The sequence below is a fragment of the Chlorocebus sabaeus genome, chromosome 20 (genome assembly GCF_047675955.1).
Source record: "Chlorocebus sabaeus isolate Y175 chromosome 20, mChlSab1.0.hap1, whole genome shotgun sequence".
NCBI classification, from domain to species: domain Eukaryota; kingdom Metazoa; phylum Chordata; class Mammalia; order Primates; family Cercopithecidae; genus Chlorocebus; species Chlorocebus sabaeus.
In genome coordinates, this window is record NC_132923.1 from 110,140,978 (window position 1) to 110,210,071 (window position 69,094).

General features: G+C 49.7%; 5 protein-coding genes across 7 annotated transcripts in view; 4 read left to right on the forward strand and 1 right to left on the reverse strand.

Moving 5' to 3' along the window:
- The window catches only part of KDF1 (keratinocyte differentiation factor 1), a 12,126-nt gene extending 6,904 nt beyond the window's left edge, over positions 1-5,222 (forward strand). Inside the window, exons 1-4 of one of the 2 annotated variants that reach the window (XM_073007641.1) lie at positions 591-724; positions 2,100-3,170; positions 3,753-3,827; positions 4,338-4,539. In XM_073007641.1, coding sequence (XP_072863742.1) covers positions 2,132-3,170; positions 3,753-3,827; positions 4,338-4,420 — 1,197 coding nt within the window. In that variant the 5' untranslated portion in view covers positions 591-724; positions 2,100-2,131 and the 3' untranslated portion in view covers positions 4,421-4,539. Of the gene's footprint in view, positions 1-590; positions 725-2,099; positions 3,171-3,752; positions 3,828-4,337 lie in introns of those variants that run through there. The other variant, XM_007979859.3, reaches the window with a different exon arrangement.
- Positions 5,223-8,203: 2,981 nt separating this feature from the next.
- On the reverse strand, positions 8,204-33,058 carry NUDC (nuclear distribution C, dynein complex regulator). Of its 2 annotated transcripts, none has more exons than XM_007979858.3 (9): positions 32,824-33,058; positions 30,466-30,543; positions 13,609-13,812; positions 13,452-13,517; positions 12,501-12,620; positions 12,212-12,406; positions 9,125-9,208; positions 8,912-9,030; positions 8,204-8,471 (listed from the first exon to the last, which is right to left on the reverse strand). In XM_007979858.3, exons 1-9 carry the CDS (start codon positions 32,902-32,904, stop codon positions 8,420-8,422), a joined length of 999 nt encoding a protein of 332 aa, XP_007978049.1. In that variant the 5' UTR covers positions 32,905-33,058; the 3' UTR covers positions 8,204-8,419. The 2 variants fall into 2 exon arrangements, with proteins under 2 accessions (XP_007978049.1, XP_007978048.1); XM_007979857.3 differs by having other exon boundaries at positions 12,501-12,623; positions 32,824-33,051.
- An 8,354-nt stretch (positions 33,059-41,412) lies between these two features.
- NR0B2 (nuclear receptor subfamily 0 group B member 2) lies at positions 41,413-43,918 on the forward strand. The gene is made up of 2 exons (XM_007979862.3): positions 41,413-42,001; positions 43,321-43,918. The coding sequence occupies exons 1-2, from the start codon at positions 41,470-41,472 to the stop codon at positions 43,560-43,562; spliced, it is 774 nt and encodes a 257-aa protein (XP_007978053.1). The 5' UTR covers positions 41,413-41,469; the 3' UTR covers positions 43,563-43,918.
- Positions 43,919-54,583: 10,665 nt separating this feature from the next.
- Positions 54,584-66,666, forward strand: GPATCH3 (G-patch domain containing 3). Its single transcript, XM_037983822.2, has 7 exons — positions 54,584-55,581; positions 57,871-58,295; positions 62,117-62,291; positions 63,407-63,466; positions 64,056-64,177; positions 64,292-64,419; positions 65,933-66,666. The coding sequence occupies exons 1-7, from the start codon at positions 55,131-55,133 to the stop codon at positions 66,147-66,149; spliced, it is 1,578 nt and encodes a 525-aa protein (XP_037839750.1). The 5' UTR covers positions 54,584-55,130; the 3' UTR covers positions 66,150-66,666.
- Positions 66,667-66,855: 189 nt separating this feature from the next.
- The window catches only part of GPN2 (GPN-loop GTPase 2), a 10,834-nt gene continuing 8,595 nt past the window's right edge, over positions 66,856-69,094 (forward strand). The window contains exons 1-2 of the mRNA XM_007979863.3: positions 66,856-67,461; positions 68,033-68,189. Coding sequence (XP_007978054.3) covers positions 67,051-67,461; positions 68,033-68,189 — 568 coding nt within the window. The 5' untranslated portion in view covers positions 66,856-67,050. The remainder of the gene's footprint in view (positions 67,462-68,032; positions 68,190-69,094) is intronic.

Sequence of the window (69,094 nt, forward strand, 5' to 3'; positions counted from 1 at the left end):
AGAGTGAGACTCCATGTAAAAAAAAAAAAAAAAAAAAAAGCCAGGTGCGGTGGCTCAAGCCTGTAATCCCAGCACTTTGGGAGGCCAAGACGGGCAGATCACGAGGTCAGGAGATCGAGACCATCCTGGCTAACCCGGTGAAACCACGTCTCTACTAAAAAAAAATATAAAAAACTAGCTGGGCGAGGTGGCAGGCGCCTGTAGTCCCAGCTACTCGGGAGGCTGAGGCAGGAGAATGGCGTAAACCCGGGAGGCGGAGCTTGCAGTGAGCTGAGATCCGGCCACTGCACTCCAGCCTGGGTGACAGAGCAAGACTCCATCTCAAAAAAAAAAAAAAAGAAAAAACAAACAAAACATATTTAAACATCATTCCCATATTTAAGCATCATTCCTGTGGTATTAAATACATTCACATTGTTGTACAACTATTGCCCATCCATCTCCAGACCTTTTTCATCTTCCCCAGCTGAAACTCCCTACCCATTCAACACTAACTCCCCAGTTCCCTCTGTCCCCAGCACCAGGCAACTACCATTCTACTTTGTGTCTCTATGAATTTGACTATTCTAGAGATGTCATACAAGTAGAATATTACAATATTTGTCTTTTTTTTTTGAGACAGGGTCTGGCTTTGTTGCCCAGGCTGGAGTGCAATGGCACGATCTCATCTCACTGCAGTCTCCACCTCCGAGGCTCAAGTGGTCCTCCCACCTCAGTCCCCCAGGTAACTAGGACTACAGGTGTGCACCACCACGCCCGGCTAATTTTTGTATTTTTAGTAGGGATGGCTTTCACCATGTTGGCCAGGCTGGTCTCGAACTCCTGTGCCCAAGTGATCCATCCATCTCAGCCTCCCAAATTGCTGGGATTACAGGCATGAGCCACCACACCCCGGCTGTTTGTCCTTTTGTTTCTGGCTTATTTCACTTAGCATAAGTTCTTCAAGGTTCATCCATGTTGCAGCATGTATAAGAATTTCCTTTCCTGGGCCGGGTGCAGTGGCTCACACCTGTAATCCCAGCACTTTGGGAGGCCAAGGCGGGCGGATCACGAGGTCAGGAGATCGAGACCATTCTGGCGAACACGGTGAAACCCCGTCTCTACTAAAAAAAATACAAAAAAAATTAGCCAAGCATGGTGGCGGGCGCCTGTAATCCCAGCTTCTTGGGAGGCTGAGGCGGGAGAATGGCGTGAACCTGGGAGGTGACGGAGCTTGCAGTAAGCGGAGATTGCGCCACTGCACTCCAGCCTGGGCGACAGAGCGAGACTCCGTCTCAAAAAAAAAAAAAAAAGAATTTCCTTTCCTTTTTAAGGGTAAATAATATTCCATTGTATGTATATACCACATTTTGTTTAGTCATTCATCCATTGGTAGATACTGGGATTGTTTCCACCTTTTGGCTATTGTGAATAATGCTGCTGTGAACATTGGTCTAAACATCGGAGTCTCTGCTCTCAATTAGGTTGGGTATGTATCCAGAGTGGAATTGCTGGGTCATGTGGTAATTTGATGTTTAATTTTTGGAGGAACCACCATACTGTTTTCCATAGCAGCTGCACTGTTTTACATTCCCACCAGAAATGCATAAGGGTTCCAGTTTTTCCACATTATTGCCAACACTCGTTATTTTCTGGGGGAAGGGAGATTATTTTTAAATACAGATTGAGAGATTGAGTATCCCTAATCCAAAAATCCAAAACACTCCAAAATCTGAAAGTTGAGCACCAGGATGATACTTAAAGGAAATGCTCATTGGAACATTTCAGATTTTTGGATGAGGAATGCTTAACAGGTGAGTATAATGTATACAATCCACAATCCAGAATCCAAAACATTTCTGGACCCAGGCATTTCAGATAAGATGTTCAACCTTTCATAGCCATCCCAATAAGCCTAAGTCACAGGGAATTTTGAAATCTGGGTTAGACCACAGAGACTTTGTGGAAGGAGGGCCACAAGATATGAGAGTTTATGGGCATACTTGGGTCCCTCCACATCCCAGGCCTCTGAGAAACTAGAAGTGTGAAGCTGCTCAAGTCAGCCCAGGAGTTAGTCCCTGATCTCTGATCCTGACCCCTTCCTGGCCTCTCCTCTGCAGGTGCCTGGCTGCTGCAAACCATGCAATGAGCCATGCCCCGCCCTGGACACCCCTGCCCAGCATCTGGGCCTCCACGCTTGGGACCCTGGGAGCAGCCAACAGAGCTATGTCTGGAGACATATGATAAACCACCTCAGCCCCCACCAAGCCGCCGCACCCGTAGACCAGACCCCAAGGACCCTGGTCACCATGGGCCAGAGAGCATTACCTTCATCTCTGGCTCTGCTGAGCCGGCCACTGAGTCCCCTGCCTGCTGCCTGCTCTGGCGACCCTGGGTGTGGGAGTGGTGCCGGGCTGCCTTCTGCTTCCGCCGCTGCCAGGATTGCCTCCAGCGCTGTGGAGCCTGTGTGCGGGGCTGCAGCCCCTGCCTTTCTACTGAGGACTCCACTGAGGGGGCTGCCGAAGCCAACTGGACCAAGGAGCACAATGGAGTGCCCCCTAGCCCTGACCGTGCACCCCCCAGCCGGCGGGATGGCCAGCGACTCAAGTCAACCATGGGCAGCAGCTTCAGCTATCCCGACGTTAAGCTCAAAGGCATCCCTGTGTATCCCTATCCCAGGGCCACCTCCCTAGCCCCTGATGCGGACTCCTGCTACAAGGAGCCACTGGCCGATCCCCCACCCATGCGACACAGCCTGCCCAGCACCCTTGTCAGTAGTCCTCGTGGCTCCGAGGAGTACTACTCTTTCCATGAGTCGGACCTGGACCTGCCCGAGATGGGCAGTGGCTCCATGTCGAGCCGAGAGATTGATGTGCTCATCTTCAAGAAGCTGACAGAGCTGTTCAGCGTACACCAGATCGATGAGCTGGCCAAGTGCACATCAGACACTGTGTTCCTGGAGAAGACCAGTAAGATCTCGGACCTTATCAGCAGCATCACACAGGACTACCACCTGGATGAGCAGGATGCTGAGGGCCGCCTGGTACGCGGGATCATTCGCATTAGTACCCGAAAGAGCCGTGCTCGCCCACAGACCTCGGAGGGTCGTTCAACTCGGGCTGCTGCCCCCACCACTGCTGCCCCTGACAGTGGCCATGAGACCATGGTGGGCTCAGGTCTCAGCCAGGATGGTAGGTGGGGGCCCCATGGGGCTGAGGGGCAGCGTAGGGGAGGCTCTAGCCAGGGGAGGGTTGGAATGGGGTCTTTGGCCACTGTGGGTGTACCCCTCAGCCAGTCCCTGCCCTTCCTCCTCCTTTCTGTCAACTCTTGCATTCCCCCTCCCCAGCTCCCACTCTGGCCCTTCCCTGTGAGGTCTGAGCAAGGCTGAGAGAAGCATGCAGACCCTGGGAGAGCTCTCTGGCCATCGCTGCTGTCCCCAGAAAGACGAGGTTCCCTCTGCATTCAACAAGTTTTCCCAAAAGGCTCCTCTCCCCTGCTGTCTCATGCCAGAGTAGCTTCTAGGCCTGGTCTGGTTAACAGGACCTAGGGACCCACATGAACTTGGATCTCTGACCTGTTCTAGGCTAACCAAAACTCCTACTCATCCATCACTCTGCGCACGCACACGTTGTCTGTGTCTTTTTTTAAGCATTATTTTTCTAGCCCTGCCCAGGAGTGAGTGGCTCCTCCCTCATTGAGCTGGGAACAGAAGTAGGAAATGGGGTTGAAAGAACGTGCTAATGACCACTGCCTGCCTCATGTTCCCTCCCTAGAGCTGACAGTGCAGATCTCCCAGGAGACGACTGCAGATGCCATCGCCCGGAAGCTGAGGCCTTATGGAGCTCCAGGTGTGGTCCTGACCTAACGAGGGGTTTGGAGGGTGGGGGACTACCCTAGGGGCCCCTTACATGCTCCTCTCCTAGCTTTCTCTTGGAGTGGTGAGGATGACATCAAAAAGGGATGGGGGCCTAAGCAGCCACAGACCCATCTCCATCCAGCAAGCTGACTTAAAGTGGGTGCAGGTGCCCAGAACAGGCAAGCTGAAAGTGATCAGACCCCACGCCCAGATGACTAGGAAAGTAGTGGGTGGAGAACCATCCAGCATGGTGCTGGAAAGGCACCCCGTGTGGTTCTGTTGTTGACAACAACCCCCTCGGAGTGGGATCATTATCCTTTTACACAAAGGGAGGCTAGGGCTCAGACAGGTCAATAAACTGAGTGGGTCATCCAGCCAGGATCAGACTGACCCAGGCTCAAGTCCCACTCTGCTCCTTCTCAGCAGGCTTCTCCCTGGTTGTGGGATCTGGATGAGCTCCTTCCCCTGAGCCTGTTTCCTCCTCTCCTCTCCTTCCCACCAGGGTACCCAGCCAGCCATGACTCATCCTTCCAGGGCACCGACACAGACTCATCGGGGGCACCCTTGCTCCAGGTGTACTGCTAACCCCTGCCAGGCCCAGCTGCCACACCGTTTCTGGGAGAAGCACAGCCTACAGAATGAAGAGGGGGACCAGGAACCCCTGAGGGAGGGGCTGGGCCTTAGACCTGAAGCAGTGCCCACTCTGGCTCCTCCTGCCTTGGCTGACTGGGTTCCTGGACCATGTGCATTTCACTGGGCCATGGGGTCTACATCTCTGCATCCCCAGCTGGTCTGATCCCTGCCTGGGCCTCTTCCTTCCTGCTCATGGTCTTCAGGTGGCCTGATCATGGAAAGTAAGGACTTAGGCATTACCTTCTGGGAGTGAACCCTGACTCCATCCCCGTATTGCCACCCTCACCAATCATACAAACTTCTCCCTCCCTGGGGGAATTCAACGGCTAAAAGAAGCTTATCTTAAATATATTGTATTGGGGGGTGGGCAGGGCCCACTCTATGTTATGTTAAGCAGTTGGTTCTGGTTCTTGGCTGATGTTCTGTATGTTAACATGACCATAGTTTTAAGGACAAAGGTAATTGGTATCTGCCTGCTTATCTTGGCTGTCCTTTCTCTCCCGTCTGCCTTCACTTAACTGCTGCGCAGAGCAGGAGACAGGATATAGGTGTCCAGCCTGGCTTAGTGCTCTGCAGTTGAAGTAGGAAGAATAAAATGGGAGTAATGCCCCCATTTCAGGTTCACTGTGAGTTCCAGGAGATAAAGAACCAAGCACAGAGTCTGTGCCTGAGAAAGGTTGGATAAATGGTTTCTGACACTCTTTGAGAGGTTCTTCGAGGGAGACCTGTCTGAACTGCCTCTGCTCTCCCAGTCCACCACCTGCAGGCTGGCCTGCTTCTGCCCAGCCCCGTTTCCCCAAAGCCCTGATCATTTGTTGGCCCTACCCAGCCTTGGACCTGCTGCTCCTCTCCCACTCTCTCTGTGGTGGTAACAGAGCACTGTGGTTTTCTTTTTTTTTTTTTTTTGAGATGGAGTTTTTGCTCTTGTTGCCCAGGCTGCTGGAGTGCAATGGCGCAATCTCGGCTCACCGCAACCTCTGCCTCTTGGGTTCAAGTGATTCTCCTACCTTAGTCTCCCGAGCAGCTGGGATTACAGGCATGAGCCACCATGCCTGGCTAATTTTGTATTTTTTAGTAGAGACAGGGTTTCTCCATGTTGGTCAGGCTGGTCTCAAACTGCTGACCTCAGGCGATCTGCCCACCTCAGCCACCCAAAGTTCTGGGATTACAGGTGTGAGCCACCGTGCCCGGCCAGCACTGTGGTTTTCACCAGTATCTTGGCTTTTCCAATAACCTTGGAGAAGGGATATTATATTTCACAGAGAGGAAACCTGGGGCTCACAGTGAGGTCAAGGAACTTGGTGGGACACGCAGTTAGTAACTGTGGCTCTGGCCTTGCTGGGGCAGACGCAGAATCCCTTCTTTAGGTATCAGAGCCCATGAGTTGAGAAGGATCCTACTTGGCTGCTCCTCACAGGCAGGCTTATCTACTGGTCCTCTTTCAGCAGAGAGGCCAGGGCAGGCCCACCAGCCCTTAATTAACAAACCAGCTAGGTGGTGTTGATCCAGCTCCCACATGACCGGCTGCCCCCACCGCCCTTTTTATTGTTCCAAAAGGCACCCTTTGGAAAGTAACTACTAGACAAACTGTACTTGTTTGTCCAGTTTCCTAAGGGAAACAGGATGATCTCTCGGGACTATGAACGTAGGGTCCAGTTCTAACTCCAGGCTCTGCTGTCGCATCCGGGTGGCCTCCACAAGACTAAAATGACCACAGGGCAGAATAGGAGTAGAGTGGGAGTGACACCACAAACCCTCCACTCTAGCCTCAGCCGTAGAGCACCATTTTCCAAACCTAGCCTTGTAAACCACTATTTGCATTCCCAGAAAAAAAAGGTTTAGCAAGTTTGGAAAACAGACAAAGCTATGTACTGCATAGCCTCTCTGAAATCTTTAACAAGCTATTCTGAATTTCTTTTTTTTCCCGAGACAGTCTCGCTCTATGGCCCAGGCTGGAGTGCAGTGGCGCATCGCAACCTCCGCCTCCCAGGTTCAAGTGATTTGTCTGCCTCAGTCTCCCAAATAGCTGTGATTACAGGCAGGTGCCACCACACTCAGCTTTTTTTTTTTTTTTTTTGAGAGAGAGTCTCGCTCTGTTGCTCAGGCTGGAGTGCAGTGGCGCAATCTCGCCTCACTGCAAGCTCTGCCTCCCTGGTTCGTGCTATTCTCCTGCCTCAGCCTCCCGAGTAGCTGGGACTACAGGCGCCCACCACCACACCCAGCTAATTTTTTGTATTTTTAGTAGAGACGGGGTTTCACCGTGTTAGCCAGGATGGTCTCAATCTCCTGACCTTGTGATGCACCCGCCTTGGCCTTCCAAAGTGCTGGGATTACAGGCATGAGCTACTGTGACCAGCTACTCTGAAATTCTAAAAAAGACATCTGCATTCCAGAAATTTAGGAGCCAGAGAACTAAGCACTCACAGCAAGTCAACCTAGACATTCTTGCTACAACCTCTGTGGCTGAAGCATTCTGACCTCCACCCTCTAGCCAAAGTGGGGCAGGGGTCAGCTCTGTGGGCTGGATCTGAGCAAAGGGGAGCACCTCATCAGCCCTGGGAGCTAGCTTTGAGAAGGCCTAGAATCTGCAGAGGTCCAGGTCAGAGATAAAAACAATGAGGCCTCACTGGACTTTACTCTGTCCTCCTGGTAAGGTCCCTGTACCATACACACACCAGATCTGAGGCCTGAGCTGTCTTCCTGGTACCCCTCCCACGCCAGGCAGTGTCACCCTGGCCCATGCTGCTCTTCTGTCCTGGTACACAATAGTCTCTAGTTTGAAGAATACTTGATTCACGGCTAGAGGGCAGACCCGCTGCAGTGGGCAGTGAAAATCAGATCGACAAGTCCAGCGGTCTTAAAACTGTTGGGTCGGCCGGGCGCGGTGGCTCAAGACTGTAATCCCAGCACTTTGGGAGGCCAAGACAGGTGAATCACGAGGTCAGGAGATTGAGACCATCCTGGCTAACACGGTGAAACCTCGTCTCTACTAAAAAATACAAAAAACTAGCCGGGCGTGGTGGCGGGCGCCTGTAGTCCCAGCTACTCAGGAGACTGAGGCAGGAGAATGGCGGGAACCCGGGAGGTGGAGCTTGCAGTGAGCTGAGATCCGGCCACTGCACTCCAGCCTGGGCAACAGAGCGAGACTCTCTCTCAAAAAAAAAAAAAAAACCTCTGCTGGGTCACGCGCCCCTTTGAGAATCTGACACGTGTTCTGGTCTCTGTAGGCTGAAAAACTCAACCTTTGCTCAGAAACATAGACTAAATGCCTTGTTTTATTTATTTATTTTTTTGAGATGGAGTCTCACTGTGTCACCCAGGTGCAATCTGGGCTCACTGCAACCTCTGCCTCCCAAGTTCAGGCGATTCTCCTGCCTCAGACTCCCAAGTAGCTGGGATTACAGGTGTGCACCACCACACCCAGCTAATTTTTATATTTTTAGTAGAGACTGGGTTTCTCCATGTTGGTCAAGCTGGTCTCAAACTCCTGATGAGTTGATCCGCCCCCCTCAGCCTCCCAAAGTGCTGGGATTACAGGTGTGAACCACCACACCCGGCCAAGCCCTGTTTTAATCTTCACTTTAAGTAATGAGAAACTGAGGCCCAGAGAGGGCAAGGATTTGCCCTAGGTCACATGGCAGAATCTGGGCTAGATGCCAAACTCCCTGTTCCTAGCAGCAGCCGTAAGAGGCCTGTGCCCCAGAGAAAGGCCAGAGGCAAGAGAGGACACAGAAGGAGCTGGGCAAATTGTTTTAATGTGTAACAGTAGGCCAACTGGGGAGGACAAGGCCCCAAGCCCCAGCCTTTCTCCTGATGCCCTGGGACCTGTGTGCCTGGAACATTCCCATGCCTGCCCCAAGCCCCGAGGCCCACAAGTCCCAGAGAAGAGTGGGAAAGTAAGTTGGGTAGTTGCAGCTCAGCCCCAAGAGTTCAGGGAGGAAAAAACAGGGGCTAGTTGAATTTAGCCTTGGAAAAATCCATCTCCGGATGCTGATCCATGAACCTGGAGAAAGGGAAGCAAGAAGATGAAACAACTCATCCTTCTCTTCTAAAGCTGTCCCTTCTCCCAGCACCCCCGTATCAAGTCTAATCTCTTTAGACCTCAGCAACACCAAGCCAGGCTGGGCAAGAGCAGTGCCCAGGGTATCTGAGACCCATTTGAGCCCCGAGGTTGGAAGCTGAGGCGCCAACACTGGCACTGTTTTCCTGTAGGTGGCAATGACCCGCCTGTTACCCCTTCCCTCCTATCATGAGCCATGAGCCGGCCTTGCCCTCAAGATGACCTCAGCAAGTGACAAGAGTAGGCAAGCCAAAGCCATAAAGCCATAAGCATGGCTGGAAAGGGGGCAGGGCAGCTCCTGAGGCAGCTCAGTGATCCACTCACTGCTGTCACTGAAATCTAAGCCCCCAGGCACCCACCCTCCCCCAACCCCTCTTGCTCACTTCTTCAGAATCTCCTGTTTCTTCTGTTCGTCTGAGGTTGGCAGCCCCATGGACTTCTGTCTCTGGTCATACATCATCTTTTCCACCATGCTGCGAGTCTCACTGTCCAGGTCTGACAGCTGAGGGCAGGCAGTGACGGGAATTGGTGAAGCTCTGGAAACACCTAGGCCCCTCACCCTCCTGCCGAAGCTCTCCCAACCAGCCAGGGCTCACCTTGGAATTCTCAGGGTTAATCTTCTTGGTGTTGATCTCAGGGTCACTGGACACCAAGCGGCTCCACCACTCCATCTTATTGATCTGTGAAGAGAACCACCAGGGGGTGGGAGGTGGCCTGCTCTGTGCACCAGGAATCACCCCTTAACCCTTTCACAACCAAACTCTCTCCCATCCACATCCTGCACCTGAGACCCCTGCAGGCCTATACTGGGTCCAGAGGTACAAGACTCTGCCCTTCCTGCAGCTAGGGGAGACAAAGAGGCAAACAGTTACAAATCAGTGTGATAACGGAAAGAAGAAAGCCGTAAGGGAGATATTCATCCAGGGTGGAGGGAGAGAAGTTTGAAAGTGACACTTGGGCTGAGCCCTAAGACACAAAGCAGTATTCCAAATTTAAAATGGAAGAAAATTTTCTTTTTTTTTTTGAGATGGAGTCTTGCTCTTCTTGTCCAGGTTGGAGTGCTGTGGCACCATCTCGGCTCACTGCAACCTCTGCCTCCCAGGTTCAAGCAATTCTCTGGCTTCAGCCTCCCGAGTAGCTGGGATTATAGACATGCACCACCCACCACACCAGGCGGATTTTTGTATTTTTAGTAGAGACAGGGCTTTACCATATTGGGCCAGGCTGGTCTCAAACTCCTGACCTCAGGTGATCCGCCTGCTTCAGTCTCCAAAAGTGTTGGGATTACAGGTGTGAGCCACCGCGTGCAGTGGTGCAGTCTCAGCTCACTGCAACCTCCGCCTCCTAGGTTCAAGCGATTCTCCTGCCTTAGCCTCCCAAGTAGCTGGGATTACAGGCGCCTACCCCCATGCCCAGCTAATTTTTTTGTATTTTTAGTAGAAATGGGGTTTGCCATGTTGGCCAGGTTGGTCTCGAACTCCTGACCCCATGATCTGCCCACCTCAGCCTCCCAAAGCACTGGGATTATAGGCATGAGCCCCACGCCCAGCCTGAAAAAGTTTTTAAGCAGGGAAGTGCCAGGCGTGGTAGCTCCTACCTCTAATCCCAATACTTTGGGAAGCCAAGGCAAGAAGATCCCTTGAGCCCAGGAGTTTCAGACCAGCCTGAGCAACATGAGACCCTGTCTCTACAAAAAACATTTAAAAATTAGCCAGGAAGGGTGGCGCTCATAGTTACTCAGGAAGCTGAGGTGGGAGGGTCGTTTGAGCCCGGGAGGTCAAGGCTGCAGTAAGCCGTGATTGCACCACTGCATTCCAGCCTGGGTGAGTACAAGATCCTGTCTCAAAAAATAATAAATTTAAAAGGCAGGGAATGGGCAGGGAGTGGTGGCTCATGCCTGTAATCCCAGCATTCTGGGAGGCCAAGGCAGGCGAATCACGAGGTCAGGAGATCGAGATCATCTTGGCTAACACGGTGAAACCCCGTCTCTATGGGTGGATCATGAAGTCAGGAGATCGAGACCATCCTGGCTAACCTGGTGAAACTCCGTCTCTACTAAAAAAATACAAAAAACTGGCCGGGCGCGGTGGCTCAAGCCTGTAATCCCAGCACTTTGGGAAGCCGAGACGGGCGGATCACGAGGTCAGGAGATCGAGACCATCCTGGCTAACACAGTGAAACTCCGTCTCTACTAAAAAATACAAAAAACTAGCCGGGCGAGGTGGCGGGCACCTGTAGTCCCAGCTACTCGGGAGGCTGAGGCAGGAGAACGGCGTGAACCCGGGAGGTGGAGCTTGCAGTGAGTTGAGATCCGGCCACTGCACTCCAGCCTGGGCGACAGAGCGAGACTCCGTCTCAAAAAAAAAAAAAAAAAAAAAAAAATACAAAAAACTAGCCGGGCGAGGTGGCGGGCACCTGTAGTCCCAGCTACTCTGGAGGCTGAGGGAGGAGAATGGCGTGAACCCGGGAGGCGGAGTTTGCAGTGAGCCGAGATTGCGCCACTGCACTCCAGCTGGGCCACAAAGCAAGTACAGAGGCATGGAGGGGTGAGTCAGGGCAGCCAGTGCCAGTCGGGCAGGCTGGGACAGGGTCTTATGTGCCCTGAGAAGTTCTCCTCAGACCTTTGGCCCTTTTCAGAGACCACCTTTATTTACTGGTGTCTGTGTCCCACCTCTCTGTAAAGGCAGTGAGGTTGAGCATGTAGGCTTCCTGAGGGCACAGATTTTCCTATGTTTTGTTCACTGTTCTCTCTCCAGCACTTAGAACAAGAACAGTACCACGCACAGAGTAGGTGTTCAAGTATTTGATGAATTGAATCCATGTACAGACCTAGTGAAAAAGAAGTGGCTTTAGAACCTAAGACTTTCTTTTTTTTTTTTTGAGACGGAGTCTTGCTCTGTTGCCCAGGCTGGAGTGCAGTGGCGCAATCTCAGCTCACTGCAAGCTCCGCCTCCTGGGTTTACGCCATTCTCCTGCCTCAGCCTCCTGAGTAGCTGGGACTACAGGTGCCCGCCACCTCGCCCGGCTAGTTTTTGTATTTTTTTTTTTTTTTAGTAGAGACGGTGTTTCACCGTGTTAGCCAGGCTGGTCTCGATCTCCTGACCTCGTGATCCGCCCGTCTCGGCCTCCCAAAGTGCTGGGATTACAGGTTTGAGCCACCACACCCGGCCAGAACCTAAGACTTTCAATTCTGACTCCACCCCTTCCCAGAGGCAGGAGCTTGGGTAAATCAGTGACCTCTTTTCCTGACTCAAGCCTGTAATCTCAGCACTTTGGGAGGCCAAGGTGTGAAGATCGCTTGAGACCAGGAGTTCAAGACCAGCCTGGGAAATATAGTGAGACCTCCATGTCTTTACAAAAATTAATAACAAAAATTAGTCAAGCGTGGTGGTGTGCACCTGTAGTCTTGGCTACTCAGGAGAATGAAGTGAAAGAATTGCTTGGGCCCAAGAGTTCAAGGCTGCAGTGAGCTAAGAAGGTGTTACTGAACTCTAGCCTGGGCAACAGAGTGAAACCTTGCCTTTAAGAAAATAAAATAGGGACAGATCTACTTTAAAGAGTGTTGTCATGGGGATTAAGATAATTCCACAATGCCCCCAGCATGGCTCCTGAGTAAAATAAGCACACATCCTCCTTTCTTCTTCCATCAACACCCCAGGCTAGAAGGGCTGGGCCTCACATACCTTCTCCAGATGCACAGTCACCACCTTGCCATCCTCAATGAGCCACGAGCTCTCCTCCACCTTCACTTCGTTGTAAAGCTCCCCATCGATGATCGCTGGCTGCCCCTTGAGCCCCACCCGGAGGTGCCGCCGCTGGATGTCCACCACCACATCCTTCCCTTTCAGCCGGAAGTTCACACGGAAAGGGACCGCTAGCTGCATAGGGCAGAGGCAGTCAGAAGAAGCCACTAAGTGCTGCTGGTACCCCAGGCTGGCTCCCTAAGCTTCACCTCTGGTCCCTGCCACTCACGTCCAGCTCCGACAGGGTCTGGCTCCAGCGGTAATTGGGCAGGTCTGCCCCGTTGCCTAGGTTGGGCTTCAGTTTTCCTTTGTCCTTCTCATCTTCCTCCTCCTCATCTTCCTCAGTCTCCTGCTTATAATCAGGGACACTCAGCTACTTACTTGACAAACAAGACACACATTGAACCCTCACTGGGCCAAGCCCAGGGCTAGCACTGGGCATACAGTCACAAAAGAAAAGAGACTTGGTACCTGCCCACTCCACAGAGGGGCAGACCCCAAGCCTTGGTCCACTGGGAACCAGGTAAAACGTGGTTCTGATCTCAGGCTGAGAGGAGCTCAGACTACTATACCATGTGACAAAGGATATGGCTGGGCCCACAGAACCCAGCCAACCTCAGATGGGACCTGTAATAGGCACTGCCCTTTCTGGCTCTTGGGTTTTCCTGCCATAAATGGGTTAAGGCCAGTCGGTTTTTTTTTTTTTTGAGACAGAGTCTTGCTCTGTTGCCCAGGGTGGAGTGCAGTGGCGCGATCTCGGCTCATGGCAACCTCCGCCTCCTGGGTTCAAGCAATTCTCTGACTCAGCCTCCCGAGTAGCTGGGATTACAGGTGCCCGCCACCACGCCTGGCTAATTTTTGTATTTTTAGTAAAGACAGGGTTTCACCATCTTGGCCAAGTTGGTCTTCAACTCCAGACCTCGTGATCTACCCGCCTTGGCCTCCCAAAGTGCTGGGATTACAGGCGTGAGCCACCACGCCCAGTGAATTTTTTTTTTTTTTAACCTGGATCCTTTGGTTCAATGTCTCTGAGTGTGATCTTAAAGTATGGGGAAGATTCCCAAAGCCGGGAGGGGAGGGGTTAGGATAAGGAAGGGTATTTCAGAGAAAGTAGTAGGCAGCAGAGTTCCTGTAAGTTCCAACCTCCTGGCTCATCCCAAGTCCCTGCAGTCCATCTCACCTGCTTCCCTGGGGAGTCAAGGCTGCCGTTCTTGAGCTGGGCCTCATGATTCTCTGCATCCTTTTTCTGGAGCAAAGAGCACAGCAGTTGGCAACAGGACCCCCTGCTCAGTGCCAGTGGGGATCTGAGGGGTAGAGAAGGGAAGCCCACTCTTCACCTGGTCAATCTCTAGCTGCAGCCTCTCTGCCTCTTCATCAGTTAGCTCCTTGATCTGGGGCCCTGAGGTCTCTGACTTGGCTTCCTTGGCCAGCCTGGCCGCCCGCTCTGCCTTCTCCCGCCGCTCGGCCTCCTGCCGGGCTCTCTTCTCCCGCCGGGTCTTCTGTGCCAGCTGATTGTGGTGGCTGAAAGTCTGGGTGATAAGCTGGAGAGGGAAGAAAAGCCATGAGGCATCACAGCAGGGGACAGTGTCCCATAGCCTGGAGTCCAGCCCTGCTCTCTACCTGCTGGGTGCAAGGGCAAAGCACTGCACCCAGAACCTCAGTTTCCTCATCTGCAAAATGAAAATACATCTGTCTTATAGGGTTGTAATGAGAATACCTGCAAAGCACCTGTCTCAATAAACTGGCTGTTTTAAAAAGTGACGCTTGGCCGGGCGCGGTGGCTAATGCCTGTAATCCCAGCACTTTGGGAGGCCGAGGAGGGCAGATCACGTGAGGTCAAGACCATCCTGGCCTTCATAGTGAAACCCGTCTCTACCAAAAATACAAAAAAAAAAAAAAAAAAAAAAAAAAAAGCTGGGCATGGTGGCGTGTGCCTGTAGTTCCAGCTATTCGAGAGGCTGAGACAGGAAAATCGCTTGAACCTGGGAGGCAGAGGTTGCAGTGAGCCGAGATCGTGCCACTGCACTCCAGCCTGGTGACAGAGCAAGACTCCATCTCAAAATAAATAGATAAATAAAGGAATTGGAGACTAGTCTGGCCAACATGGTGAAACCCCATCTCTACTAATACAAAAAATTAGCCAGGCGTGGTGGCGTGCGCCTGTAATCCCAGCTACTCATGAGGCTGAGGCAGGGGAATTGCTTGAACCAGGGAGGTGGAGGTTGCAGTGAGCTGAGATCAGGCCACTGTACTCCAGCCTGGGCGACAAAGTGAGACCCTGTCTCAAAAAAACAAAACAAAAAAAGTGACGCTGTTAAAAGCAAAACTCAAGCCTCAGTCCCTCACAAGCCTTTCTTGAATTCTCAGGCCCACAATGACCGGCTCTTCTGACTAATCACTCTTACTCTTAGTGCATCCTGTCTCCAAGACCACAGTCCAGCTATGCAAGACTTGACACCACACCCAGAAAGGCCATGTTAGCAGAAAGCCAGTGAGCTTTCTTTTCTTTTTCTTTTTTTGAGATGAAGTCTCGCTCTTGTTGCTCAGGCTGGAGTGCAATGGCGCGATCTCAGCTCACTGCAACCTCCGCCTCCTGGGTTCAAGTGATTCTCCTGCCTTAGCCTCCCGAGTAGCTGGGATTACAGGCATGTGCCACCACGCCTGGCTAATTTTGTATTTTTAGTAGAGATGGGGTTTCTCCATGTTGGTCAGCCTAGTCTCAAACTCCTCACCTCCAGTGATCCGCCTGCCTCAGCCTCCCAAAGTGTTGGGATTGTAGGTGTGAGCCACCATGCCCAGTCAAAGCAAGGAAGAGCCTGTTCACCCTCTCTCCAGCCAGCAAGCTGTTAACTTCAAATCCTTTTTCTCCACTACACCTTCCCAAGTTTCCACCCCACGATGTGCCAGCCAGCTTCCCTGCTACCCAAGGGCGACCCTCCACCCATACTATTGCCACCTGTCATTATTTGGCTCCTGGCCTTAGACGAGTGAACAACTTTGACTCTTTCTAAGCCTCAGTTTCCTTATCCGTCATGAGGATTGAGTATGACAGCACAAATCAAGAGCCTAGTGAGGTCCACATCACAGGGTTCCCCTGACCTGCAGCATCAGCATCACCTACAACCTGTTAGAAACGCTAAATCCTAAGCCCCACTCCAGATCTACTGGATCAGAAATTCTGGGGTATGGCCAGGCAATCCGTATTTTTAACAAGCCCTCCTGGCCAAGTTCCATGCATACTTCAAAGTCGCACCTAGATTTGAGTTCCTGGTCTACTCTTACTTGCGTGACCCTAAGGTCATGTCTCTGTGCCTCTATCTTGTTGTTATTATTTCTGAGGCAGGGTCTCACTCACCCAGGCTGGAATGTAATCAACCTCCCTGGGCTAAGGTGATCCTCCCACTTCAGCCTCCCCAGTGGCTGGGACTATAGGTATATGCCACCATCCCTGGATAATGTTTTTATTTTTTGTAGAGACAAGGTTTCGCCATGTTGACCACGCTAGTCCAAACTCCTGGGCTCAAGTGATTCACCTGCCTCTTCTTCCCAAAGTGCTGGAATTACAAGTGTGAGTCATTATGCCCAGTCTATGTTATTATTTCTAAAAGCAGTCTTGGCCAAGTGTTGTGGCTCATGCCCATAATACCAGCACTTTGGGAGGCCGAGGCGGGCGGATCACCTGAGGTCAGGAGTTCTTGACCACCCTGGTCAACATGATGAAACCCTGTCTCTACTAAAAATACAAAAATGAGCCAGGTGTGGTGGCACATGCCTGTAGTCCCAGCTACCTGGGAGGCTGAGGTGGAAGAATCACTTGAACCCAGGAGGCAGAGGTTGTAGTGAGCAGAGGTCGCGCCACCATCCTGGGCAACAGAGTGAGACCCTGTCTCAAAATAAATAAATAAATAAAAGCAGTCTTGGCATATGTTGTTCTTTGCCTGGAATGTCTCGTCCCCACTCTCAGGTCACCTGGCAAACCAATTCATCCTCCATGACCAGTCAAGTGTCAAAGTTTCACCTCTGGCCCAGGAACATACCCTTAGGACACTCAACTCAATGCCAACCCATACGCAGTGTGCATGTGCACACACACGCACACACCTCTAGAGGCCTTGCCATGTGATCAGTGGTCAATAAACCCTCTTTCAAGCATCTCTAAGACAGAACTGCAGGGAAAGCTCTGCAGGGGCTCAAGGTCACAGAAGTCACCCACGGGGCCCCAGACCTGGGGTTCTGCTAAATGCCCTGTGGATTCTCATCCATTTGATGCCAATTTCTCCTGCTATGCCCAAACCCCCCGCCCCATGCCACACCACAGTAGCTCCACACTCTACAAGGTTAAAGAACACCAAATATACCTCCTAAACCACGAATTAAACTGGTAGGGGAGGCCAGTCTGCTGTTAATGGAAACCATAGGTCATAATTATGCCAGCAGAGGCTGTTCCACCACAGGGCCTTGGTCCCAAGTCCCTAGTCAGAGAGACCTTGAACTAAAGCCATTTGCCAACCAGTGGCCAAAGGGAGGTGGGAACAGGGCCCTCCCCTCTCCCAGCTCCACTGAATCATGTCACATCCCATTTGTACTGTTCCTTCCTAGCTCCTAGAGGTTAAGCAAGGGCAGAGCTAAACCACCAGGCAGAGTCAAGGCCAATCACAGCAGCCTCTGACCCCTCCTCCCATCAACTTGACGTAGGCCCAACCTCAGACAGATAACCCCAGGGGTGTGGAAGCCTACCCAGAGGCTGTCACAGACTCAAGCTTCAGTCACTGGACACATATTTGGGAACCATAGCCAACCAGGGTGGGGAGGGCTGGGCCTGCTCTAAAGCCAAGCCTGTCGCTCTCCCCAAGAAGAGGCCCAGGACAGTACAGGCATGTGCCACAATGCCAGCCCTCTCAAATACTTTTCAGAAGGTAGAAGAATTTTATGAAAGAGTTGTTATTAAAATGCTAATCCAGGTCAGGCACGGGGGCTCCCATCTGTAATCCCAGCACTTTGGGAAGGAGAGGCAGACAGATCACTTGAGCCCAGGAGTTGGAAACCAGCCTGGGCAACATAGGAAGACCCTGTCTCTATAAAAAATACAAAAATTAGCTGAGTGTAGTGGTACGTGCCTGTAGTTCCAGCTACTCGGGAGACTGAGGTAGGGGAATTGCTTAAGCCCGGGAGGTCAAGGCTCCAATGAGCCATGATCACACCACTGCACTCCAGCCTGGGAGACAGAGCAAGACTCTGTGTCAAAAAAATTAAATAAATATAAATAAAAAATAAATAAATAAATGCTAATGCACTGGGGAACTACAACTGTACAAATAAATTGAAGTTTACCGGGCACAGTGGCTCATACCAGTAATCTCAGCACTTTGGAAAGGTCGAGGCGGGCAGATCGCTTGAGCTCAGGAGTTTAAGACCAGCCTGGGCAACATGGTGAGACCCCGTCTATACCAAAAATACGAAAATATTAGCTGGGCATGGTGGCACATGCCTGCAGTCCCAGCTACTCGAGAGGCTAAGATGGGGGGACTGCTTAAGCCTAGGAGCCGGAGGTTGCTGTGAACCAAAGGTTATAGTGAGCCGAGATTGCGCCACTGCACTACAACTTGTGTGACAGCGAGAACCTGTCTCAAAACAAAAAACCCCCTAAACGATGGGGTTTGGAGTTTCTAGGTTGCTGAACACATCAAGGTGTTGGGAGGGTGGCATACCCAGAGAGGGTATGGAGGCTCCATGCCCCACCCCAATACCTAGCCCTACACAGCTATTTGGCTGTTCCTGAGTTATGTCTTTTATAATAAACCAGTAACAGTAAATAAAGCACTTTCCTGAGTTCTGAATCATTCTAGCAAATTATTAAACCTGAAAAGGTGGTCATGGCAAACCCCAGTTTACAGCTGGTTGGTCAGAAGTACACAAGGCAACTTGGAACTTATGACTGGTGTGTCAAGTGGCCGCCGTCTTATGGGACTGAGTCCTTAACCTGTGGAAGCTGCAGTAATTCTGGGTAGTTGGGGTCAGAATTCAATTGAATTGTAGGACACCCAGTTGGTGTCCAGAGAACTGGAGAATTGGTTTGTTGAGTGGTGGAAAAACCCACACATTTGGTGTCAGAACTGCTGTGAGTAAAAACCATTCTTAGGATGCAATATGCAAAATCCAGATTTTGGTAAACTTTGCCAGGACAAATAACTGTTTCTTCAAAAAACAAACTGCAAGAAAAAAAAGAGATCTCTTGTGTTTTATTTTTTAAATCTTTACATTTTCTTTTGTAGGCCAGGCAGGGTGGATCACCTGAGGTCAAGAGTTAGACCACTGGAGTTTGAGACCAGCCTGGCCAACATGGCGAAATCCTGTCTCTACTAAAAATACAAAAATTAGGCCAGGCTCAATGGCTCACGCTTGTGATCCCAGCACTTTGGGACGCCGAGGCGGGCGGATCACCTGAGGTCGGGAGTTCGAGACCAGCCTGACCAACATGGAGAAACCCTGTCTCCACAAAAATTAGCCAGGCGTGGTGGCGCATGCCTGTAATCCCAGCTACTTGGGAGGCTGAGGCAGGACAATCGCTTGAACCCGGGAGGCAGAGGTTGTGGTGAGCTGAGATCAGGCCACTGCACTCCAGCCTGGGCAACAATAGCAAAACTCCCTCTCAAAAAAAAAAAAAAAACCAGAAAAACAAAAATTAGCCGGGCCTGGTGGTGGGTGCCTGTAATCTCAGCTACTTGAAAGGCTGAGGCAGAACTTAACTGCTTGAACTCAGGAGGCGGAGGTTGCAGTGAGCCAAGATCATGCCACTGCACTCCCGCCTCATCACCAGAGTGAGACTCCAAGTCAGAAAAAAAAAAATTTTTTTTTGTAGAGATGGAGTCTCACTATATTACCCAGGCTGGTCTTCAACTCCTGGGCTCAAGCGATCCTACTACCTCAGCCTCCCAAAGTGCTGTGATTATAGGGCTGAGCCACTGTGCCTGATCTTTAATTTTTTGTCTTTGAGGTCTCTTAATCTACAGGTTTCTATCACCCAGTGTAATGTGTGAACCTTGTTTGAACTGGGAATCAAACAATCGTAATCAAATAACCCAATTAAAAAAAGACAAATGTCTTAAAGAGAAATGGGTATCTCCATGCTGCTTTCTTGATAGTGAGTTATCATGAGATCTGATGATTTTATAAGGGGCTTTTCCCCCTTTGCCTGGCACTTCTCCTTCCTGCCACCTTGTGAAGGTGGTGCCTGCTTCCCCATCCTCTTCCAACCTCACTGTAAGTTTCCTAAGGCTTCCTCAGCCATGTAGCGCTATGAGTCAATCAAACCTCTTTCCTGGCCAGGTGCGGTGCCTCACGCCTGTAATCCTAACACTTTGGGAGGCCGAGGGGGGCAGATCACTGAGGTCAGGAGTTCAAGACCAGCTTGGCCAACATGGTGAAACCCTGTGAAACCCTGTCTCTACTAAAAATCCAAAAATTAGCCAGGCGTGGTGGTGGGCACCTGTAATTCCAGCTACTCGGGAGGCTGAGGCAGGAGAATCGCTTGAACCCAGGAGGCGGAAGTTGCAGTGAGCTGAGATCACACCACTGCACTCCAGCCTAGTGACAGAGCAAGACTCTATCTCAAAAAAAAAATAAATACATAAAAAAAAAAAAAAAAAACCTCTGTCCTTTAAATTACCCAGTCTCAGGTATTTCTTCACAGCAGCATGACAGTGAACTAATACCTTGTCAGAGATGAGCTTTGGACTTGGACTTGTGGGTTAATGCAGAAATGAATTCAGACTTTGTGGGGCTGTTGGAAGGGCATGATTGTTTTGCAATGTGAGGACATGAGATTTGGGAGGGGCCAGGGGCAGAATGATACAGTCTGGCTCTGTTTCCCCACCCAAATCTCACCTTGAATTGTAATTCCCACATGTCAAAGGCAGTACCAGGTGGAGGTAATTGAATCATGGGGGTGGTTCCCCCATGCTGTTCTCTTTTTTTTTTTTTTTTTTTTTTTGAGACGGAGTCTTGCTCTGTCACCCGGGCTGGAGTGCAGTGGCCGAATGTCAGCTCACTGCAAGCTCCACCTCCCGGGTTTACGCCATTCTCTTGCCTCAGCCTCCCGAGTAGCTGGGACTACAGGCGCCCGCCACCTCGCCCGGCTAATTTTTTGTATTTTTAGTAGAGACGGGGTTTCACCGTGTTAGCCAGGATGGTCTCGATCTCCTGACCTTGTGATCCGCCCATCTCAGCCTCCCAAAGTGCTGGGATTACAGGCTTGAGCCACCGCGCCCGGCCGCCCATGCTGTTCTCATGATACGAGTGAGTTCTCACAAGATCTGATGGTTTTATTAGCCTCTGGCATTTCCTCTGCTGGCACTGATTCTCCTGCCACTCTGTGAAGAAATGCCTTCCTCTATGATTTTAAGTTTCCTGAAGCCTCCCCAGTCATGCAGAACTGTGAGTCAATTAAACCTCTTTTCTTTTTTTTTCTTTTTTGAGACAGTCTCGCTCTCTCGACAGGCTGGAGTGCCGTGGCATGATCTCAACTCACTGCAACCTCTGCCTCCTGGGTTTAAGCGATTCTCTTGCCTCAGCCTCCTAAGTAGCTGGGACTACAGGCGCACGCCACCACACCCAGCTACTTTTTGTATTTTTAGTAGAGCTGGGGTTTCACCGTGTTGGTCAGGATGTTCTTGATGTCCTGACCTTCTGATCTGCCCACCCTGGCCACCTAAAGTGCTGGGATTACAGGCGTGAGCCACCGTGCTCGGTAGTAAACCTCTTTTCTTTATAAATTACCCAGTCTAGGGTATAGCAGCATGAGAACGGACTAATACAGAACCCTCATGTACTATTAGTGGTAGTGTCAAATGGTGCATCTGCTATGTAAAAGATCATGGCATTTCCTCAAAAAACTAAAAACTGGCTGGGTACAGTGGCTCACACCTGTAATCCCAGCACTCTGGGAGGCCGAGGCGGGTGAATCACTTGAGGTCAGGAGTTCGAGACCAACCTGGCCAACATGGTGAAACCCTGTCTCTACTAGAAATACAAAAATTAGCCAGTTGTGGTGGCACACGCCTGTAATCCCAGCTACTCAGGAAGCTGAGGCAGGAGAATCGCTTGAACCCAGGAGGCGGAGGTTGCAGTGAGCCGAGACTGCATCATTGCACTCCAGCCTAGGCAACAAGAGTGATACTCTGTCTCAAAAACAAAACAAAACAAAAACAAAAACAAAACAAAAACTACCGTATTATTCAATAGATTACACTGCTGAGTAATACCTACAAGAATTTAAAGTAGAATCTCAAAGATTTGTGCACCTATGTCCACAGAAGCACTATGAACAAAAACCAAGGAGTGAAAGCAACCCAAAAGTCCATCAAGAGAAGAATAGATTAAAAAAAAAAATTGTGGCTGGGCGCTGTGGCTCAAGCCTGTAATCCCAGCTCTTTGGGAGGCCGAGCTGGGCAGATCACGAGGTCAGGAGCTCGAGACCAGCTGGCCAATATGGTAAAACTCCGACTCTAATAAAAATACAAAAATTAGCCGGGAGTAGTGGCGTGTGCCTGTAGTCCCAGCTACTCGGGAGGCCGAGGTTACAGTGAGCCGAGATCGTGCCACTGCACTCCAGCCTGGGCAAGAAACAGAGCAAGACTTGTCTCAAAAAAAAAAAAAAAAAAAAAGTGATATATACATATAATGGAATATTATTCAACCTTAAAGGGGATGGAAATCCTGTCACATACTACAATGTGGATAAATCTGTGGACATCACATTAAATGAAATAAGCCAGCCACAAAAAGATACATATTGTATGATTCCATTTATATGAAGTATCTAAAGTAGTCAACCTAGACAGAAAATAGAACAGCAGTTACCAGGAGGTAGGGGAGGGAGCAAAACGAAGTTGTTTAATGGGTACAGGGTTTCAATTTCACAAGATGCAAAGAGGTTTTACAAATATGTTTCATAATCTAAGTACACTTAACACTACTGAACTGTACACTTACGCGGTGGCTCAAGCCTGTAATCCCAGCACTTTGGGAGGCCGAGACGGGTGGATCACGAGGTCAGGAGATCGAGACCATCCTGGCTAACACGATGAAACCCCGTCTCTACTAAAAAATACAAAAAACTAGCCGGGCGATGTGGCGGACGCCTGTAGTCCCAGCTACTCGGGAGGCTGCGGCGGGAGAATGGCGTGAACCCGGGAGGCGGAGCTTGCAGTGAGCTGAGATCCGGCCACTGCACTCCAGCCTGGGCGACAGAGCGAGACTCCGTCTCAAAAAAAAAAAAAAAAAAAAAATGGTTAACATGGGCCAGCACAGCACAGTGGCTCACATCTGTTATCCTAGCACTTTGGGAGGCCGAGGCAGGTGGATCACTTGAGCCCAGGAGTTAGAGACCAGCCTCAGCAACATGGTAAAACCTCATCTCTACAAAAAAAATAAAAAATTAGCTGGGGGTAGGTTCAGTGGCTCACGCCTGTAATCCCAGCACTTTGGGAGGTTGAGGCGGGAGGATCATGAGGTAAGGAGTTCAAGACCAGTCTGACTGACTTGGTGAAACCTCATCTCTACTAAAAATACAGTAATTAGCTGGGCATGGTGGTGTGCATCTGTAACCTTAGCTACTCAGGAGGCTGAGACAGGAGAATCGCTTGAACTCGGGAGGCAGAAGTTGCAATGAGCTGAGGTCGCACCACTCATACTCCAGCCTGGACAACAGAGCAAGACGTCACCTTAAAAAGAAAAAAAAAGCCGGGCGCGGTGGCTGAAGCCTGTAATCCCAGCACTTTGGGAGGCCGAGACGGGCGGATCATGAGGTCAGGAGATCGAGACCATCCTGGCTAACACGGTGAAACCCCGTCTCTACTAAAAAATACAAAAAAACTAGCCGGGCGAGGTGGCAGGTGCCTGTAGTCCCAGCTACTCGGGAGGCTGAGGCAGGAGAATGGCGTAAACCTGGGAGGCGGAGCTTGCAGTGAGCCAAGACCCGCCACTGCACTCCAGCCTGGGCGACAGAGCGAGACTCTGCCTCAAAAAAAAAAGAAAAAAGAAAACTTAGCTGGGCATGATGGCACTGGAGTCCAAGCTACTTAAGAGGCTAAAGTGGGAGGATCACCTGAGCCTTGGGGAGGTCAAGGTAAGTTGTGATCGTGCCACTGCACTCCAGTGGGTGACAGAGTGAGACTCTGTCTCAGAGGGAAAAAAAAAAAAAAAAAGGGCCAAGCGTGGTGGCTCACGCCTATAATCCCAACATTTTGGGAGGCTGAGGCAGGCAGATCACAAGGTCAGGAGTTCAAGACCAGCCTGGCCAATATTAGTGAAACCCTGTCTCTACTAAAAATACAAAAATTAGCCGGGCATGGTGGTGGGCACCTGTAGTCCCAGCTACTTGGGAGACGGAGGCAGGAAAAATCTTTTTTTTTTTTGAGACGGAGTCTTGTTCTGTCGCCAGGCTGGAGTGCAGTGGCGATCTTGGCTCACTGCAATCTCCAGCTCTCAGGTTCAAGCAATTCTCCTGCCTTAGCCTCTCGAGTAGCTGGGATTACAGGCATGTGCCACCACACCTGGCTAATTTTTGTATTTTTAGTAGAGACAGGGTTTCACAGTGTTGGCCAGGATGGTCTCGATCTCCTGACCTCGTGATCCACCCGCCTCGGCCTCCCAAAGTGCTGGGATTACAGGCGTGAGTCACCGCGCCTGACTGGCAGGAGAAATCTCTTGAACCTGGGAGGCAGAGGTTGTAGTGACCTGAGATGGTGCCACTGCACTCCAACCTGGGCAACAAAGTGAGACTCCATCTCAAAACAAAAACAAAAACAGGCAGGGCGCAGTGCCTCATGCCTGTAATCCCAGCACTTTGGGAGGCCAAGGCAGGCAGATGACCTGAGGTCAGGAGTTCGAGATCAGCCTGGCCAACATGGTAAAATCCCATCTCTACTAAAAGTACAAAAATTAGCCAGGCGTGGTGGCACACGCCTGTAATCCCAGCTACTCGGGAGGCTGAGGTGGGAGAACTGCTGGAACCTGGGAGGCAGAGGTTGCAGTGAGCTGAGATGGTGCCACCGCACTCCAGGCCAGGCAACAGAGCGAGACTCCATCTCAAACAAACAAGCACACAAACAAAAAAACCAAAACAAAGGTTAAGAGGTTAAATTTTATGATGTGCTTTTTACCACACTTTTTTTTTCTGAGACAAAGTCTCGCTCTGTTCCCAGACTGGAATGCAATGATTTTCAATTTTTTGTACAGATATGGTCTATGTTGGACCAGACTGGTCTTGAACTCCTGGCCTCAAGTGATCCCCCCACCTCAGCCCATAATTTTTTAAAAAACAAAAGAGCTGGGCGCAGTGGTTCATGCCTGTAATCCCAGCACTTTGGGAGGCCAAGGCGGGTAGGTTGCTTGAGATCAGAAGATCGAGACCAGCTTGGGCAAGATGGTGAAACCCCCACTCTACAAAAAATACAAAAATTAGCTGGGCATGTTGGGGCATGCCTATAGTCCCAGTTACTCAGGAGGCTTATGTGAGAGGATCACCTGAGCCTAGTGGTCGTGGCTGCAGTGAGTCATGATCGCACTACTGGACACCATCCAGGCTGGGCAGCAGAGCGAGACCCTGTCTCAAAACACAACACAACAGTAAGAGAGCACTGAGGGAAATCAGAACCCTGAGTGGATGTGGATCTCTGGTAATATTTAAAGAATTAGTATGCCTTTTTGGAGGAAGTAATACCATTACAGTTATGTTTTGTTGTTGTTGTTGTTGTTTTTGAGACGGAGTTTCACTCTTATTGCCCAGGGTGGAGTGCAGTGGTGCAATTGCGGCTCACTGCAACCTCCGCCTCCTGAGTTCAAGCGATTCTCCTGCCTCAGTCTCCCAAGTTGCTGGGATTACAGGCACCCACCACCAATCCCAGCAAATTTTTGTATTTTTAGTACCGACAAGGTTTCACCATGTTGGCCAGGCTGGTCTCGAACTCCTGACCTCAGGTGATCCACCCACCTCAGCCTCCCAAAGTGCTGGGATTACAGGCGTGAGCCACCATACCTGGCCCTACAGTTATGTTTTAAAACAGTAACTTTTCTTTTAGTCACACAATATTTACTTATCAAAAAATACACCTTCAATGATATGTAAGTGGAATGTAATAGGGCAGTCCCACCGTACCCACGGGGATTCATTCCAGGACCACTCCTCAGCACTAATTTCTCAGGATGCTCAAGTACCTTATATAAAATGGCATTTTATTTGCATATAACCTAGACACATCTTCCTATATACTCTCAATCATCTCTAGATTACCTAATACCTAATACAATGTAAGTGCTATGGATGTAAATAATTAGATTGTATTTTTTTTCAATGTGGTGTTTTGTTTTTGTTTTTTTAGATGGGGTCTTGCTATGTTGTCCAGGCTGATTTCAAATTCCCGGGCTCAAGCCATCCTCCCATCTCAGCCACCCAAGTAGCTGGGATTACAGGTGTGCATCACCACGTCGGGCTTAACTTATATTATTTTTTATTATTGTACTCTCGTTTAAGAAAATTTTTTTTCCAAATATTTTCCATCAGTAGTTGGTTAAACTCATGGATGTAGAGCCCACAATACAAAGGATCAACTGTATTTGTCCTTTTGTGACCAGCTTATTTCATGTAACACGATGTCCTCCAAGGTACATCCATGTAGCAATGGACAGGATTTCTTTCCCTTTTAAGGCAGAATAACATCCCAGAATATGTCTATACCACATTCTGTTTATTCATTCACCTGCTGATGGAGCCTTTGGTTCCTTCCACCTTTTGGGTATTGTGAATAAGGAGTGAACATGGGTGTGCAAATAAATCCTCCTTCCAATTCTTTTGGGTATATACCCACAAGAATGACTGCTGGACCATACGATAGTTCTATTTTTTAATTTTTTGAGAAACTGCCATAACGTTTTCCATAGCAGATGCACCATTTGACATTCCCACCAACAGTATACAAGGGTTCCAGTTTCTCCCTATCTTTGTCAACACTTGTTATTTTGTTTTTTCTTTTAACAGATGCCATCCTAACAGACGTGGAGTAGTATCTCATTATGGGTTTTGTTTTGGAAACAAAGTCCTGCTCTGTCACCCAGCCTGGAGCATAGTGGCATAGTGGCACAATCACAGCTCACTGCAGCCTCAACCTCCCAGGCTCCAGCAATCCTCCTACCTCAGTCTCCCAAGTAGTTGGGACTAGAGGCGTGTGCCACAAGGCCTGGCTAATTTTTATTTATGAGTTCCTAAATATGAAATTAACCATTAAATGTTATTCGTCCTCTGCACTGCATATTTTCTCATAATCTAGTGTTCTTCAATTGACTTAAATATGTCTCTTTTACCATTTACAAATTTTCAGCATTTGAAAAGGCAAACAGCTATCCAGTTTTATAGCTTCCAGTTTTCTAATCTTGAAAAGTCTCCCCCACATAAGACTACAGATTCCTAGCTTTCCTTACAGGATTTTTCTTACCTGTATTTTTACAGAGTATGACAGATGGTAAATTTTGGTTTTCTAACCAAAAAAAAATCCACGTAGCGGCATGACTTATTGAATCATGCTTTGCCTAATGAACTGAATTACCACATTAGACACATTAAATCCTCATAAATGCTAGACTTTATTTCAGGATTCTCTAGAGTCTGCTTCACTGGTCCATTTTTCTCTTCTTCTATCAATGCCATATTGATTAGATCACTATGGCTGTATTCAAGTCTACAATTCCTAGTCCCAAAAGCTATAAAATCTAAGAGTGCTTTTGTAATTTTTTGTAAGTTTGCATTATCAGGTATTCTCTACAGAAATATTAATGTGTTTTGTTACAGGATGCAGCTCCTGGCCCTGGGATTGGATTATGATCTATAATGCACATTATATGCACTGTATTGCCTTCCTGAAATCCAAATAATTTTAAATACCAAAACACATGTGGCCCCAAGGGATTCTGAAGTGGATTGTGGTCTTTTGCCTTTTTTTAAATCCTTGTAACTTCCTTGTGAGGTAAGGATTACTCCCTCTTACAGTTAAGCAAAATTAGAGGCCGGGCGCGGGGGCTCATGTCTATAATCCCAGCACTTTGGAGGGCCAAGGTGGGCAGATCACGAGCTCAGGAGTTCAAAACCAACCTGACCAACATGGTGAAACCCCCGCTGTACTAAAAATACGAACATTAGCCAGGCGTGGTGGCAGGCGCCTCTAATCCCAGCTACTCAGGAGGATGAGGCAGGAGAATCACTTGAACCCGGGAGGCAGGGGTTGCAGTGAGCTGAGATTGCTCCACTGCCCTCCTGCCTAGGTCATAGAGCAAGACTCCGTCTCAAAAGAAAAAAAAGAAAGAAAAATTAGGTAGTCCCAGCACTTTGGGAGGCTAAGGCAGCTGGATTGCACCACTGTGCTCACACCACTGAGCCCCAGCTGGGACACAACAGAGCAAGACCCTGCCTCAAACACACACACACATACACACCCCAAGGGTTCATCTCTCTCCCTTCTTACAACTATTTATCCTTCATATCTGAAGCATCACTTCCTCACAAAGTCTTCTCTGAGCCCCCAACCTAGGTTAGTTTTATGTTCCCAGGGCTTCTACCGCAACATCCACTACTTTTTCACTGCTTGTTTTTTTTGTTTGTTTGTTTTTGGCTACACTGTGAGATCCATGAAAACAAAGAACAAATCTGTATTCACCTCTGCAATCCCAAAGGGTCTGATACAGCACCTAACACAATCCAAAGTGTTAAGTGTCGTGGCTCATGTCTGTAATCCCAGCTCTTTGGGAGGCCGAGGCGGGCAGATCACCTGAGGTCGGGAGTTTGAGAACAGCCTAACCAACAAGGTGAAACCTGTCTCTACTAAAAATACAAAATTAGCCAGGCATGGTGGTGCATGCCTGTAATCCCACCTACTTGGGAGGCTGAGGCAGGAGAATCACTTAAAACTAGGGAGGCAGAGGTTGCAGTGGGTCGAGATCATGCCATTGCACTCCAGCCTGGACAACAAGCATGAAACTCTGTGTCAAAAAAAAAGAAAAGAAAAAATAAATAATTAGCCCCAAAAGCTATAAAAACTAAAAGTGCTTTTGTATTTTTGGTAAGTTTGCGGCATGAGGTATATACAGGTAGTCTGACCCACAGAAAAGCCAGAGGTGTTAGTGACAATACAGAAAGAATATCTGAGCTAGAAGGGGTCTACTTTCTCCCATTTTACAGATGGAAAGATGGAAAGAACGAGAGCATTGCTGGGAACTCGACTAAGTAACATAGCTAGACCAAGAACCTGGGACTCCTACTGTTAGGTAATGTGTCTATGACAGAGTGGCCTCAAACCTTCAAGACACATTAAAGAGTTTACCAACTTATTAGAATCCTGAAGCCACAGAAACAGTTTGCAAAGAACGTCTCCTTATTATGTCTCTTATTTATGTCTGTTATAAAGATAATGGTGCCGGGCGTGGTGGCTCACGCCTGTAATTCCAGCTACTCAGGAGGCTGAGGCACAAGAATTGCTTGAACCCAAGAGGCGGACATTGCAGAGAACCAAGATTGCACCATTGCACTCCAGCCTGGGTGACAAGAGCGGGACTCCATCTCAAAAAAAAAAAAAAGAAAGAAAGAAAAAAAAAGGCCGGGCACGGTGGCTCATGCCTGTAATCTCAGCACTTTGGGAGGCCAAGGCAGGTGGATCACCTGAGGTCAGGAGTTCGAGACCAGCCTGGCCAACATGGTGAAACCCCGTCTCTACTAAAAAATACAAATATCATCCAGGCATGGTGGTGCATGCCTGTCATCCCAGCTACTCGAGAGGCTGAGGCAGCAGAATTGCTTGAACTTGGGAGGCGAAGGTTGTGGTGAGCCGAGATCATGCCACTGCACTGCAGCCTGGGTGACAGAGTGACTCTGTCTCAAAAAAAAAAAAAAAAGGAACAGCTAAGTGAGGTAGAATCCTCATGATATAACAATTTTCAAAAGTATAATTACAACCTTAAGGAATAAGAAAGGAGTTCAAGGTCTCAGAATCAAGACTACAAAACACGAACCCTTAAACTCTGAGTCAGAGCATCTGGGAAGACATGGCTCTGAGTATTTCTAAATTTATTTCTAAGCATCAGTTTCTAGTATCTGCCCAGTCTCATCTCCTAGGTAATTAGTTAAAACCTTCTCAGGCCGGGTGCAGTGGCTCACACCTGTACTCCTAGCACTTTAGGAGGCCAAGGTGGGTGGATTACTTGAGGTCAGGAGTTCAAGAACAGCCTCGCCAACATGGTGAAACCTCATTTCTACTAAAAATACAAAAATTAGCCGGGCATGGTGGTGCCTGCCTGCAGTGCCAGCTACTCGGGAGGCTGAGGCCCAAGAATCACTTAAACCCAGGACACGGAGGTTGCAGTGAGCCGAGATTATGCCACTGCACTCCAGCCTGGGTGACAGAATGAGACTCCATCTCAAAAAAATAAAAAAAAATAAATAAAAGTAAAAATAAAACCTCCTGGCCGGGCACGGTGGCTCATACCTGTAATCCCAGCACATTGGGAGGCCAACGTGGGTGGATCATGAAGTCAGGAGTTCCAGACCAGCCTGGCCAATATAGTGAAACCTCATCTCTATTAAAATACAAAAATTAGCCAGGTACAGTGGCGGGCGCCTGTAATCCCACCTACTTGGGAGGCTGAGGCAGGAGAATTGCTTGAACCCAGGAGGCAGAAGTTGCAGTAGGCCGAGATTGCGCCACTGCACTCCAGCTTGGGTGACAGAGCAAGACTCCATCTCAGAAAAAATAAAAATAAAAAATAAAACCTCCTCATTGGAAAAGAAACTGAGAGGCACTGTGTTGGGACAGAGGGCAGGTTTTCAACAGACTGGTTTCAACCCTGGTTCTCCCATAGCTCAGCTCAAGACTTTGGATAAGGTGCAAAACTCTCTTGAGCCAGTTTCCTCAATGGGGATAGTTAACACCTGCCCCTCTTGTAGAACTGCAAAAATCATGGGAAATAAGGTAGATAGAGCACTGAGCAAGGAGTGGAGACAGAAGAAATGACAGCTTCCTTCCCTTCCCCAACTCCTCATCTTTGACATTTCGCTTCCGCTGAAAGTTAGTTACTATTATGCCAAAGGAAGACCAGGTGAGTTTTTCTTCTGAAGAGACAGAGCTGCCGAAAAGACAGCAGTTTCCAACACTTACCTTCTCTGCCATCCCCTCTTCTCCTCCAATGAAAAAGTCTGTTTTGCGTCGAAGGAAGCTGAAGAAGGTGTTCACAAGCTGAAAGATGGGGAGAAGATTAAAGGTGTGGAGCTGCCATTTGGGAGCCCTTCAAGTGCACACAAGTCAACTTCTTTTGTCTAGGAGGCAACTTGGGACTTGACTATTTTTCCTCTGAGCCTCCCAACTGAGGAGACATCTCCCCAGCAGGTTCTCTTAGTTACTTCCACCATGAAGCAGATTTCTCATATCCTGTGTGAGTGTGCGCGTTTCATTTTCCTTGTGATGCCTGAAGCAGCCTAAGTGTATGCAACACTCCTCCGCATCCAGGGCATGAAAAGCCCAGGCCCAGCTTTCCTCTCCAGAAAGTAAAAACCCCATCAAGACACCGGCTCACACCTGTAATCCCAGCACTTCAGGAGGCTCAGGTGGGCGGATCACTTGAGGTCAGGAGTTTAAGACCAGGTTGGCCAACAGGTGAAACCCCGTCTCTACTAAAAACACAAAAATTAGCTGGGTGCGGCGGTGGGCAACTGTTAATCCCAGCTACTTGGGAGGCTGAGGCAGGAGAATCACTTGAACCCGGGAAGCAGAGGTTGCAGTGAGCCAAGATCGTGCCACTGCACTCCAGCCTGGGTGACAGAGTGAGACTCTATCTAAAAAAAAAAAAAAAAAAAGACACTGGCCAAGTTACTGGGTCAAAGCAAGATAGAGGAGAGCAAATGAAGCACTTCAAAGGAGGATAAGATGGATTAACTCTGGCTGGAGTACAAGTGTAGCCAAGGGTTTGAGTATCTGACAGACATATATTACCTTTTGACTTTGCAGAAGTTTCTTAACTCTGTACAACAGGAATAAGATGCAGTACCTATTTCTAGGGACCTGGTGAGGATCATGAGGTCATGGAGTTGAGGCCTTCAGCTACATATGGCACAGAGCAAGAGACCCACTGGCAGAGGGTAAACACCTTACAAATAGGACCATGAACCATGGCTTAGTCTGTCTGCCACCTGCAATGCTGGGCACCAGATATGGCTAAAGGTACATGCTCAGTAAAATTCTTGCTGAATGAAACAATCTAGCGGTGACCTAAAATCAGCACACACAAGCCCTTTATTTGCCCAGGAGTGGGTCTAAATCTGATGAAATCTGACGCTAGAACATATATCAGTGATTTCCATTCTTGCTTCTAGACACTTTTCCAGTTTGTTCAAAAATGAACTCACTCCTAAATCCAGTTTTGTGTTAACAGTTTAGAGGAATGGAGACAGGAAGGCTTTTCACACTTCCAAATTAGAAGCACTCTCCCCACCACAAAGGGCTTAGAAGTCCTTGGTCACCAGACACCTGGGTTACATAGCAATAGAAAGTTCAATGGAAACCTACCTCCAGTGAGACACAATGAGCCATGGACTCTGGGAAGCACACTGACCTGTCTAGGTGAGGACCACGTTGCATGATCTAGGCAAATCCCTGCCACTTTTCTGGCTCTGAGAATGACAGTTCTGATCCTGACAGACTTTTCTACCTCTAACTTTGTGTTTGTTCCAAAAAAAACCAACTCCAGAATCTGTAACAGTTGGCCCTTATTATTCATACACTATGTGTTACCGTGTCTGTCACTGTGCACGAATTATCCCTTTGAAATGCTCTTTGTAAGCTCTATCAGGGTGAGGACAGGTTTTTGTATCCCCAGTCGCGTTGAGTGTGGGACACACATTAATCACACGACAAATACTTGTTGAATGAAAAAGCCTTATTACTGAGAACTTACGGTACTTCACTACTCTCGGGAAACCGGCATTCGCAGCTGTCTCACAGACAAGGAAACTCAGGCTTGGAGGGATGTAAAGGTTCCAAGTTGGTAGGTGGTGGAAACTAATCGTGAACACAGGCCTCCTCTCCTATTCCCCCATTCAAGGCCTAACAAGACCACGTGCTAACATCACCCCGCGCCCCTACCACACACATTCGACGGCTCGCCCCAAGCCTTGGTGGATCCAAATCACTATATTTGGCACGGTTCTTACTAAGGGATGCTCCTCGGAAGACGCCATCAAAGTGGAAACGGGGCTGGGGGTATATGTGAAACCAAAGGGGGATCCTAAGCTCAGGGACGCGATAATTGCTACTACTGAGGGGCGCCGGGGGCCCGGGACTGATGTGAACCGGGTGAGACCGCCAGCGGGTGGCCAGGCCGGAAGCTGGGCGCAGTGAGAATGTGGGGGCATCCCAGAAGCCCGCGAGGCCCAGGGGTGGGTCTCAGCCCTCGAAGGCAGAGAAGGGCGGAAGGAGCTTGGCCAGGGCCGCCGGATGGGCCGACGCCGCGCGGACCGTTACCTCCTGCACGCCGCCCTCGTGCTGCTGAGCCATGGCCAGCAACATGCCGTCGAACCGCTCCTCCTCCTGCTCTCCGCCCATCGCGCCGGCTCCGATCCACGTCCCGAGCTCTGCACTCTAGTCCCGCGCTCTCTAGGCTCTTTCGGGTCGCGCCGGGCCCAACGACTCTAGTAGTCCGCCTTCCGCAGCGGAGCCGGAAACACGCACGTGCGTGGCCCCTGCAGGCCTGCCTCCTCCTCCTTTCTTCCCGCCTTCTTCCCGGCTCGCGGCCATTGACCGTGCGGCAAGCAACCCGCTTCGCCGACCATTGGTCGACATTCTGAGCCAATCAACAAGCGCGTCCACGAAGCGGTGGGCGGAGCCGTGGGCTTGAGAGTTTGGCATGAGTTGCTATGGTCACCCGATGCCGTGGAGACTTCTAGAAAGCCCTGGACTCAGAGTTGGAAGTTAAAAAGGGACAAGTTTTGCCCCTCTCCCTTGCTAGTGACCCCCCAGCTTGTAGAACAGTGAAGCTGAAAGTAGCCTTACTCATCTCTTCCAATCCTAGAAGGGACTTACCACAGGACAGCCTCCTTCTCATCGACCTCATTTCATACTTGACCAGGGCCAGCTTCATGGGAGTAGAAATTGCAGTCGCACAGCACCCAGACTTAGAAAGGCTCCACGCTTGATTTAATGCTTTTCTGTTGTAGTCTTGAAATTCTTAATAATTTTGGAATAAGGAGCCCCACATTTTCACTTTGCACAGGGCCCAGGAAATTATGACGGGTGTGAAATTGACCTTCACTCCTGTTAATGCAGGGACAGGACCCAGCCATCCAAGCTAATCCCTCCACTTTTGCAATGAATCTCATCATCATAGTCTTTTCAGGAACTCTATCCCTGTTAATTATCCCTTTTTTTAGCTTCTGCATCACAAATACCTTTCTTCTTCCCTTCAATTTACAAACATGCCTTAATGTCTTTTTGTTTGTTTTTAAAGGTGCGGGTCTTGCATTGTCACCCAAGCTGGAGTTCAGTGGCGCCATCATCGCTCACGGCAGCCTTGAACTCCTGGACTCAAGCCATCCTCCCCACTTCAGCCTCCAGAGTAGCTGGGACTACAGGCTCACACCACCAAGCCCTGCTGTTTTTTTTGTTTTTGTTTTTTTGGTTTTTTTTGGTAGAGATGGAGTCTGTGTTGCCCAGGCTAAGTCTCAAACTCCTGGTTTCAAGCACTCCTCCTGCCTCAACCTCTCAAAGTGCTGGGATTACAGGTTTGAGTCACCATGCCCAGCCCTGTTTTTATGTTATTATTCCATGACCCCACTTTCTTCTGCTGCTACCTCCCCAATTTTCAGCTCTCATTTGCAGCAAGCTTGTTTGCTTCTCTACTCCCTTACCTTCCATCTCTCTACAGTTTATTCTAGTCTCTCCATTATTATTATTATTATTTTAGACAAAGTCTAGCTCTGTTGCCCAGGCTGGAGTGTGGTGACACGATCTCAGCTCACTGCAACCTCTGCCTCCCAGGTTCAAGTGATTCTCAGCCTCCCAAGTAGCTGGGCTTACAGGCACCACTACGCCCAATAAATTTTTTTTTTTTTTTTTGTATTTTTAGTAGAGGGGCTTTCATCATGTTGGCCAGGCTGGTTTCAAACTCCTGACCTCAAGTGATCCACCTGCCTTGGCCTCGCAACACACTAGGATTACAGGCATGAGCCACTGTGCCCGGCATATTCTAGTCTATTCTTTAAAGGCTCTGATATGGTTACAGTGCTACATATTGCCAAAGCCAATGAGTCACTATTATCTTACTCAACTTCTCAGGTGCATTTGACACAGTTGACGCCTTCTTTCCTTTTCTCCTTTAGGTTTCTCTTGTGGCTGGAATTGTGTGTTCCCCACTTTAGACTAGAGACTTCGCCCTTTAGATTAGAGACTCCTGGAGTTCATCTGTGTCTTCTCCCTCAGACAGAGGGCTCTTGGGCAGGCTGTGTCTCCCCCTTCAGACTGAGGGCAGGGCCTGGGCCAAGGGCAGCTGATGGACCGTCTCCCTCACCGAGACTTTCCACCTCTCTGAGCAAATGGTCCCAGTCAGGCTCTGGGCTATAGATATCCCAGACAAGGCCTTTCCTCAACCTCCAGGGACTCCAGGACTGACACCCTGGCCTTCAGGCCACACACAGGGCTCAGAAACCATAGTTCCCCATAGTGCAAAAAACTTGAGACTTAAAACCCAAGGACCTGACACTGATTTATTGGGATAGGAAAACAAAAAGAACCCAGGAACCTAGCTTCCAGCCCAGCAGAAGGGTCTCCTCTCTTCTCTGGGTCTCTTCTTCCTCAACTTCCTCTTCCAGAAAATGATGATGATAGCAACAGCAATCGAAATCACAAGTGCCATCCCATATGGAGCACTTGCTGTGTGCCGGGCATTTTGTGTCCTCATACAGACATTATTTGAACCTCACAAACACCCTTAGGAAGGGCACTAGCAGAGGCAGATTTTTTGTGAAGCTAAGGAAGGACCTTGAACTTGCACGGGCCCATCCTAGGCACTGGGAGCAACCCCAGCAATGTCTTCATAGCATCAAATACATACATTTTTTTTTTCTTTTAACTTGCAAAAGCAAAATTCTAAAACTGCAATTGGTTAAGACTCCTATTTCTTCCCACTCTATCCCACTTTCCTTTGAATCAGGTGATATCAGAGATACCATGCGGATTTGGTGATCCAGCTAAGGGGAAGTTGAGTTGGAGATACATTTAATCTGGATTGATTTGATGGGATATAGTTGGGTGGCTGGCAGTCACTTTTGTGTATAGTTAAGTCATTGTGAGCTGTCCTGGTGTGGAAAGGGTTTCCAGGAATATTCCTACCATTTGCTGTACCTCATGACCCTTGCTGCACAGGATCAGAAGTCATCTCAATATAAATGATTTCCAAGACAGCTGGAAGTATGTGAGCAGTGAAAGAGAAACAAGTTTATGTGCAGAACAAGAAGCAAATCCGGGCCGGCTGCAGTGGCTCATGCCTGTAATCCCAACACTTAGCAAAACATAGCAACATAGCAAAACCCTGTCTCTACAAAACAATTTAAAAATTAGCGGGGTATGGCAGCGGGAGCCTGTAATCCCAGCTACTCAGGAGGCTGAGGTGGGAGAATCACTTGAGCCTGGAGGTCAAGGCTGCAGTGAGCTGTGATCACGCCACTGCACTCCAGCCTAGGTGACAAAGCCAGACCCTGTCTCAAAAAAAAAAAAAAAAAGGCAGCCGGACATGGTGTTTCATGCCTGTAATCCCAGCACTTTAGGAGGCTGAGGCAAGTGGATTGCTTGAGGCCCAGAGTTCAAGAGCAGCCTGGCTAACACGGTGAAACCCCATCTCTACTAAAAACACATAGATGAGCATGGTGATATGCACCTGTCATCCCAGCTACGCGGGAGGCTGAGGCAGAAGAATCACTTAGGCCGGGTGCAGTGGCTCACGCCTGTAATCTTATCACTTTGGGAGGCTGAGGCAGGTGGATCACCTGAGGTCAGGTGTTCGAGACCAGCCTGCCTAACATGATGAAACCCCATCTCTACTAAAAATACAAAAACAGCCAGGCATGGTGGCGGGCACCTGTAATCCCAGCTACTTGGGAGGCTGAAGCAGGAGAATCTCTTGAATCTGGGAGGTGGAGGTTGTAGTGAGCTGAGATCGTGCCATTGCACACCAGCCTCGGCAAGAAGAGCAAAACTCCATCTCAAGAAAAAAAAAAAAAATGCTGGGTGCAGTGGCTCATGCCTGTAATCTCAGCACTTTTGGAGGCCAAGGCAGGCAGATCAGGAGGTCAGGAGTTCGAGACCAGCCTGGCCAAAATGGTGAAACCCCATCTCTACTAAAAACTACAAAAAAATCAACTGGGCGTGGTGGCAGGTGCCTGTAGTCCCAGCTACTCAGGAGGCTGAGGCAGGAGAATTGCTTGAACCCGGGAGGCGGAGGTTGCAGTGAGCCGAGATTGGGCCTCTGGACTCCAGCCTGGGTGACAGTGAGACTCCGTCTCAAAAAGAAAAAAAAAAGAGAGAATCACTTGAACCCTGCGGCAGAGGTTGCAGGGAGTCAAGATCACTCCACTGCACTCCATCCTGGGGGACAGAGCACGACCCTGTCTCAAAAAATAAAGAAAGAAAGAAAGAATAATGGGGCCGGGCGCGGTGGCTCAAGCCTGTAATCCCAGCACTTTGGGAGGCTGAGACGGGCGGATCACGAGGTCAGGAGATCGAGACCATCCTGGCTAACACGGTGAAACCCCGTCTCTACTAAAAAATACAAAAAACTAGCCGGGCGACATGGCGGGCGCCTGTAGTCCCAGCTACTCGGGAGGCTGAGGCAGGAGAGTGGCGTAAACCCAGGAGGCGGAGCTTACAGTGAGCTGAGATCCGGCCACTGCACTCCAGCCTAGGCGGCAGAGTGAGACTCCGTCTCAAAAAAAAAGAAAGAAAGAAAGAAAGAATAATGGACACCAGATTGCTCAGTGTGAAAGACGGGAGGTATAAATGCACAAGAGGCAAAAACTAGAATGAACCATGTGATATGAGCTTGGAATTGGAGATGATAGTCTGAATTCATGTTTAGTATGTGTAATTATAGAAATAAATATAATTGTAAATGTGTGTGTGTGTGTACACATTCATTAGCTCTAGGAGGGACTGGGACTAGTGACCCTCATAACAATGAACGATTCTGGTTTCTTTTTTTTTTTTTTTTTGAGACGGAGTCTCACTCTTGTCACCTAGGCTGGAGTGCAGTGGTGGGATCTTGGCTCACTGTGACTTCCGCCTCCCGGGTTCAAGCGATTCTCCTGACTCAGCCTCTCGAGTAGCTGGGATTACAAGTATGCACCACCACGCCTGGATAATTTTCGTATTTTTAGTAGAGACGGTTTTGCCATGTTGGCCAGGCTGGTCTCAAATTCCTGGCCTCAAGTGATCCGGCCGCCTCAGCTTCCCAAAGTGCTGGGATTACAGGCTTGAGCCACCATGCCCAGATGGTTTATTTTATTTATTTATTTTTATTTATTATTAGTATTTTTAGACAGAGTCTCACTGTGTCTCACCCAGGCTAGACTGCAGTGGCACAATCTCGGCTCAGTGAAACCTCTGCCTCCTGGGTTCAAGGGATTCTCCTGCCTCAGCCTCCTGAAAAGGTGGGACTACAGGCATGTGCCGCCATGCCCAGCTGACTTTGTATTTTTAGTACAGATGGAGTTTTGCCATGTTGGCCAGGCTGGTGTCGAACTCCTGACCTCAGGGGATCCATCCGCCTTGGCTTCCCAAAGTGCTGGGATTACAGGTATGAGCCCCCACATCCAGCCCTATTATTATTATTACTATTATTATTATTTTGAGACAGGATCTCATTCTGTTGCCCAGTCTGGAGTGCAGTGGCACGATCTCGGCTCACTGCAACCTCTGCCTCCCGGGTTCAAGCTGTCCTCTCGCTTCAGCCTCTCTAGTAGCTGGGACTATCATTGCATGCTACCACACCTGACTAATTTTTGTATTTTTAGAAGAGACAGAATTTCACCATGTTGGCCTGGCTGGTCTCGAACTCCTGACCTCAGGTGATCTGCCTGCCTTGATCTCCCAACGTGTTGGGGATTACAGGCATGAGCCACCATGCCTGGCCCGATTTTTATTTATTTATCTATTTTTAGTCAAGGTCTCACTCTGTTGCCCAGGCTAGAGTGGAGTGGCATGATCACAGCTCACTGCAGCTTTGCCCTCCTGGATTCAAGTGATCCTCCCACTTTAGCCTCTCGAGTAGCCGGAATTATAGGTGTGCACTACCTGCCTGGCTAATTTTTGTATTTTTTACAGAGATGGGGTTTCACCATGTTTCCCAAGCTGGTCTTGAACTCCTGGGTTCAAGCAGTTCACCCACTACAGCCCCCAAAGTGTTCGGATTACAGGTATGAGCCACCGCGTCTGACCAGTTCTTGGTTTTTTAGTATGATTCTAGTGCCTACTTCATGCTTTCTAAATATTATTTTCCACTAAAAGATTGAATCAGAGCTCTTTGGAGTACTGGTTGATTCCAGCGGCTGGAAAAGTTGATATCTTGTTATGCCAGAAAGCAAATGTTCCAGGAATTATGGAAGCAGGCCAAAATGACACGGACCCCAGCTTAAAAGGGTTCCTATTGACCACATAAATATAAATATTCAGGGTTTGGGGGGAGGTTTTGTGTGTGGGGGGAGGTTGTTTTGTTTTGTTTTTGTTTTTGTTTTTTAGACAGAGTCTTGCTCTGTCTAGAGCAAGGCAGGAGGGCAGTCACACAGTCATAACTCACTGTAGCCTTGAAGTCCTGGGCTCAAACCATCTTCTTGCCTCAGCCTCTCAAGTAGTTAGGGCTACAGCTATGCCCCACCACACTGGCTAATTTTTTTTTGGTAGAGATGAGGTCTCACTGTGTTGACCAGGCTGATCTTGAAGCCTCAAGCGATCCTCCCACCTCAACTTCCCAAAGTGCTGGGATTACAAGCGTGAGCCACCGTACCCGGGTGTGTATTCTTTTCTTAAAGAGGATCCTCCAAATTGTAACCATGAGGCCCCATAAAACCAATATCCACCTCTAGATATTCTTGTCATCATTTTAAAAATGAGGAAACTGAGGCACAGAAAGAGAAAGTGATTTGCCCAAGGTCACTCAGCTAAGTGAAGAAGCAGGATTTGGACCCAGCCAGTCTGACTCGAGTCTGCTTCAAGGGGACACTGTGAAGATTCAGTGAGATTTAAAGACGTGAAAGGAACTTTATAAATTTAAGGATTAAGACTAATAATCAAATGAAAGAGGTATGCCTGTTTGTCCACTGGTGCTCAGCTCCATAGAGGAAAGGGGCAGAAAAATCCTCCTACCATATGCCAGAAACTACTTGGAATTTAACAACCAGGACCTCATTTTGTCCCCATGGCAGCCCTAGAGGCAGGCATTATTGTCCCAGTGAGGCTCCTGAGGCTCATCGAGGTTCAAGGATCAACCCAAGTCACACAACTGAAAAGTGATGGATTCTGGAGCAGATGCCAGAGCTGGTGATGCCAGAGCCTCTCTCTCCCCATCCAGGGCACCAGGCTGCCCAACAGCATGCAGCAGAAGGCTTGCCACGCTGGACTGGCCAAGGTCCAGGAACATGACACAACCAAGGGCCTCTCCACCTTCTCTCATCCCCGGTGCTCCACCATCTGAGAAAGATGCCCGGGACAGAGGAGCCACGTGGCAGCACAGCAACATTTCTGCCCAGATCACAAGTAGGCAGAGCAGGCTGCAAAGCAGGCAGCAGCAAGGTGGGGGCAGCTAGCCACAAGCTCAGAGAATCTCAGGCTCTGGCTGTGCAATTGGGCCAGTGGGTCCAGGGGAACAAACAAGGACTTTGGAGTCAGGCAAGATCTGGGCTTGGTCTTCCTGGTGGGATGACCTTGGGCAAGTCACTTTAACTTTTTTAGTCTCACAAAGTAAGAATCTAGCCTTAGAAGGAGGCTGCCAATATTAGAGTGGGAAGTGCCTGACACATAACAGGTGCTCAGAGAATGGCAACCATATATATATACACACACACACACACACACACACACACACATATATATATATTTTTGAGACAGGGTCTTGCTCTGTTGCCCAGGCTGGAGTACAGTGGCATGATCTCAGCTCACTGCAACCTCTGCCTCCCAGTTTCAAGTGATTCTTTTGCCTTAGCCTCTAGAGGAGCTGGGACTACAGGCACATGCCAACATGCCCAGCTAATTTTTGTATTTTTAGTAGAGACAGGATTTTGCCATGTTGGCCAGGCTGGTCTTGAACTCCTGACCTCAAATGATCCCCCTTCCTCGGCCTCCCAAAGTGCTGGGATTACAGGCATGAGCCACCATGCCCAGCTGGCAACTATCTTTTATTATAACTCTGTGAGTTCTTCTCAGCAGAACTGGACTTTCAGGAGTGGTAGGAATCAGGCAGGGGATAGGGTTCTGAAGGACCTTATTCCTGCAGGGGGCCCAGAACTGAAACCAGAGGAAGGGGGCCTCCGAGACTGGACAGCGGGCAAAGTCCTCCCAGCCCCCCCAGGGTCCTGGCTCCCTTCCCTGTAGCCTGCTCCTGGCCGACAACAGAAGCAGGGCCCCAAGGTTAGGCAAACAAGCTAGTGATAAGGCACTTCCAGGTCGGGCCTTGCATTCAAGGCCCACCCAGCTCTGGGGCTGACTTCCTGGCTTAGCGAAAGCGCTAGTCTTTTGTGCACACAAGAGCAGGCACCAATGGGGACACCTGCTGATTGTGCACCTGGGGCCTTGGTGCCCTGGTACAGCCTGGGTTAATGACCTTGTTTATCCACTTGAGTCATCCGATAAGGGGCAGCTGAGTGAGCGGCAGGTGGCCCTGTGCCCTGCACCAGCCACTTCATTGACTGAAGTGATATCAGTGCCACGTGGGGTTCCCAATGCCCCCTCCCGCACCACTTCCCCACCATTCCTGCCAGGGGCAGTGTCTGTGTGTTTTTTTCAATGAACATGACTTCTGGAGTCAAGGTTGTCGGGCCCTTCCTCCCCTTCCACTCACTGGGAATATAAATAGCAGCCACAGCGCAGAACAGAGGGCCAGAGAGCTGGAAGTAAGGGCAGATCCCAACCATGAGCACCAGCCAACCAGGGGCCTGCCCATGCCAGGGAGCTGCAAGCCGCCCAGCCATTCTCTACGCACTTCTGAGCTCCAGCCTCAGGGCTGTCCCCCGACCCCGTAGCAGCTGCCTATGTAGGCAGCACCGGCCCGTCCAGCTATGTGCACCTCATCGCACCTGCCGGGAGGCCTTGGATGTTCTGGCCAAGACAGTGGCCTTCCTCAGGAACCTGCCATCCTTCTGGCAGCTGCCTCCCCAGGACCAGCGGCGGCTGCTGCAGGGTTGCTGGGGCCCCCTCTTCCTGCTTGGGTTGGCCCAAGATGCTGTGACCTTTGAAGTGGCTGAGGCCCCAGTGCCCAGCATACTCAAGAAGATTCTACTGGAGGAGCCCAGCAGCAGTGGAGGCAGTGGCCAGCCGCCGGACAGACCGCAGCCCTCCCTGGCTGCGGTGCAGTGGCTTCAATGCTGTCTGGAGTCCTTCTGGGGCCTGGAGCTGAGCCCCAAGGAATATGCCTGCCTGAAAGGGACCATCCTCTTCAACCCCGGTGAGCTCCCAGACACTCCTGGGTGGGGGGCAAGGCTGAAGCAGGGGCCAGCCAGGGAAGGTAACTTCTAAGGGTTTGATATCTGTTATCTCATTGGGTCCGCATTTTCTTTTTTTTTTTTTTCTGAGACAGAGTCTCACTCTGTCACCTAGTCTGGAGCGCAGTGGCGCGATCTTGGCTCACTGCAACCTCTGCCTCCTGGGTTCAAGCAATTTTCCCTGCCTCAGCCTCCCAAGTAGCTGGGATTACAGGTGCCCACCACCACTCCCGGCTAATTTTTGTATTTTTTAGTAGAGACGGGGTTTCGCCATGTTGGTCAAGCTGGTCTTGAACTCCTGATCCCTCTGGTGATCCACCCACCTTGGCCCCCCAAAGTGCTGGATTACAGGCGTGAGCCACTGTGCTTGGCCGGTTCCTCATTTTCACCAAATAGCCATCTCACAGAAGAGGTACAGAGAAGCTAAGTGACGAGCTAAAGGTAACACAGCCAGGTAGGGACAGACCAGGATGGCAACTCAGGTCTATTCACCCCAGAGACTGGCCCTTGCCACTCTGTCTGAGAAATTTGCTTTGACCTTTAGAGAAGGCTGGGGAGGAGGTGGGGTGGGCAGACACAGCTGTGTCTCAGTCACATCTTCAAAGGAAGGCTGCATGGTGAAGTTCTAGAGCTGAAACTCCTCTGTGGGTTCAGAAAGATCACATAGAAGAGAGAACTGAAAGGGGTGTAGGGAGGACAGAAAGGGAGTTTTTATGGAATCCGGCCAGGAGAGCGGCAGATGGAGACAGTGCTCTTTGTAATCTGGAGAGCATCTGAGATGAGCGTTCCCCAGGAGTCCCTGTGGCACGCATAAATCGTAGTAGTTAATTGCAATAATAGTAGCAAATACTCATATCACACTTACCATATGTTAGGCCCTATTCTAAGGGTTTTACATATACTAGTTCATTTAAATCTCATAAAAACCTAGGAGACAGGTCCTATTAATATTATCCTCATTTTACAAATAAAGAAACTGAAGCCCAGAGATTAAGTTACTTGCCCAAGGTCACCCAGCTAAGTGACAGTAATGGGATTCATACTCAGGAAACTTGATTCTTAACCATTACTCCATACTGCCTCTTCATAAATGGATGGATGAATACAATGGAAATTGATAAATAAATTACCTCCTCCAAAGGAGGAGGTAGTAGTGGGACCTCAAAGACCGAGCAAAGGAGGCAGAGGGGTGTCTCTGATGGCCCAGATCTTGGGCCAGTCTCTTCCTTTAGTGGCTGGGAGTAGGGTGCTCACCAACCCTCTTCTCCCTCTCTGCCCACAGATGTGCCAGGCCTCCAAGCCGCCTCCCACATTGGGCACCTGCAGCAGGAGGCTCACTGGGCGCTGTGTGAAGTCCTGGAGCCCTGGTGCCCAGCAGCCCAAGGGCGCCTGGCCCATGTCCTCCTCACAGCCTCCACCCTCAAGTCCATTCCGACCAGCCTGCTTGGGGACCTCTTCTTTCGCCCTATCATTGGAGATGTTGACATTGCTGGCCTTCTTGGGGACATGCTCTTGCTGAGGTGACCAGCTGCAGCCCAGGCAGAGATCAGGTGGGCAGAGGTTGGCAGTGCTGATTCAGCCTGGCCATCCCCAGAGGTGACCCAATGCTCCCGGAGGGGGCAAGGCTGTATAGACAGCACTTGGCTCCTTAGGAACAGCCCTTCACTCAGCCACACCCCACATTGGACTTCCTTGGTTTGGACACAGTGCTCCAGCTGCCTGGAAGGCTCTTGGTGGTCCCCACAGCCTCTGGGCCAAGACTCCTGTCCCTTGTTGGGATGGGAATGAAAGCTCAGGCTGCTCATTGGACCAGAAGTCCTACTGACTTTATACAGAACTGAATTAAGTTATTGATTTTTGTAATAAAAGGTATGAAACACTTGGAGCCTGATACTGTCGTTTGTGCATATAGAAGGGACTGTTTCACCTCCACGGCCCACCCTGCTCCTATCAGAGGTAGCCCAAGGGAAAAAATCCACAGGGTTGCTGGAGCTAATTTTCCAGGGAACAGTATCAGTTCACAATCCCATCACCTCATTGCCTTTATCCTCAGGGGAAGGAGGTTGCTCTCCTGTTCCCAAACCCTTCACTAACCACTCTCCTGGCTCCTACCCACTTCATGCGCCCTCTCACCACAGTTAAAGCCCAATCACAGCCAATCAGGAAGCAGTCCATTCCCGAATCGAAACAGACAAGGTCACTGCCATTTCTGCAGTTTAAGATCATTCACTTCCCCCATTCCTCCAGATGACAAAAGATGGTGGTCCATTATTTTCCCAAAGGGAAGGGACAAGGGCACCCAGGGCTGGCCTGGCAACTACTTGAAGGCCAAGGCAGACCAAGGTTTAGCTGGACCACCAGGATTTGACTACATCAGTTGTTTAAGTCTGAAACCCTTCCATGACACTTGGATCATAGCCACCGCCCTGAGGCCTCCCAACTTTCCTTCCCTGCCCCTCTGCCCCAGCCCCTCTCCTGGGCTTCTCCTCCCAGACATTCCCACTGTCTAACAACTAAAGAGGCAACTCTTGGCATAGCCATGACCTCCCTGACTGCTCCATTCAGAATATGACTTGTGTCTATTCTGATTGGTCAATGTCTGTGCCTCACTGTTTGTTAACTATTTTCACCCAGTCGCCATGGGTAAGGGTGAGTGACCTGAAGGGTGGGCAGGAAGGAGTGATAACAACACACACGCCTATAGGATTTTCTGGCCTCCCCCTTTCGCCAGCGGTAAGTCCTGCCCTGACCAGTCCCCACCCCCTTCACCATAACAGTTTGGATTCTTCTCACAGGTGCCCAGTTAATGATTGCTCAATAAGAGGCCATTCACTTGGGGATAAGAGTCTAGACGTCATCATTCAGGCCTTTCTCTAAGCCCCCCAGGTTAGGACGATAGCTGATTGGCCTCATACCCATTATGGTGACCCAGTGCCAGCAGCAAGGGGAACCCTGTCCCTTGCCCAGCCTCTCACTCACAAGTCAGACACCAGATAGAGACAAAAACACAGCTGAGATCTCACACAAATACAAACAACACAACTTGGACCCCCCCAACACACACACACACTAAGATGTACAACTCAGGCACGCCTACACGGACCCAGAAAACAGACTCTCCAACCACCCACTTACAGCCCAGAAAAGCACTGCCCAGATACAGTCACTCAGCAACGTACTGCAGACCCTGACACAGTCACACAGCACAAGTACGCACCCTTGCACCTGAGGGTGGGGCACACAGTGTGGAGACACCCCCATCCAGAGTGTGTTCATCTTCCCCGTGTCACAGGAAAGGGAAAAGTGGCCCCCTAAGTAGGCAGACCTGTGTCTGCACATCTTCAGGGTCCTCTCAGAGCCTGTGAGCCCAGGCCAACTGCTCTGCCTGGCATTTGGGACCCCAACTAACCATTCATCCTCTTTCCCCGTGGTGACTTCAATGTCCATCCTCCTCTCAGCTCAACAACTGTCCCCAGCTGGGACCTAATCAAATCCCCAATAAAAGCATCCTTCAGGGCCCAGAACAAGTCCTGCATCCCCCCACCTCCCACCAGATGCCCCAAACTCAGACCTCAGGCCCCTGGGTCTCTCTCTGACCTGCCCTCCCCATCCCTCTGGCACACATCACCCTGTGTAACCTTGTAGATGCATGAAACCACTCTTTCGAGAGCGGAAGCCCTGTTTCCCACATAGGACCCAAATCCAGAAGATTCAGGGATTTAGGGTCATTCTACATCTTTTATGCCCTACCAGTTTCTGCCTCTATTAATTAACTGCCACACCTCTCTCTGAATCCTCCCACCTCTGAAAAAAGCTGGATCTTCCCACCTCTTACCCTTCCCCTTCTCTATCCCTGAACAACCATTAGGAAGCATTCCCCGCTATGCCCCACCCTAGGCTTTTTTCCTCAACTTATTTAATTTTTTCCATCATCCAAATAGCTTCCCTTATTAACTCTACCTTGCCAGGCACTACTAGTGGCTCATGCCTGTAATCCCAGCACTTTGGGAGACTGAGGTGATAGGATCGCTTGAGCCCAGGAGTTCAAGATCAGCCTGGGCAACGTAGTGAGATTCCTGTCTCTACAAAAAATTATAAAATTAGCTAGGGGCCAGGCGCGGTGGCTCACATCTACAATCCCAGCACTTCTGGAGGCCAAGACAGGCGGATCACCTGAGGTTAGGAGTTCAAGACCAGCCTGGCCAACAATGGTGAAACCCTGTCTCTACTAAAAATACAAAAATTAGCCAGGCGTGGCAACACTCGCCTGTAATTCCAGCTACTTGGGAGGCTGAGACAGGAGAATCGGTTGAACCTGGGAGGTGGAGGTTGCAGTGAGCCGAGATCGCACCACTGCACTCCAGCCTGGGCGACAGAGTGAGAGTCTATCTCAAAAAAATTAAAAAATAAGGCCGGGTGGATCACAAGGTCAGGGGTTCAAGACCAGCCTGGCCAAGATGGTGAAACCCCGTCTCTACTAAAACTACAAAAATTAGCCAGGTGTGGTGGCAGATGTCTGTAATCCCAGCTACTCTGGAGGCTGCGGCAAGGAAACCGCTTGAACTCGGGTGGCAGAAGTTGCAGTGAGTTGAGATTGCACCACTGCACTCCAGGTTGGGCGACACAGTGAGACTCTGTCTCAAATAAATAAATAAAATAAAATAAGCTAGGTATGGTGGCTCATGCCTGTAGTCCTGGCCACTCGAGAGGCTGAAGTGGGAGGATTACTTGAGCTGGGAGTCGGAGGCTGCAGTGAGCATGGTAGCATCACTGCACTGCAGCCTGGGCAACAAAGCAAGACCCTGTCTCAAAACAAATAAAAAAAGCAACAAGAAAAATCTCTACCTTGATCCTTTTCAAATTTCTTCCCTACCAGTCCACATGGTTTGGGAGCTACACTTCTGTTTCTTGTCTGCATTTCTTGAGTCATTCCCCGTGCCCTACTTCCTTGCCTTGTGCAAGGAACATAAAGACAAATACAGCAAAACTAAAGAGATAATTATGGTACAATGTAGTAAGGGGAATTGTGCTTTCTCCATGAGACTGTAGGCTTTCCAAAAGTGGGGAAGAATGTCTCCATGATCAGCATCCTGGGTTGGGATCTGTATCTCATTGCTAGTGAGGGAAGAGGAGGAAACAGGCTCAGATGGGTATGTAACTTAAGGTCTGGGCTGATCACTGTCTGTGCTGAGACTCTTTTTTTTTCAGACGGAGTTTCGCTCTTGTTGCCCAGGCTGGAGTGCAGTGGTGCGATCTCCGCTCACTGCAACCTCCACCTCCCGGGTTCAAGCGATTCTCCTGCCTCAGCCTCCCGAGTAGCTGGGATTACAGGCGCCCACCACCAAACCTGGCTAATTTTTGTATTTTCAGTAGAGACAGGGTTTCATCATGTTGGCCAGGCTGGTCTCAAACTCCTGACCTCAGTGATCCACCCACCTCGGCCTCCCAAAGTGCTGGGATTACAGGCGTGAGCCACCGCACCTGGCCTGTGCTGAGACTTGTACTCAAACCTGTGTAATTCTGGAGGGTTCTTGTCAGCAGCACAAGCTGGAGTGAGTCATGGCCAGGATCAGGCAGTCTGGAGCCAGTTCAGCCACTGTTGACTGACCATCTACCTCTCAGCCATGATTCCTGTCCTCAGGCCCAGCCAGGGATGACTCACTGGAAAGCAGGAGAGTGGCAGTGGCTCTGGGTCAGCCTAGAGAACCATTTTATTGCCATCATTATCTCTATCTTCATTAGCCAAATCGTTGACTGCCTATTAAGCAGTAAGACAGCTGACGCATGCTAGGCCCTGCATTAACCCCACCCTGTCCTTGGGGCATTCAAATATCCTAGAACCCGTGATGCTGGCAAAAAGCCAACACCCACTATCCATCCATTAATTCATTCTATCACTCAACATCTCTCAACTTCCACTTGTACCAACCCCTGTGCTAGATGCTGGGATAGGGGGCACAGAATAAATAAGATACTTACTCTCATGAAACACCTTGTCTGTGGCAGAGGAAGACACATAAGTAATTGTAATGCAGAGTGATCTGAGCTGTGATAGGATACAGACAACAGGCAACAGGACAGATTAAATCTGCCTCAAGGTGGGAAAAATGCTTCACCCAAGTGGTGACTGGTTTGAGCTAAAGAGAACGAATAGGGTTTTGCTAGGCAACCCAAGGGATGGACATTCCAAACAGATATATGCAAGATATATGCAGATATATGCAAAGGCACAGAGATGTCAGAGAGTAAGGGGTGCTTAGCTAACTGCAAGTGATGTGTGGGGCCCAGGGTAGCAGGAAATGGGCCTGGAGAGATGACAGGGACCACCTCACAGAACAAGACAGCACAGAAAGGAAGTATCAATGAAACTGATGGAGGCGACAATGCTAAGATCTCAGGGGAGTCAGAGTTAACAAAGGAGACCTCCTCTTCCTGGCAGGGTATGACCAGAAGAAACCCCAGGCTATGGCTGCTTACTCTGGGTAGCTACTAAACTATAACCACATAACATTTGTGCTCTAAACACATTTCCTGGATTATGGTATTTCATTCTTACAACTCTGTGCTGGAAGTACTATCATTATCTCCATCCGCTTTATCTTTCTTTTTGAGACAGAGTCTCACTCTGTTGCCCAGGGTGGAGTTCAGTGATGGGATCTCGGCTCACTGCAACCTCCACCTCCTGGGTTCAAGCAGTTCTCGTGCCTCAGCCTCCCAAGTAGCTGGGATTACAGGCGTGCGCCACCACGCTCAGCTAATTGTGTATTTTTAGTAGAGACGGGGTTTCTACATTTGGTCAGGCTGGTCTCGAACTTCCAACCTCAGGTGAACCGCCCGCCTCGCCCTCCCAAAGTGCTGGGATTGTAGGCGTGAGCTACCACGCCCAGCCTTTTTTGTATTTTTTAGTAGAGAAGGGGTTTCACCATGTTGGCCAGGCTGGTCTCAAAGTCCCGACCTCAGGTGATCTGCCTGCCTCCGCCTCCCAAAGTGCTGAGATTACAGGCGTAAGCCACCACACCCGGCCTCCATCCATTTTATAGACGAAGAAACTCAAGGAGGGAAGGACATGCCAATGTGCCAAATTGGTATCTTGAGCATTTTGAGTTGGAAACCTTGGAGAAATTGTAGTTTCAGAAAGGGCGAACTGACCTGCCTCTTCCCACATGCAGCAAGCCATCAAGATTCCTCTGTGAGGGATACCCTCTCTATACCAGGGCAAAAAAATAGCCCTGATTACCAGAGACTGGGAACTCGGGGCTGCAACGGACCTGAATAAATATACTTTCCAAGGTAACCCTTATCTTCCACTTGTTCCACCTCAAATATCTCATCACTCACCTAGAAATCTACTGCCCCTAGCTAGATATCCCTTGTCCTGTGACTTCTCAAATTTATTGTTGTCTAAAAAGTATAAAAGCATGTTGTGGTCGGGCACTGTGGCTCATGCCTGTAAGCCCAGGACTTGAGGAGGTGGAGGCGGGAGGATCACCTGAGGTCCAGAGTTCGAGACCAGCCTGGCCAGCATGGTGAAACCCTGTCTCTACTAAAAATACAAAAATTAGCCGGGCATGTTGGCAGGCTCTTGTAATCCCAGCTACTCGGGAAGCTGAGGCAGGAGAATCGCTTGAACCCAGGAGGCAGAGGTTGCAGTGAGCTGAGATTGCGCCATTGCACTCCAGCCTGGGCAACATCTTGTTTTGACCAGTTCTTCAGACTTCACTCTCTTGTGAAGATCCCCATATACATGTAAAACTAATAAAATATTATATAATGTTAAAATATCATACAATAATAGACCAGGCTCAGTCGCTCGCACCTGTAATCCCAGCTCTTTGGGAGGCCGAGGTGGATGGATCACCTGAGGTCAGGAGTTCGAGACCAGCCTGGCCAACATGGTGAAACCCCGTCTTTAGTAAAAATACAAAAATTAGCTGGGTGTGGTGCTGGCCTGTAGTCCCAGCTACTTAGGAAGCAGAGGCAAGAGAATGGCCTGAACTTGGCAGATGGAGATTGCAGTAAGCCAGATTGCATCACTGCATGCACTCCAGCCTGGGTGACCAAAAAAAAAAAAAGTATGTAATAAAATAAAAAATAAATAAAATCCAGATATGATGTGGGTTTAAACCCAGATATAATTGTCCCTAGCTACAATTTCCCACTCATTAGAAGACTTTTTAAATTTTTTATTTTTATTAGTTTTTGTAGAGACAGGGTCTTACTATGTTGCCCAGGCTGGTCTCCAACTCCTGGCCTCAAGCGATCCTTCTGCTTCGGCCTCTCAGAGTGATAGGATTATAAGTGAGATCCACTACGCCTAGCCATGTTTTTCAATATTTAAAATTCATCATATAGTTTTTTTTTTTTTTTTTTTTTTTTTTTTTGAGACGGAGTCTCGCTCTGTCACCCAGGCTGGAGTGCAGTGGCCGGATCTCAGCTCACTGCAAGCTCCGCCTCCCGGGTTTTCGCCATTCTCCTGCCTCAGCCTCCCGAGTAGCTGGGACTACAGGCGCCCGCCACCTCGCCCGGCTATTTTTTCTTTTTGTATTTTTTAGTAGAGACGGGGTTTCACTGTGTTAGCCAGGATGGTCTCGATCTCCTGACCTCGTGATCTGCCCGTCTCGGCCTCCCAAAGTGCTGGGATTACAGGCTTGAGCCACCGCACCCGGCCTTTTTTTTTTTTTTTTTGAGACGGAGTCTTGCTCTGTCGCCCAGGGTGGAGTGCAGTGGCTGGATCTCAGCTCACTGCAAGCTCCGCCTCCTGGGTTTACGCCATTCTCCTGCCTCAGCCTCACGAGTAGCTGGGACTACAGGCGCCCGCCACTATGCCCGGCTAGTTTTTTGTATTTTTAGTAGAGACAGGGTTTCACCGTGTTAGCCAGGATGGTCTCGATCTCTTGACCTCGTGATCCGCCCGTCTCGGCCTCCCAAAGTGCTGGGATTACAGGCTTGAGCCACCGCGCCCAGCCTAAATTCATCATATAGTTGTATATTTGCTATCACAAGGTAACTATTGCTTTCTAAAATGAGCTGTTTTCACTTTTAATATTTTTACATTTTAAATATTGAGTAAAACAATATTCATAAATATGTGTAAAGTATAAAGAATAACAGTAGAATGAACTCTATTATTGTTTCATAGGTCATTATTACCATTAACTTTGAAGTTCCTTTCTAAATCTATCATTTCCCTTCAAAGGTAACAACTACCTTGGATTTTATGTTAATCATTTATTTGCTTTTCTTTCTGATTTTAAAGCATATTCATTTATGTAGCCCTAAGAATAGTTTTTAGTTTGCATTTTTGGAACTTTGCATAAATAAAACAATTCTGTGTTTTCTAACTGGCTTTGCCTGAAGTTATTAGCACAAAAAGCCAGCTTTTTGCATTTATAAGGACTGTAGCTATGAATATTTATATATACTGTGAAATAAAAACAAACCCAGACTTGGTAAGGAGAGATTTTATTATAATAATAATTTTTTTTTTTTTTGAGACCGAGTGTCACTCTGTTGCCCAGGATGAAGTGTGTAGTGGTGTGATCTCGGCCGTCTGCAACCTCCCCCTCCTGGGTTCAAGCAATTCTCGTGCCTCAGCTTCCCTGAGGAGCTGGGATTACAGGCGCATGCCAGCATGCCTGGCTAATTTTTGTATTTTTAGTAGAGAGGGGGGTTTCACCATGTTGGCCAGGCTGGTCTCGAACTCCGGACCTCAAGTGATCTGCTCGCCCCAGCAGATCACTTGGGATTACATGCCTGTATGTAATCCCACCCGCCTTGGCCTCCCAAAGTGCTGGGATTACAGGCATTAGCCACTGCGCCCAGTCATTATAATTTTTTTTTTTTTTTTTGAGACAGATTATCATTCTGCTGCCCAGGTGGGAGTGCATGGTACAATCATGGCTCACTGTAGCCTTGCTCTCTTGGGCTCAAGTGATCCTCTCACCTCAACCTCCCCATGTGCTAAGATTACAAGTGTGAGTTACCACACCCCGCCAGGAGAGATTTTATTTGAAAGGATTATTGCAGGGCCGGGCGCAGTGGCTCAAGCCTGTAATCCCAGCACTTTGGGAGGCCGAGACGGGCGGATCACGAGGTCAGGAGATCGAGACCATCCTGGCTAACACGGCGAAACCCCGTCTCTACTAAAAAATACAAAAATTTAGCCGAGCGAGGTGGCGGGCGTCTGTAGTCCCAGCTACTCACTGAGGCTGAGGCAGGAGAATGGTGTAAACCCGGGAGGCGGAGCTTGCAGTGAGCTGAGATCCGGCCACTGCACTCCAGCCTGGGCGACAGAGTGAGACTCGGTCTCCAAAAAAAAAAAAAGAAAAAAAAAAGAAAGGATTATTGCAAGGGAAGAAAGGAACTACTGCAATAGGGGGAAGAAGAATACTGCAGCAGGGAGGACCCTCTGACCATAATATCTGCAAGTGACTCAAGGGTTAGGCAAAAAGGGTTCTTCTCTCATAGGGAGGAGTAAACAGGGCAGTAAACAGGGAGGAAGTGGGATGATCAGGAGTGGCAAGATGGGACAGTAGATCAGGTGATGCTTTACCCTGAAGCCAGCCTATTCTCAAGAGGGGCTGTTAAGGAGGAGATGTGTGCTGGCCCAAGCTGAGGGTAAGCCACAGTTCAGGAACCCAAATTTTAACCAAAGTTTGTTCCAACTGCTCAGTGGGGAGGAGAAGTTTCTCAAAGCTTTCATGAGGAGATTTGGAATTTGGAGTCTGTGTCTGGCTTTGTCATTGGTGAACCAGACGGGCATATACTGGTCTTATCTAACTCACTTGAGGAAGGATGTTTTTTTGCAGTATGCTGTGTTCCAGAACACAAAACAGTGGGGAGGCATTTCTTAAGCTTTAGTGTTCCAGGATCACAGGGCTTGGGTAAAAGTCAACATTATCAATAAGTCTTCTGATAAACATGTGCAGTAATTTCTTTTCTGTTTAGACAAGGGTCTTGCCAACTTGGCCAGGCTGGTCTCAAACTCCTAGGCTCAAGGTATCCTCCTACGCTGGTTTGCCAAAGTGCTGGAATTATAGGTGTAAGCCCCTGCGCTCAGCCCTTTATTTTTTGTTTTTGTTTGAGGTCTCTCAGTGTATAGATTCCTCCTATCACCCAGTATAATGTTAGACTTTGTCTGAATTATGAATCAATGAATCAATAGTAATCGAATAACCCAATTAAAAAAACAGACAAAGAGGGTCAGGTGCGGTGGCTCACATCTGTAACCCCAGTACTTTGGGAGGCCAAGGCGGGTGGATCATCTTAGGTCAGGGGTTTGAGACCAGCCTGACCAATATGGTGAAACCCCGTCTCTACTAAAAATACAAAAATTAGCCAGGCGTGGTGATGCACGCACCTGTAGTCCCAGCTACTTGGGAGGCTGAGACAGGAAAATTGCTTGAATCCAGGAGGCGGAGGTTGCAGTAAGCCGTGATCGCACCATTGCACTCCAGCCTGGATGACAGAGTGAGACTCCATCTCAAACAAAACAAAACAAAACAAAACAAAACAAACAAACAAAAAGTGGGGCACCGTGGCTCACCCCTGTAATCCTAACACTTTGGAAAGCTGAGGCTAGTGGATCGCTTGAGCACTGTAGTTCAATACCAGCCTGGGCAACGTAGTGAGACCCCGTCTCTACAAATAGTTTTAAAAATTCCGCCGGGCACGGTGGCTCACGCCTGTAATTCCAGCACTTTGGGAGGCCAAGGCAGGCGGATCACGAGGTCAGGAGATCGAGACCATACTGGCTAAAACGGTGAAACCCCGTCTCTACTAAAAATACAAAAAATTAGCCGGTCGTGGTGGCGGGCACCTATAGTCCCAGCTACTCGGGAAGCTGAAGCAGGAGAATGGCATGAACCCGGGAGGCGGAGCTTGCAGTGAGCTGAGATCGCACCACTGCACTCCAGCCTGGGTGACAGAGCGAGACTCCATCTCAGAAAAAAAGAAGAAGAAGAAGAAAAAAAAAAGCCAGGCATAGTGGGGTGCATCTGTGGTCCCAGCACATCTGTCGTCCCAGCCTGGGCGACAGAGACCCCAACTCAAAAATAAATAAAATATTACCTGCAAGTGTTGAGTCAAATGCTGTGTTAGCAACTTCGCTTTTACTAGATAAAGTCAACTGTTTTCCAAAGTGGTTGTATCAACTTACATTTCCAACAACAGTGTATGAGAGCTCCAGTTCCACCATGTTGCCATCGATTCGAAGGTTTTAAAGTTTGCCAACGTGGTGGATGCAAAGTGGGTCTCGCTGCATTTCCTTTATTACTGAGTTGCGCATCTTTTCTTTAACGTAAGCCTCTAGCAACTCATAGCACTTTCATTGTGAATTGGACCTGCGTGTTTCCTCTTTTGTGAAATATCTGTGGCACATTTTTCTACTGGGTTATATTTTTCTTACCGATTTGTGGGAGTTCATCAACACATTTTGGAAAAATAAATGGAAGAACGATTAAAGGTTCAGAACTGAGGAAGGCTGAGATTAGGTGTGCAAGATTCACAACTAAATACCTCAAAAATGACCCCTCCCGCAGGCTTCTTCTTTTTTTTTTTTTTTTTTTTTTGAGACGGAGTCTCGCTCTGTCGCCCAGGCTGGAGTGCAGTGGCCGGATCTCGGCTCACTGCAAGCTCCGCCTCCCGGGTTCACGCCATTCTCCTGCCTCAGCCTCCCGAGTAGCTGGGACTACAGGCGCCCGCCACCTCGCCCGGCTAGTTTTTTGTATTTTTTTTAGTAGAGACAGGGTTTCACCGGGTTAGCCAGGATGGTCTCGATCTCCTGACCTCGTGATGCGCCCGTCTCGGCCTCCCAAAGTGCTTCCCGCAGGCTTCTTATTTGGTACTCATTGGAGCTTTATGAAAGAACTCTATGACCCCATTTTCCAGGTGAGTTTTTCCATCATCGCCAGCTTCCCTCTGTGGGAAAGGAATACAGAAGACTTCGGATCTTCCGGCTGCAGATTCCACAACCCCAGCACCAACGGCCTAGTTAGAATTTTCACAATCTCGCAACGCAGACGCTGGAGCGTTGTTCGCGGTGTTTTCGCGAGACTTGAGACTTGGTTCCAGCAGATCATGTGACAATACAACATGGCGGTGCCCGGGGAGGCGGAGGAGGAAGCGACAGTTTACCTGGTAGTGAGCGGTATCCCCTCCGTGTTGCGCTCGGCCCATTTACGGAGCTACTTTAGCCAGTTCCGAGAAGAGCGCGGCGGTGGCTTCCTCTGTTTCCACTACCGGCATCGGCCTGAGCGGGCCCCTCCGCAGGCCGCTCCTAACTCTGCCGTAACTCCCACGGACCCAGCCGCTGTGGGCCAGCTTCTCGCCCAGACTTCGGCCACCGATGTCCGGCCTCTCTCCACTCGAGACTCTGCTCCGATCCAGACCCGCACCTGCTGCTGCGTCATCTCGGTAAGGGGGTTGGCTCAAGCTCAGAGGCTTCTTCGCATGTACTCGGGCCGCCGGTGGCTGGATTCTCATGGGACTTGGCTACCGGGTCGCTGTCTCATCCGCAGACTTCGGCTACCTACGGAGGCATCAGGTAAGAGTGAGAAAGTTAGTAGACTGGGCCTACGGGCCTGGAACAGAGGCACCTTGTCAGAAGAGTGGTGAGGATAAGTCAGTCTGGTTAGGACTCTAGGAGTTTAGGTCATATTCTAGACAGCTTCAGGCTCAACTTGCAGGGAGTTAGTTCAATGCATGGAGAAAAATAAACCGGAGAGGCTTATTCGGAAGAGCTTTCATTTTGTTAGGTCTCTTCTGAGACCCTTTCTCTATCCAAGGGGTTGATTTTGCACTAACGCAGAAGGAAAAAAGGAAATCCAGTCTCTAACCTTCTTACTGTCTTTCTCTCCTGCTCTCTCTCTGTGCTTCCTACCCAGTCCTTTCAGTAAGATGCAAATGAAGAGACAATCTTTTCTCTGGACAGCTCCTACTTTTATGGGAAATCAGTCTGATGGGGAAACAGGACAGTGTCAGAGCCCTCCAGTTCACACATTCGACAGATGCGTCTATTGCGAGACCTAGTGTGACTAGCTGGGTATGCAGAGAACAGTTGCACATAGTGTGTGCTCAGAATCCACAAAGGAAGAGATTTGGAAAAAGGTAATTGCCACAGAGATGTCATTCTAATTGTTAGCATTCGCTGAGCACTCTGTGTATTTAGTAGGCACTGTTCTAAGCCTTTTGTTTTATTACCCCTCACAACAGTCCTATGAGATAGGAGCTATTGTTTCTCCCATTTTATAGGTGAAGAAACTGAGGGAAGCGAAGTTATGTGACTTGCCTGAGGTTACAGAGTGAGTTAGTGTCAGGGCTACAACAAACCTAGGCGTCTGTTCCAGAGCCTATACTGTTTATCACTAAGTGCTGTGAGATGACAGAGAAGGGGGAAACTGACTTCCTAGACTTATCATGAAATGTGACTTTCCATCTGGGTCTTGAAAAATAAATAGGAGTTAATAGGAGAGAATGGTGTTTCTGGGTTTCAAGGTAAATGGCATTTGCAAAGACACAGATTTGAAAGTCCGTGAAACTTTCAGGGCATGCTAAATTGTTCATTGTGGGCCGGATTGCAGTGGCTGGTGCCTGTAATCCCAGCACTTTGGGAGGTGCGTAGGCGGATCTCTTGAGCTCAGGAGTTCAATACCAGCCTGGACAACATGGTGAAACTCCATCTCTACCAAAAATACAAATTAACCAGTTGTGGTGGCGCATGCCTGTAGTCCCAACTACTTGCGAGGTTGAGGTGGGGGGATCGCTTGAGCCCAGGAAGTGGAGGTTGCAGTGAGTCAAGATTGTGCCACTGTACTCCAGCCTGAGTGACAGAACGAGACCCCATCTCAAAAAAAAAAAAAAAAAGAAGAAGAAGAAGAAGAAGGAAAAACAGAAATTAGGAGAAAAATGGTTTGGTGTGGCTGAAGCACATGGTATGAAGACATGCAGGAGGTGGGAGTTGGTGACAGTTGAGAATCAAAAAGTCATCAGATGGGTGGATTGCTTGAGGCCAGGACCAGCCTGGACAACATGGCATAACCCTGTCTGTACTAGAAATACAAAAATCAGCCAGGCATGGTGGCACATGCCTCTAATCCCAGCTACTTGGGAGGCTGAAACAGGAGAATCACTTGAACCCGGGAGGCGGAGGTTGCAGTGAGCTGAGATTGCACAACTGCATACTCCAGTCTGGGTGACAGAGTGAGAATCTGTCTCAAAAAAAAAAAAAAAAAAAGAAACAAAAAAAAGGCTTCAGGAGCGAGAGCTGGAAGAAACTTGTATGCCCAGCCAAGGTGATGAGAAATGACATGAAACTACTAGGTAGTTCTGTAGTTCTGCTTGGGGAGAGATGAAAAGGCCTGGAGAAGTTTGAGAGGGAGGAACAGCATTAGGCTAATGGATTTATTTTATTTATTTATTTTTGAGACAGGGTACTCTGTCACCCAAGATGGAGTGCAGTCGTGCAGTCTCGGCTCACTACAGCCTCACTTCCCAGGATCAAGCAGTCCTCCTGCCTCAGCCTCCCAAGGAGCTGGGATCACAGGGTGCACCACCACTCCCAGCTAACTTTTTTATTTTTTGTAGAGATAAGGGTCTCACCATGTTGCCCAGGCTGGTCTTGAACTCCTGAGTTCAAGCAATCCTCCTGCCTCAGCCTCCCAAAGTGCTAGGATCACAAGCGTGAGCCACTGTGTCAGCCTGGATTTATTTATTTTTATTTTGTCTAAGTCTGTTTACTAGGGAAAGGCTAATAGATTTAAACATTGGCCAATTTCTGGCTCAAGTGTTGCTGGAGGCTTCTGGGTTTCAAGATCTATTCTCCCTCCTTCCCAAGGTTTGGGCTCCTTTCCCTTCAAGACCCGGAAGGAAATGCAGAGTCAGAAGGCTGAGAATGAAGCCTTCACCCTGGCTGACCTGAAGCAGCTGCCAGAGCTGAACCCACCGGTGCTGATGCCCAATGGGAATGTGGGGACTCCCCTGCGAGTCTTTCTGGAGTTGATCCGGGCCTGCCGCCTACCCCCTCGGATCATCACCCAGCTGCAGCTCCAGTTCCCCAAGACAGGTTCCTCCCGGCGCTATGGCAATGTGCCTTTTGAGTATGAGGACGCAGAGACTGTGGAGCAGGAAGAGCTTGTGTATACAGCAGAGGGTGAGGAAATACCCCAGGGAACCTGCCTGGCAGATATACCAGCCAGCCCCTGTGGAGAGCCTGAGGAAGAAGCAAGGAAGGAAGAGGAAGAAGAGTCTCACTCAGATGATGTGAGTACAGTGTGCTACCCTGTTCTGCTGGCAGCTGAAAGAGGCCAAAGGCATTAATAATACCACTTTTCAATTGTCCGTTACAAGGGTGCGGTCGTGGTGCAGTCTCAGCTCACGGCAAGCTCCGCCTCTTGGGTTCAAGCCATTCTCCTGCCTCAGCCTCCCGAGTAGCTGGGACTACAGGCGCCCACCACCACGGCCGGCTAATTTTTTTTATATTTTTAGTAGAGACGGAGTTTCACCGTGTTAGCCAGGATGGTCTCAATCTCCTGACCTTGTGATCCACCCACCTTGGCCTCCCAAAGTGCTGGGATTACAGGCGTGAGCCACTGCGCCTGGCCTGTTACAAGGGTTCTTAACCTGGGGTCCTCAGGAGGGTTCCAAGGAGTCTGAGAAGGAATGTAAAACTACATTTGCATGTGTGTTTCTGTATTTCTCTAGGGAGATGGTCCAGAGCTTTTACCAGAGTATTCGTAAGTGGGTCTTATTTTTCATTCCCTTGGAAGGGATATATAAGGATGGTTCCTTTTTTTTTTTTTTTTGAGACGGAACCTCACTCTGTTGTCCAGACTGGAGTGCAGTGGTGCGATCTCAGCTCACTGCAAGCTCCGCCTCCTGGGTTCACGCCATTCTCCTGCCTCAGCCTCCCGAGTAGCTGGGACGACAGGCACCCGCCACCACGCCTGGCTAATTTTTTGTATTTTTAGTAGAGACGGGGTTTCACCATGTCAGCCAGGATGGTCTCAATCTCCTGACCTCGTGATCTGCCTGCCTCAGCCTCCCAAAGTGCTGGGATTATAGGTGTGAGCCACCGCGCCCAGCCAGGATGGTTCCTTTTTATTCATTTTTTCTTTGTTTTGAGACCGAGTCTCGCTGTGTCACCCAGGCTGGAGTGAAGTGGTGTGATCTCGGCTCACTGCAACCTCCACCTTCTGGGGTTTAAGTGATTCTCCTACCTCAGCCTCCCGAGTAAGCTGGGACTACAGGCTTGTGCCACCACGCCCGGCTAGTTTTTGTTTTTGTATTTTTAGTAGAGACGGGGTTTCACCATGTTAACCAGGAGAGTCTCGATCTCCTGACCTCGTGACCCGCCTGCCTTGGCCTCCCAAAGTGCTGGGATTACAGGCATGACCCACTGCGCCAGGCCCATTTTTTCTCTTTTTTTTTTTTTTGAGACGGAGTCTCGCTCTGTCGCCCAGGCTGGAGTGCAGTTGCCGGATCTCAGCTCACTGCAAGCTCCGCCTCCCGGGTTCACACCATTCTCCTGCCTCAGCCTCCCGAGTAGCTGGGACTACAGGCGCCCGCCACCTCGCCTGGCTAGTTTTTTGTATTTTTAGTAGAGACGGGGTTTCACCGTGTTAGCCAGGATGGTCTCGATCTCCTGAACTCGTGATCCGCCTGCCTCAGCCTCCCAAAGTGCTGGGATTACAGGCTTGAGCCACCACGCCCGGCCCATTTTTTCTCTTTTAAAAATTATTTCCAGCTGGGCATGGAATCATTTGAACCGGGGAGGCGGGGGTTGCAGTGAGCTGAGAAAAAAAAAAATTTCCATGTGAAAAACCAGATAAGGCGAATTTATTTTCAGAGATGAAAATGTGCTGACCAAGACATGTGCAGTGACTTGTCTAAGATCATCTGAGGAAACAGAGGTCAAGCTAGGATGTGAGCCCAGTTCTTGCTTCTTCCTTAACCTCTGCATGCTGTCATGATGTGGCTGAGCAGTCGTCTCTATTTTCGGACCTCGAGGCAGCAGATTGAACAGTAGCCTCCACTCTCAGTTCATTAGTGACATAGACATTTCTTTGGTTCCTTTCCCTAGACTTGGTTGCACATCCATAAAATCAGGAAGGTGGGCCGGGCGCGGTGACTCAAGCCTGTAATCCCAGCACTTTGGGAGGCTGAGACGGGCGGATCACGAGGTCAGGAGATTGAGACCATCCTGGCTAATACGGTGAAACCCCGCCTCTACTAAAAAATACAAAAAACTAGCCGACTACTAAAAAATACAAAAAACTAGCCGGGCGAGGTGGCGGGCACCTGTAGTCCCAGCTACTCAGGAGGCTGAGGCAGAAGAATGGCATAAACCTGGGAGGCGGAGCTTGCAGTGAGCTGAGATCCGGCCACTGCACCCCAGCCTGGGCGACAGAGCAAGACTCCGTCTCAAAAAAAAAAAAAAAAAAAAAAAAAAAAAAATCAGTAAGGTGTGATTGTTGGGAAAACTTTTTAAAAAATGTGTACCCTGGGTAAAAAGTAATTCACCCATGTTTCAAAGCTTCCAGCCAGCTGGGTGTGGTGGCTCACGCCTGTAATCCCCAGCACTTTGGGAGGCCGAGACGGGCGGATCACGAGGTTAGGAGATCGAGACCATCTTGGCTAACATGGTGAAACCCCATCTCTACTAAAAAATACAAAAAACTACCCGGGCGAGGTGACGGGCACCTGTAGTCCCAGCTACTCGGGAGGCTGAGGCAGGAGAATGGCGTAAACCCGGGAGGCGGAGCTTGCAGTGAGCTGAGATCTGGCCACTGCACTTCAGCCTGGGCAACAGAGCGAGACTCCGTCTCAAAAAAACAAACAAACAGAAAAGCTCCCAGCCAAAATTGCTAAGATATCTGGACCACATCCTTAGTGTGGTACCATCCTGACTTCCCCTCCCTCCCCTCTTCTCTCCCCTTCCTTCCTTTTTTTTTTTTTTTTTTGTTTTTTGAAGCAGGCTGTGGTTCTGTTGCCCTGGCTGGAGTGCAGTGGTGCAATCTCGGCTCTCTGCAGCCTCCAACTCCCTGGGCTCAAGCCATCCTCTCACCTCAGCTTCCCCAGTAGCTAGGACTACACTCACACATCACCACACTTGGCTAATTTTTGTATTTTTTGTAGAGATAGGGTTTTGTCTTGTTGCTGGTCTTGAACCCCTGAGCTCAAGGGATCCTCCCACCTTGGCCTCCCAAAGTGCTGGGATTACAGGCGTGAGCCACTGCGTCTGGCCCCATCCTGACTTTTCTTCAGCACTTGAAGGCCTGCAGGATTTCAAGCCAGGAATCATTCTGTCATTCCACAAATCCAGTCAAGCCAAGGGCTAGTGTAGGATTCTGAAGGCATTCTAAGACCCATTTCCTGCCCTCAAAGAGCCTAAAATCTCCCTGAAAAGAAAGAACCAGCATCTGGAGATACTGCAACTGGATGTGGCCACCTGGGTTTGCATTACTGGCTCTGCTGCTCCCTCAGTGTACCCTTTTGAACAAATAACTTTTTACTCCACTGAATCTAGGTTTTGTCATCTGTAGAATGAGAATAATGGTACTTATCTCACAGGGTTGTTGTGATGATTAAAGGAGCTAAGCTATGGGAAGGGCCTGACACACCAGAGACAATAAGCGTTCTTGTCCATTCTTTCTTTGTGATGTCACATAAAAAGGCCTAACCAGTGTGTACTGATTAGCATTGAGAGTTCAGAGACTGGTGCGAGAGCTGTGGGCCTAAGTTCAGGGGGCTTCATGTAAGCTGTAGGACTTGAGGGACGAGGAGGATTTAACCAAGTGGAGAAGAGAAGGGTGTGGGAGAGGAAAGTGGGTATTTCAGGCAGGGAAAGACATAGCCAAAAGCACAGAGGTGAGTGAGGCTTGTGGGGACAGGAGCAAACTATGTTGAGAATTATCAGGGGCTAGAGACATGTATTGGTCGGGGGGCAAATATGTGCTGCTTCTTGGAGAAATTCGAAGGAATGGGGCTGAGGCTTGCCACACATGCCTCCTGTGCCCTGCGCTTCCCTCCCTCTGGGCATGAGGTCAGGAAGCTCAGGCAGATCACTTCTCCCTGCCTTTTAGGACGATGACCGGGGTGAGGAATGGGAACGGCATGAAGCGCTGCATGAGGACGTGACCGGGCAGGAGCGGACCACTGAACAGCTCTTTGAGGAGGAGATTGAGCTCAAGTGGGAGAAGGGTGGCTCTGGCCTGGTGTTTTATACCGATGCCCAGTTCTGGCAGGAGGAAGAAGGAGGTAATGCTGGTACCCAGGCAAAGGCAGGGGTGACCCCTGCTGCATTCTCTTGGGGTTCCCTGTTCTGCACAGTAGATTCCCTAGTGGTGAGCCCAAACAAAAGGCTAGGGAACAGGCTGATCTTTATTTTTTTTTTTTTTTTTTTTTTTTGAGACGGAGTCTCGCTCTGTCGCCCAGACTGGAGTGCAGTGGCCGGATCTCAGCTCACTGCAAGCTCCGCCTCCCGGGTTCACGCCATTCTCCTGTCTCAGCCTCCCGAGTAGCTGGGACCACAGGCGCCTGCCACCTCGCCCGGCTAGTTTTTTGTATTTTTAGTAGAGACGGGGTTTCACCATGTTAGCCAGGATGGTCTCGATCTCCTGACCTCGTGATCCGCCCGTCTCGGCCTCCCAAAGTGCTGGGATTACAGGCTTGAGCCACCGCGCCCGGCCCAGGCTGATCTTTATTGTATATGAGAGACCAATCATCCTTTTTAAGAGTGGGGATCAGTGAGATGGAGAGAAAATGTCCCCCCGCCACCTGCAAATTCTGAATAACCCTCCCAGAGGAAGGATCTTAAAATACAAACAAACTGGGTGCAGTGGCTCATGCCTATAGTCCGAACTACTCGAGAGACTGAGGCAGGAGGATCACTTGAGCCCAGGAGTTCAAGGTTGCAGTGAGCTATGAACCCACTACTTTACTCCAGCCTGGGGGACAGAGTGAGACCTTCTCTAAAATAAACAAATGCCCCGCCAGGCACGGTGGCTCACGCCTATAATCCCAGCACTTTGAGAGGCTGAGGTGGGCAGATCACGAGGTCAAAAGATCGAGACCATCCTGGCCAACATGGTGAAACCCTGTCTCTACAAAAAATTAAAAAATTAGCTGGGTGTGGTAGCATGCACCTGTAGTCCCAGCTTCTTGGGAGGCTGAGGCAGGAGAATTGCTTGAACCCGGGAGGCAGAGATTGCAGTGAGCCAAGATCACGCCACTGCACTTCAGCCTGGCGACAGAACGAGACTCCGTCTCAAAAAAAAAAAAAACAACAAAAAAGCCAAACAACTCTAGGTTTACCTCTTAATAGAACTGAGAGTCCTTATTGCACTCTGTTGGATGCTTTTCTATCCCTGCAGATTTTGATGAACAGACAGCCGATGACTGGGATGTGGACATGAGCGTGTACTATGACAGAGGTACTGGGCAAGGAATATCAATACTGGGAGGTAAAACGGGTGCCCTGGCCTTGCAGTGACAGTTTGCCAGAGCTAGCAAAGGCTGAGACAGGGAACCATTCCCTTGGGGTAGCCCACTGAGAGGGTTCCTCTTAAAACATCTTTGGTTGTGTACATTAAGTGCTAGTTTTGGACAAAGCCTTCCTTTCTTGGAGGAGGACGAGGGACAGATAGCCCTCAGGGGCTCTGGGTCTGATAGTCAGACCCTGGTAGGTGGCTGGTCAGGAACTCAGGCTCTAGTAAGGTTTAGATTTTAGAAGAGAAAATGACCTGGGTGGGGGAAATAGCCAAGTAGGGGAGGGGAGAAGACCTGGGTTCTAATCCTGTCTCTGTCATTTGTTGACTCTGTTACTTTTCTGCACCACAATTTTCTCATCTGTATGATTGGGGAGAACCATGGTTCCTACTCTTGGGGAGCTCCCAGTCTAATGAGAGAGATACAGAACACCATTAAAATGAATAAGTCAATCTTATGAGGGGGTCCTAGAAACCTGATTCTTCCCCCTTCTTTGAGAGGGACGCTTCCATAAACTGAGCTCTGGTTCCTCAGATGGTGGAGACAAGGATGCCCGAGACTCTGTCCAAATGCGTCTGGAACAGAGACTCCGAGATGGGCAGGAAGATGGCTCTGTGATCGAACGCCAGGTGGGCACCTTTGAGCGCCACACCAAGGTGAGTGAGCACTGTGCCCATCCCATGGACCCCTCTCTTTTCCTTCTTCCATCCCCATTCCGCCTGCTCCCAGCAGGAGCCCGATTTCTTGAATCTTATCCCTTCACATTGCAGGGCATTGGGCGGAAGGTGATGGAGCGGCAGGGCTGGGCTGAGGGCCAGGGCCTGGGCAGCAGGTGTTCAGGGGTGCCTGAGGCCCTGGATGGTGATGGCCAACACCCCAGATGCAAGCGTGGATTGGGGTAAGTGTGGCTGAGGGACTTCCCTGGGGGCCCAAGCCTTTCAGCTATGCCCTGGTTCCCCTCTTCCCACTGGTTTTGGCATGGGTACTGAGTACCCTTGCAGGATGAACTTCAAAACAGAGTTAAGAGGAAAAAGTGAATCTGGGCCAGGTGCAGTGGCTCAAGCCTGTAATCCTAACACTTTGGGAGGCTGAAGTAGTAGGATTCCTTGAGCCCAGTTTGAAACCAGCCTGGGCAACATGTGAGACTGTCTCTATTGAAAAAAAAAAAAAAAAAAAAAAAGCCCGGGCGTGGTGGCTCACACCTGTAATCACAACACTTTGGGGAGGCTGAGGTGGGCGGATCATTTGAGGTCAGGAGTTGGAGAGCAGCCTGGCCAACATGGTGAAACCCCGTCTCTACTAAAAATACAAAAATTAGCCGAGCGTGGTGGCTCACGCCTGTAATCCCAGCACTTTGGGATGCTGAGGCGGGTGGATCACGAGGTCAGGAGTTTGAGACCAGCCTGGTCAAGATGGTGAAATCCTGTCTCTACTAAAAATACAAAAAAGTAGCTGGGCACGGTAGTGGGCACCTGTAATCCCAGCTACTTGGGTGGCTGAGGCAGGAGAGTTGCTTGAACCCAGGAGGTGGAGGTTGCAGTGAGCCGAGATCACACCACTGCACTCTAGCCTGGGCAACAGAGGAAGACTGTCTCAAACAAAAAACAAACAAACAAACAAAAGGCCAGGTGCGGTGGCTCAAGCCTGTAATCCCTAGCACTTTGGGAGGCCGAGACGGGCAGATCATGAGGTCAGGAGATTGAGACCATCCTGGCTAACACAGTGAAACCCTGTCTCTACTAAAAAAAAATACAAAAAACTAGCCGGGCGAGGTGGCGGGCGCCTGTGGTCCCAGCTACTCAGGAGGCTGAGGCAGGAGAATGGCGTAAACCCGGGAGGCGGAGCTTGCAGTGAGTTGAGATCCGGCCACTGCACTCCAGCCTGGGCGACAGAGCAAGACTCTGTCTAAAAAAAAAAAAAAAAAAAAAAAATTAGCTGGGCATAGTGGCATGTGCCTGTAGTCCCAGCTACTCTGGAGGCAGAAGAATCACTTGAACCCAGGAGGTGGAGGTTGCAGTGAGCTGAGATCACGCCATTACAATCCAGCCTGGGTGACATAGTGAGACCCCGTCTCAAAAATGAATAAATAAATAAAGCTTTTTTTTTTTTTTTTTTTAATTTTAAAGACTGAGCCCTAAGGCTTAACAAGATCATTCATACCCTTTGTTGGAGGAGTTTGGACTTGATGGTTACTATTAGGAAGTCTGTAGTGACAGAATGAAAATTTTATCTGAGGTCCCTTCTTACTGGCACTGTCAATGGATAGATAAGAGGGCTGGAGAGCAAAGACCCATATTTAAAGCCTCTGTCTTTGGACAAACCAGACATAGTAGCTACTTCCCCGTCCTCTCCCAACCCCTTTAACTGGAATTTGAGAGCACCCTTCTCACTGAGAGCCCGTTTTTATCCAGGTATCATGGAGAGAAGCTACAGTCATTTGGGCAACTGAAGAGGCCCCGTAGAAATGGCCTGGGGCTCATCTCCACCATCTATGATGAGCCTCTACCCCAGGACCAGACGGAGTCACTGCTCCGCCGCCAGCCACCCACCAGCATGAAGTTTCGGACAGACATGGCCTTTGTGAGGGCTTCCAGTTGTGCTTCAGACAGCCCCTCATTGCCTGATTGACCAGGCTGGGGGCTTCATTGGTCAGAATCTCATAGCTACATGATGAGAACCCTCTGCCCCGGCCTCATCTACCACTGAAGCAGAAAGGAGTCTGGGAGCAGCAGTCTTCGTGGCTGGTTCAGGGTGCTTTGCTCTGAGCCTGCCTGCCTGCCGGTTCTCTACCTCGGGCATTTTTACAAAAAGCCCCCTCCGGTCCCCTCCCCTTGGATATCAGGGGTTGGTCTCTAACCCTAGTCTCTGGGCTTCCCCTTTGCCTCCTGTAGAATCTTGAAAAGCTGGATTGAGTGAGGCTATCAGGACAGCCTTCCTTGGGGACTCTAAAGGTGTCCCGACGAAGGCCAGAAAGGCGGGGAAAGGGACCTGGACGAGGAGAGGATTTGTGAGCTTGGAAGAGCCGGCCTTGGGCGGGCCCTTCACCGCCTCTACCCTCACTAGGTGGGACTGCAGCAGAAAGTCCGCGGGAAGTGGCTTGGGTATGCGACGTCACGGAAGAATAAAGACTAAATTTACTACTGGAGCTCCCTTTCTTTTCTAATTCGAGTCTGAAGGAAGGTCAGGGAAATTCCGAGAGAGATTTTCCCGCAAAGACCCCACATTCGACCCATTCCCCGCGAGAAAAACGCGGCTGCGCTGCCCTCCTCTCGGCGTCGAGTTACGTCCGCGCCGTGAGGGCGGGACTTCCTCTCCTTGGCCCGCGGCTTCCGACGCTGTCCGGAAGTCGAGTTAGTCTAGTTAGTTCTGGCCCGTTGGCGACGCTGTCCCCGCTGTTCCGCCTGAGGCGAGTGACGCTGGCCGCCAACGAGGTATACGTCCTGGGTCCCTCGCCCTTAGTCTCGTCTCCAGCGCGGCTGCTTGCCCCGTTTTCCCTCTGAGCTGACCTGCTCCGGGCCGTGGGCCGCCCATGGCGGGGGCCGCTCCGACCACGGCCTTCGGGCAGGCGGTGATCGGCCCTCCGGGCTCAGGGAAGACCACGTACTGTCTGGGCATGAGTGAGTTCCTGCGCGCGCTGGGCCGGCGCGTGGCCGTGGTGAACCTGGACCCGGCCAACGAGGGGCTGCCGTACGAGTGTGCCGTGGACGTAGGCGAACTGGTGGGGCTGGGCGACGTGATGGACGCGCTGCGCCTGGGTCCCAACGGCGGCCTGCTCTACTGCATGGAGTACCTGGAAGCCAACCTGGACTGGCTGCGTGCCAAGCTCGACCCCCTCCGCGGCCACTACTTCCTCTTCGACTGCCCAGGACAGGTGGAGCTCTGCACGCATCACGGCGCCCTGCGCAGCATCTTCTCCCAAATGGCGCAGTGGGACCTCAGGGTGAGTCTCAGGGCGGGGAGGACCATTTTGCGGATGGAGTAACTGAGACAGGGAGGACAGACGCCACACCCCCATGTCACACAGGGAGGTAGGGGCTGAGTTGCTTTGGAGTAAAACAGGCATGAGTTCAAAATCTAGCTCTGCTACTGACTCGCTGTGTGGTGTTGATAAGTCAGTTCATCAGTCTGAACCTCAGTTTCCTCACGTGTAAAATGGGTGTTAGTAGCCAACTTGGCGATTTCAGAAGTATGGAAGGGGTTAATGTAGAAAGTGGCATGGAGATTGTTGTAAATTGGTGCGCAAAAGTAAATGAAAGAATAGAGTCAGATGCCATGGGATTTAAACCCCTTGCCCACTGGGAGGCTCAGTGCAAGACATCTTGTAAGAAAAAAAAAAAAAAAAAAGCCTCCTATTTCCTGGGAGAAGGAAACGAGGGTAGTTATTAGAAAGAAACAGAGGCAGAAGGAGACTAATGGGGAAAGCTTCCCCTCTGTCCTCAAGCCCTCATTATCATGAGGGAATGCGGATTCCTGTTCTCCAGGCCCCTCTGACCCTGTCTCTTCCCTCCCAGCTGACTGCCGTCCACCTGGTGGATTCTCACTACTGCACAGACCCTGCCAAGTTCATTTCAGTACTGTGTACCTCCCTGGCCACCATGCTGCACGTGGAGCTGCCCCACATCAACCTCCTTTCCAAGATGGACCTCATTGAGCATTATGGGAAGCTGGGTAAGAGCTTCTGTTCCAGGTGAAGAGCAGGGCAGCAGCTGGGCTAGAATGAAGCAGACATCTCAGCTGAAGGTAGCTGCCTCTGGTGACTTGTGTGGTCTGCTGATAGTAGCCACAGGCAGGTTCTGACTCCTGCCAATTTATTTTGTGCCACTCTGTGCTAGATACCGTTGTGTAGATTTTGGAGACGAGAGAGCTACAGATGGTGTTAGGTATTACAAAGGAATTAAAGTGATACGACAGTGAATATTTGGAAGTGAGGTGAGTGGAGTAAAACAGGCATGAGTTTAAATTCTGGCTCTGCCACTGAATCACCGTGTGATCTGGGTAAGTCAGTTCATCTCTCTGGACCTCAGTTTCTCACTTCTGCTCTGAGGCAGTGGCATCTGAGCTGAGACGTGAATGGTGAGAAGGAGCCAGCCAAGGGAGGACTGTTCTATGCAGAGGCACCAGTAGGGATAAAGGCCTTGTCTTAGTCAGTTTGTGCTGCCATCACAAAAATACTATAGACCAGATGGCTTAGCCAATAAATATTTATTTCTCACAGTTCTGGAGGCTGGTAAGTCCAAGATCAAGATACAAGCAGATCTGGTGTGTGGTGAGAGCCTGCTTCCTGGCTCCTAGACAGCCTCCTTCTGTCCTCACAGAAGGAGGCTATATCCTCACGTGGCAGAGAGACAGAGAAGGAGTGGGAGGCCAGGGACAAAATAGGAAAGACTGAAGCGGGCTGGTATGAGGGGAGTTGGCTAGAGTCCCAGTGGCCAGTTTTTTTTTCCTGACAAATTAGTACTCTCGACCAGGCGTGGTAGCTCACGTCTGTAATCCCAGCACTTTGGGAGGCCAAGATGGCAGATCACCGGAAGTCAGGAGTTCGAGACCAGCTTGACCAACATGGAGAAACCCCA

Excerpts from the sequence above, each read along its gene's own strand:
- NR0B2 (XM_007979862.3), top strand. The coding sequence starts at position 41,470 with ATGAGCACCAGCCAACCAGGGGCCTGCCCATGCCAGGGAGCTGCAAGC. Across the intron at positions 42,002-43,320 it reads GACCATCCTCTTCAACCCCG|ATGTGCCAGGCCTCCAAGCC; the intron begins GTGAGCTCCCAG and ends CTCTGCCCACAG.
- GPATCH3 (XM_037983822.2), top strand. The coding sequence starts at position 55,131 with ATGGCGGTGCCCGGGGAGGCGGAGGAGGAAGCGACAGTTTACCTGGTA. Across the intron at positions 58,296-62,116 it reads AAGAGTCTCACTCAGATGAT|GACGATGACCGGGGTGAGGA; the intron begins GTGAGTACAGTG and ends CCTGCCTTTTAG. Across the intron at positions 64,420-65,932 it reads AGATGCAAGCGTGGATTGGG|GTATCATGGAGAGAAGCTAC; the intron begins GTAAGTGTGGCT and ends GTTTTTATCCAG.
- NUDC (XM_007979857.3), bottom strand. The coding sequence starts at position 32,904 with ATGGGCGGAGAGCAGGAGGAGGAGCGGTTCGACGGCATGTTGCTGGCC. Across the intron at positions 13,813-30,465 it reads AAGAGGGGATGGCAGAGAAG|CTTATCACCCAGACTTTCAG; the intron begins GTAAGTGTTGGA and ends TTCCCTCTCCAG. Across the intron at positions 8,472-8,911 it reads AAACAGGAGATTCTGAAGAA|GTTCATGGATCAGCATCCGG; the intron begins GTGAGCAAGAGG and ends CCCTTTCTCCAG.